The sequence below is a fragment of the Pygocentrus nattereri genome, chromosome 24 (assembly GCF_015220715.1).
Source record: "Pygocentrus nattereri isolate fPygNat1 chromosome 24, fPygNat1.pri, whole genome shotgun sequence".
Lineage (NCBI taxonomy): Eukaryota > Metazoa > Chordata > Actinopteri > Characiformes > Serrasalmidae > Pygocentrus > Pygocentrus nattereri.
In genome coordinates, this window is record NC_051234.1 from 31,062,413 (window position 1) to 31,123,360 (window position 60,948).

At 43.1% G+C, this 60,948-nt stretch overlaps 2 protein-coding genes and 1 pseudogene across 4 annotated transcripts in view; 2 read left to right on the forward strand and 1 right to left on the reverse strand.

Annotated features, from left to right (window-relative positions):
• Positions 1-6,057, forward strand: part of pou6f2 (POU class 6 homeobox 2) — a 197,291-nt gene extending 191,234 nt beyond the window's left edge. Inside the window, exon 10 of the mRNA XM_017709204.2 lies at positions 5,140-6,057. Within this exon, the coding sequence (XP_017564693.1) occupies positions 5,140-5,644 (505 nt within the window). The 3' untranslated portion in view covers positions 5,645-6,057. The remainder of the gene's footprint in view (positions 1-5,139) is intronic.
• Positions 6,058-13,085: 7,028 nt separating this feature from the next.
• Positions 13,086-13,264, reverse strand: LOC119262403 (annotated as a pseudogene).
• Positions 13,265-29,829: 16,565 nt separating this feature from the next.
• On the forward strand, positions 29,830-60,529 carry LOC108434239 (titin homolog). Of its 3 annotated transcripts, none has more exons than XM_037534091.1 (11): positions 29,830-29,951; positions 37,482-37,911; positions 40,039-41,178; positions 45,130-45,276; positions 47,736-48,011; positions 48,713-48,795; positions 50,378-50,481; positions 54,086-54,229; positions 54,665-54,796; positions 56,833-57,102; positions 59,581-60,529. In XM_037534091.1, the coding sequence occupies exons 2-11, from the start codon at positions 37,769-37,771 to the stop codon at positions 59,809-59,811; spliced, it is 2,670 nt and encodes an 889-aa protein (XP_037389988.1). In that variant the 5' UTR covers positions 29,830-29,951; positions 37,482-37,768; the 3' UTR covers positions 59,812-60,529. The 3 variants fall into 3 exon arrangements, with proteins under 3 accessions (XP_037389988.1, XP_017564725.2, XP_017564726.2); XM_017709236.2 differs by lacking the exon at positions 29,830-29,951 and adding an exon at positions 33,911-34,032; XM_017709237.2 differs by lacking the exon at positions 29,830-29,951 and adding an exon at positions 33,917-34,055.
• Positions 60,530-60,948: the final 419 nt, after the last annotated feature.

The following is a 60,948-nucleotide window of genomic DNA, read 5'->3' on the forward strand; positions in this document are numbered from 1 at the left end:
CAATCTGAAGAACCCTTTTCATAATGCAAAGAACCCTTTAATCATGCAAAGGGTTCTTTGAATGTTCGTGGCTCTATATGGTTCTAAAGTGGTCTTCAGACTGATGGCGAATGTGCTATGGATGGTTCTATGTCGACCTTTTTTGAAAAGGGCATCAAAATGGGTTTTTCTGTTTCAATGCCAAGCTTGTAAGGACACAAGAACCCTTTTTAGTGTTATATAGAACGCTTTTCAGTTCTACAAGTTCTACGTAGAACCATCAGCATAGTCTCCACCAATCTGAAGAACCCTTTTCATAATACAAAGAACCCTTTAATCATGCAGAGGGATCTTTGAGTGTTCATTGCTCTATATAGAACCATTTTCGTCACTAAAGAACCCTTGAAGAACCATCTTTTTGAGTGTGAGTGTAGATCAAGAACCTTTTCCCAGCACGAGTCTTATTTCCACTTCAGATCTAATTTCTGATACGCCCCCAGTCGTGCTTTACTTCACCGTCATTTGGATTGCGGTTTAAGTTTCTGGGTTTATAGCGAAGATCCGTTTTATTAAGGTTACAGTTCTTCGACTGGAGAACCTTATTACTCTCACAGATGTGATTACTCACTACAGGAGTGAATAATTGCTAATTCACTCGAATCAAATAGGTAGAGCGGCACTCACTACCAGCTTCCTGTGACAAATCAAATTCTCTTTTCACGCGCAATGATTCGCCACCGTCCTCGACTCCAACCCTACTTAGAACGCAGCGCTGCACACCAACGCTTGCCAGATGCCGTCCTTCCGCATAATTCCGAGATGGGAATCGTTTTACCACGTTTAAGCTGCATGAACGTACACCATTAATCCACCCCAACACACTGACGCTCCATCAATGATTCATGTCCCAGGATGGGAAGCTGCTGTTCATAATTTGCACGACAAATTAGGCAGAAGGGATGCTTGGCACCCCTAAACGAGTATATTTAATCATTCATTTTTCATCTCTTTAGGAATTACTCATTCCATTCCTCACGGATTCATGCCTGAAGTCTGCTAACAGCCACTGTTCAGCAGGATAATGGAACATTTTCATCTCAGTCTTAGGCAAAGCAGGTTACAGCTGAGAGCATCTCATACTTAGTGCTCATCATGCTCACTATATATATATATATATATTTATATATTTATCGTTGTTGTCAGAAGAAAACCTCGTATCTCCAAAACAGTAACTTTACAGGAGAAGGAAAAAACCTACTTTACTTTTAATGTAAGCCAATGGAACCAGAATTTTTCCCAGGTCATTTTGGGCCGTTTCCTTTGGTCCATTCATCATGAAATTCACATACAATCTAAAGAGCAATTGGAATTTTCAAATTATGTCAAAAACTGAAAAATGACAAAAATGGAGATTCAAGGTTTTCTTCCAACAGATATGTGTGTATATATATACACACACACACACCAATCAGGCATTACATTCTGACCACCTCCTAGTTTCTACACTCACTGTCCACTTTATCAGCTCCACTTACTGTATAGCTGCACTCTGTAGTTCTACAGTTACAGACTGTAGTCCATCTGATACTCTGTTACCCTGTTCTGTGTCTGATCCACTCATACCAGCACAACACACACTAACACACCACCACCTCGTCAGTGTTACTGCAGTGCTGAGAATGAGCCGCCCACATAGTACCTGCTCTGTGAGGGTCCATGGGGGTCCTGACCACTGAAGAACAGGGTAACAGAGTATCAGAGAAACAGATGGACTACAGTCTGTAACTGTAGAACTACAGAGTGCAGCTATACAGTAAGTGGAGCTGATAAAGTGGGCAGTGAGTGTAGAAAGAAGGAGGTGGGCCTGATCGGTGTATATGTATGCATAAGATCACAGCCTAGAGAAATTATAGCGCCATGGTAGGTGAATCTGTTACCGTGGCAACAAACATCAAAAATACAGTAGTCGCATTAAGAAAAAAGACCAAAAAAAAAAAAAAAACATAGAGGGCAGCTGGCATTTTAAAAATTGTCTTAAAAATATACCAAAACCGTTACAAGGCTTTGATGCAGCAGGAGCAAAACGCTCTGTCCAGTCTCTAGTTGTGTTATAATGTCACTGCTGTCCACTGACCCCATATACCGGCCTTTAAAGCAGCACAAAAACACAACGGTGGTCAGGGTAGATATGACGACCCTCCCCCCCCACCACCACCCACCCTCCCCCTCCCTCACCACCAAAAAAAGAAAGAATAAATGCAATAATTCATAAAGTGATGAATAAGTTAGGCTCCGCTGTGCCACGTCTCCGTCTTTGTTTCCTCCTCAGTCCGGCGTTCACACCAGCCCGTCACTCATCCTTCTGTTAGAAAAAAGTGTCTTCTTACATTTGGGGTCCTGGGAGAGCGGGGGGCCTTTGCCCCTGCTCGAGGCGTCTCTCAAATGCCAGTTAAGATTCCATCAAAGGCGTCCTCGCAGGAGCCTGTGGAGGAGCGGGCTGAGGGGAAGTGCGCTGCTGGAGAGAGCAGGAGCCGGGCTTTTCTCGGCCTCTCTGACAGGTGTCCGTGAGCTGGTTAGGAGGAGGGCAGGACAGCGGACGCACTGACACAGCTCTCCATTAGAGCACCTCCGAGACTTGTTATGTGTTTTAGCACTGCATAACTCGGCCAGGCAGAACCAGCCCAGAGTAGAACCCTGACTGTGGACTGTTTCTGACTGTAGACAGAAGCTCGTAAGTCTGTAATAGATTTATGTTCAAAAGCGACCAAGCACGACGTTCTGCAGCACGACAGACTACAAACACACCTAAAAAGATGGTTCTTCAAGGGTCTTTTAGTAAAGGTGATAGTTCTGATCTGAATCATATGTATGTATATATATATATCGCTGCTGTCGGAGCAAAAACCTCATATCTCCGAAACGGCAACTTTACAGGAGAAGGAAAAAACCTGCTTTACTTTTAATGGAAGTCAATGGAACCAGACGTCTTTCCAAGTCATTTTGGGTCATTTATTTTGGTCCATTCCTCATGAAATTTACACACAATGTAAAGCACAACAGGTCCTTTGAAATTATGTCAAAAACTTAAATACGAGGTTTTGGTCCAACACTAGCAACACATTTCATGCTTAAAAGGTTCTTTACATAGTGAAATGGTTCTTTAGATCGATGGATTGTATATGGATGGAAATAGGTTCCATGCACCTAACGCATGCTTACAAATGATGGTTCTTCACAGGTTCATTAGTAAAGAAAATGGTTCTGTGTAGAACCATGAACACTCAAAGAACCCTTTGCATGATTAGAGCGTTACTTGCGTCATTTAGATTGATGGACAATGTGCTATATATGGTTCTATATAGAGCCTTTTTGGAAAGGGTTCTGTATGGCACCAAAAAGGGTGTTCTGCTGTTATGATATCAAACTTGTCACAATAGCAGAACCATTTTTGGTGCTAAATAGGACCATTTTTAAAAGGGTTCTATACAGAACTATATAGAACACATTCCCCATCAATCTGAAGAACAATGTCACCATGCAAAGAACCATTTAAGCATGAAAATAGTTCTATAAAGAGCTCAGAGCTCTAAATAGAACCATTGCCTTTACTAAAGAACCATCAAATGTACTAACTTGACACTTTATTAGGGACCATATACACACTTTGTAGTTCTACAGTTACAGACTGTAGTCCATCTGTTTCTCTGATACTCTGTTATATGTAACAGAGCAGGTACTGTTTGGGTGGTGGATCATTCTCAGCTGGTGTGTTAGTATGTGTTATGCTGGTCTGAGTGGATCAGACACAGCAGTGCTGCTGGAGTTTTAAACACTGTGTCCACTCACTGTCCACTCTATTAGACACTCCTACCTCGTCGGTCCACCTTGTAGATGTAAAGTCAGAGACGACAGCTCATCTGCTGCTGCACAGTTTGTGTTGGTCATCCTCTGGTCCTTCATCAGTGGTCACAGGACGCTGCTGGCTGGATATTTTTGGTTGGTGGACTGTTCTCAGTCCAGCAGCGACACTGAGGTGTTTAAAAACTCCAGCAGCACTGCTGTGTCTGATCCACTCAGACCAGCACAACACGCACTAACACACCACTACCACGTCAGTGTTACTGCAGCGCTGAGAATGATCCACCATCCCAAACAGTACCTGCTGTGTGAGGGTCCATGGGGGTCCTGACCACTGAAGAACAGGGTAACAGAGTATCAGAGAAACAGATGGACTACAGTCTGTAACTGTAGAACTACAGAGTGCAGCTATACAGTAAGAGGAGCTGATAAAGTGGACAGTGAGTGCAGAAACGAGGAGGTTTTAATGTAATGGCAGATGATGATGAGAAACATTCCAATGTCAATGCAAAAATCATACCGCAAAACTATAAAAATGAGCCTTTACATAATAATAAAAATATTATTATAGTAATAAAGTATTCCACATACATTTAGCAAGTGCTTCTGTAAAATCCCCAAAATCCACATAAACCTGCGGGCGTATTCAGAACTAAGTGGTGAAAATGTATTAGCTTTAAACATTTAAAGAACGGTAGGGTTACGTGAGGATGAAAAGAAGCTGGTGTATTAAAATGCCTGTGCATTAGAGTGAATTATTAAAGCCGTAAATGTGAATAAATAATGTTTTTATGTTTTAGTGCATGTTCTGCTACCTACTTGACAATGTGTTAATGTTTTTTTCACGAAAAGAGGGAATAAGAAATCAATTAGACCATATTGTTCAATGTGTTCTGTTTAAATCTGTTGATTGTTGTGCATTAGAGTTGAAGAATACAGTTTAAGCCCACTTTACTGTGTAATTATGGAGTTCAGTCTTGTTTTTTTGGAGCATCTGGTTTTTCTCTTCCAGCCTGTGGAAGAGTCTCCCTGGTCCTTCACTGCGGGGTGGGCGCAGAGAGTAAACACTGAGCTAGTAAAAGAAGGGACGCTTCAAAGGAAGCGACTAGATTGTTTCAGCTCTTTCCCGGCATGCAGTTGCTGAAAGAACAAGGGAACGATAAAAAGATCAGCGAGAAAAACTCTCTGTCCTACTGGCAGCTCGGACCGGGAGGCCCTTCCTGGGACACTGGGTCAGGCGGGAAAACCCCTCGCCCGGTCAGGGCACCCGAGTAAGCTTGTTCTCTCTCAATTCTCCCCCAGACACACCATCCTGAGAAGCCACTTTTTCCTACCACAGGAAGCCCAAGAGAACACTATAGCTAGCAGTCTGACAGGCAAACTGAACCCTGGCCTTTTATATCCTGCCAGGTTTGAGAAGTTGGACATCACCCCAAAAAGCGCCCAGAAGATTAAGCCTGTGCTGGAGCGCTGGATGGCCGAGGCGGAAGCCCGCCATCGCTCCGGCATGCAGAACCTGACCGAGTTTATCGGCAGCGAGCCCTCCAAAAAGCGCAAGCGCCGGACCTCTTTCACCCCACAGGCCCTGGAGATCCTCAACAGCCACTTTGAGAAGAACACGCACCCCTCCGGCCAGGAGATGACCGAAATCGCGGAGAAACTGAACTACGACCGGGAGGTGGTGCGCGTCTGGTTCTGCAACAAAAGGCAGGCGTTGAAAAACACAATAAAAAGGTTGAAACAGCCGGAGCTCGGACCGGTGGCGCCCATGGACCCCCTGACCGACACCTTGGAAGAGCACCCTTAGCTCAAGCCGGATGTGAGTGCCGAACCACGTACCAGTGTCTGAACCTCCGACCGACCGGACGCTAAAGACCAGGACGTTTCCTACCCGTCGTACCGCAGCGGACTGTCAACAAGGATAGCGAACAGAACTATTATTAGCAACAGTGAAGTGACAGTGAGAGACTTAAGCAAAACCAAAAAATAAAAAAAAAGAATAAATAAATGAATAAAAAGAATAAAGTCAAAACTGCATTTTCTGAGGGAGCGTAGGACCGAAATTCAAGGACGAAGACGAGAATTTAGAATACAGATCACCCCTAAAATCAAGGACAACTGAGAAACTACTACTACCAAAGTCTGTTGCATCTGATTCCTGAGATTTTTTAACTTGTAAATGTGTTCGAAGTTTTTACGTTTATACTGACAAAAAGAAAAAAAGAGTATATGTGTGGCGGGGTGGGGAGGGTGTAACGTTCTATCTTTGTCTCACTTGATCACTTGGGTTTATATGTAAATATTTCAGATAATTTTTGTCTTCAGAAACGGAAATCACAAACTCTTTGGAAACTTTGTCTCAGAGATGTCTGCATCATATGCCTACTATCCGTATTCCAGTCACCTCACCTCACCTCGTCTGTTTGTAAAGCTATGATTTCTAAGAAACTTATCTCTGGTAAAATGGGTCGTATGTGGAAGGTGGTCCATATTGCAAAGGGATTCTCAGTGGACAAAGAGCTTTTTGGTGTACTCACGTTGTTGCAGCCGTGGCTTTAAGCTACAGTATGTCATTCTATTGCCAAAGCCTTCTAGCCAAAGAAAAGAATTGTTCAGTCCCAGGACACAAACACCCGGGGCAAAACGTCTCGAAACATTTCATCCTCTTTTTTTTTTCTTTTTTTTTGTGATGTGTTTCCAAACTTTTGCTCCAGCAGTTGTTTCAGGCCTGCGCAATCTGCAGGACATGACCAACGAGTGCTTCATTATACAGGAGCTTTTCTCATGGTTTGAAAACTATTTTAACCACTTGGGTTACGTTCACATTACAAGCCTCGTCTCTCAAGTCCGATTTTCTGCTCAAATCTGATCTCGACGGTTCACAATCGTTTAGGTCAGTGACTCATTAATGTGACGAACCGGCCTGAACTGACCCTCATGAGCTCCTCCTACTCAGTGACGTCACGTGTCTGAATCTGCATCATCGGCACAAACTAACGAGCAGAACGAGCTTCGCTGAGAAGATCATTAACTCTGATCAGCTCTCGGCTTCGTTATTAGAGCCAGACGGAGGAGAAAAAGGTGAGACGAGCTGCTTTTCCACCGTTTACAGGGTTTAACGTCTGTTCGGCGCTGTTGCCGTGGTAACGCTGAATGATGGAAGAAAGCACAGACATTCCGATCTGAGCGTCACATCAAGGTCACACGGCCACGAATCGGATACGCATCCGCTCTAGAACCACACATGAAAGTGGATCAGGTCGGATTTGAAAAGATCAGATTTGCGTCCACACAGCCCTGAAAACACCAGATCTGAGTCCCATCAGGGCAGGAAATCTGATTAGTGCCACTTTACCCTAATGTGAACGCAGCCTTAGACCCATTTTTGATGGTAAGTTTGTTGAGTCACTTTGCTTTGTATGTGCCAGACAGTAAATTTCATCAGAGGAGCAAAACTTCTAGTTTCACACATCCAAGTTACAATCCACCACACTTCAGTAAACAGCGATAGCGCTTCGGAAGACGTTCAGCAGAATCCTAAACGACGAAGCATTCAGGCGAATCCTAAACGCCTGCTGTGGTCTATTTTGTTTAGTTTTATCTCATGAACAAGCATGAACCACCTACAGTAGCTTCACTTTTCACCGTGATTAAAGAACACTTACTGACTTACGCTACCAAAAAATCACTGCTTCTGTTGTTTGAATCGGACGCATATCACACAAGAAGAGATGTTGCTTTGGGCGAGAACAGAACAAGGAAAGATGCAGCTTATTCCAGTGTCATCTGTTAATCATGCGTTGGCAGCTTAGTGTGCTTCTTAAATGTCCTGAGAAATGTTTGTGCTATTTGCCAAATTATAATTTGTAATAATAAACATTCAGTGTCCATTTAAAATAAAAAAAGAATGCAGTTTCAGCAAAACAAACTTTTTGGAATGCAGTATAAAATATTGATATTAGAGGTCACCGTTCCAACGTCATTTCCTACTGCATGGAGCTTTTCTTTGCAATATTCAAGCAAAAACGGGCAATCAGGAGAATCACAATGATGCTTAATTATCCTTTTCTTATTTACTTCACGCTTCAAAAGTCTGGTTTCTTTGCTCTGAGCTGCAGTAGATGTTTTCAAAAATCTTCCAGCAGGCCGTATGGCTGAAATACCCATCCAGCTCCCACCTCCTCATAGTCCTTTTCCATTCCTGAGAAGCTTTGGTTTTATGGTTGGTTGCAGAGACTATTGTACAGAGGCTTAACAATGAAGCTGTAACCAAAAAAAAAAAAAAAAAGTCAACCAAGAGACAAAGAAATGAGTTATGCCTTTGCTCATCTTCTCAATGCTGGACCAAAGCTCAATAGTATTATGCACATTGTACAGAGAAATGGCTAAATGTTGCTGACAATCTTGAAATATTTAACTGTTTGAAGAAAATGGATGAAATTAAGTATATCGTAAAGATTACCTCATGACTGTCCTGGTACGTAGTGAGCAACGTTAAAACGGAACACGTTTTTTTCCACGAGGAAAGAAAAACGACGACAACAAACTTGTGGAATTGTGTATATGTGTGTAAGTAGTTTCCACCAGTCATGGTAGCTTCCCAAAGGCAAACAGGAGTCTACCGGTTCTGTTTGGGTTCCATGCCGTGGTTTCCAGGGTCACATGTATAGACCATTTTGGACATTGTTGTAACACGTTTTGTTTGTTTGTTTGTATGTTGGTCCTTTCCCTTTGCCGTGTGAGGTACACTGATGAGTTGTGTTGCCTGGAATTGCCCTGTATGATGGGGAACAAAGAGAGCTTTGTGACCGAACTCAATTGTTTTAGACTACGATTTCTAGAAAAGAAAAAAAAAAACACACACACACACACATGCACACACACATTTACAGTTAACACATCTAAACACATATGCATATATACACACACACACAGATTCACAGAACGACAAGTATGAAAAGTTGACCATTGTTGTAACTCTCCACACCTCGAAACCAAAGCTGATGAAACCTGCTAAGGTTGCTTTAAATTTTATAGACTGAAAACTGTACGTAATATATAGAGCAATATATGTTTGGTCAGTTAAGCTGCACTTTGTGTATTCCTTAACAGCTTCAAATCTGTTACATTTATTTGTACCATAATTATTAATAATAAACAATGGTTTGACATGAAACAGCTGCCTTTGGATGTTCTTGCCGAAGAGGAACCTCAACTTCAAGACACACACTGTGCACCACCAAATCAGAAGAAATGATGCTCAGAACTAATAAAACTGGACTACACTGCATGGTCAGTGTTGAAAATCCATGTTTAAGGTTTGTGCAGGCTCAAATTTCACACTAGGCCCAGTCCCATTTCTTATTTCTACCCCTACCCCTTGTTTTCTAGTGTTGCCCCTCAGAACTGAGTAATAAGGGGCAGTGGTTGATCTTCCCTCTGAAATGAGACCCTCAGATGAAGAGCATCAGTCCATTAACAGCTACCAGCGCCGCTCTGTAGGCGACCCTGCCCGTCTGCAGGGACAGCAGAGGAGGGGAAAGTTCAGCTCCTCACTGCTGGGCTTTGGTTACATTAAGGGGTCATACGCCTTCAAAGAGGGGGGCAATTATTTATTATCACCCCCCCCTAATTCTTCAGTGATATGAAGCTGAAGTCAGAGATTCTCCAGATTCTTGCTTTTCCCGTTCCACCTTAAATGGTCCAGCAGTTACATTCTGGTGCTTCAGGTGTCAGAACTGATGGACTATTTAAGGTGGAACGGGAAAGTTAGCCAGCTGGCTACCGAGACATTAGCATGTTATTAGCCATTTTTTATGCTTGTTATGAAGAAAAGGACCATAAAACACTGAAATGACACTAAACTAAGATGAAACGGTGGTTATTGTAATTTTAACAGAGTAAATTCTCACATTTGTGGGTTTCTTTGGTCTCTTGTTCTCCGTCTGGCTGGTTTCTCTGTTTTTCTCATGTCGCTCTGATTGGAGTCTCTGAAAAACCTCAGTTTGGAGGGTCATGCAGCCCCAACACTTCACCCCACCCCTCTATCCCAACAAGAACTGGGACACCCCACTCCTAGACGTGACCACTCAAACTGGTGGGCTAGGGCTAAGTGGTAGGGCTGGATAAATGGAATTGGGCCTAAATCTAGACCTGTTTGGTGTCCAATGTTTGCTTAGGTTTTGCACAGGAGTTATGAGGCTAAATATTCATGCACTTGCTTTAAACTGCATTGCATTAAGTGACCTTAAACAGAATGACACTTTATGGCATAGTGTGCAAAATTCATACATCATAAGATTTTGAGCTACACAACACAGTTTTGTCCATTTATACCACCTTTATGTCAGCATGTTACGCGTCTTTTAGCCATTGAGTTATTGCTTCTTACCTACATTAGTCTTGTAGCTTCAGAGTGAAACTGCACTCTTAAAACTGATGGTTCTCCAAGAATGCTTTAGTAAGGACAGTGGTTCTGTTTACGCTCAAAAAACACTTTGCATGCTTCATATGATTCTTTTCATGGTGAAATGGTTCTTCAGATTGATGGAGAATGTTTTGTGTGACTGCTGTCGGAAGAAAACCTCGTATCTCCAAAATAGTAACTTTACGGCAGAAGGAACAGAAGGCAGACAATTCTACATGGTCTACTTTTTTAAGAGTGAACAAGCAAACGTCCGACACTGCACAAGTCTAAATACAGGGTGATTCAGCCCAGATAGCCATTCATTTTAGGCCCAAATCTCACCCATGTCCGCAGTTCTCTTATGGCCCAAATATGCCCTTGATGTATGGTGTTGACTCAGGGTGAGTTTGGCTGCCTCGACTCAGCCACAGGTCCACCGTATGTGGGCCAGATGTCAGGTGGGTTGTGAACAAAATCTGACATTTGGCCCACGCCACATACACCATAACCCAAGTCTAGCCCGGGTCATGACATTTAGCCCATGTCTGGCCCAAGCAACACTTGCCAGTGCCAAAACTGAGCAACTGTAACAGATTAGGCCCAAATGTGTCTGATGTCTGGGACAAGGATTCATCTGATTTCAAAATGATTAACAGTCAACGTCCCACTCAAACAGCAAGCTCTTCAGAACATCAATTCAGAGCCTGAACCCAAAACAGGGTGAGTCAAAAAGATCCGATTCATCCGATTTCAAACTGATTCATTTCACCTGTAAATCATCACAGATCAGTGCAGTGAGCTGTAAACGGTTTAAATGAGCATAAAGTTTATTATGTAACTGTACAAGGTCTCAGTCTGAACCTCCTCCAGCTGTACGGACGACATCAACACCACAGTCAAACTCATCCCAGACTGGACTGAGCGTGTCGGGCGTCGCTGCTCTCACGGCTCTTTCAGCGCCGAACGCTCTGAGCTGCTGGAGCTTCACTGCCCATGAAAATCCCGCTGCACAGTTCTGACAGATTCACTCTTATTGACGTGGAGAACGCAGAACGTTCTGCTCAGGGGTCTCAGCTCCTCTCAGACTGAAGGAGCCAGTCAGAAACTCTATGACCCCCTCTTACAGTTGGATTGTGATTGGTTCCTCGGTGACTCTGATGCTTTGAAACCAGATGAATTTTATTGAGTCACCCTGTGTTCTAGTGTGACATGTTTGGGCCATTGTGGATCACAGGAGCAGGATAACGCTCATCTTGTGCTTCAACTGTATCCAGAACTGCAGTAGTGAAAAGGACGCTATAAAGCTGTTTGTCAGATCTGGACGAGGGACCCCAAGAACAGGACAGATCCTCTTCTGTTCACCTGAAGAATAATGGCCTTTCTTTTCCTCTGTTTTAATGCATTCTTCTTTCATGCCATTGCTGATTGGGAGCGAGAAGCCACAAAGGCCTTTTCAGTGTGGCGTTCGCACCTAAAAGCAAAACGGACGGCACGCGGCGCTCCAGGGTTTTGCCGGCAATTTAGACTCCCATAGGGTCAACAGAAAGGAATCTACGCCGGGGCTGCTGCACATCAATATTTCATCTCTTTGCCGTAGCAGATAACAATAATGAGACAAGTCTGAGGAGGGGAGAGAGAGAGAGAGAGAGAGAGAGAAGCGCATCTCTCCACTGAAAGCCTCTAGAAACTAAACTCCAAAGTTTTGAGGCAGCTTTCTTGTCCACAAAGCCTTTCAAAAGCTGACTGGCTTGCCGAATGGAATAGCAGTAAATAAATAAATAATAATCATAAAAAAGCGCACACAACATAAATTATTAACATTAGGCTGAGAACTGATGTCGAAGATGTTTGCGTCATCCTTTCCTCAGCCCCCCCGCGCGGTGCCCCCCCCCCCCTTTTTGTTTTTTAAGTGGGGAGGTAGAAGTCGGACTATTTGATATTCTTTTGTTTTGTGTCCCTTTTCACAGCTGTACCGTTTTTGCTCTTTTACAGCAGTAATTGAGCAGAGATGTGTTTTATATCTCCTGCTATTGTTCATCAGTTCTCAGTCTGTTTGGGCACAGAGAGGAGAGAGAAGACAGAAAGGGGGCTTTTAGAAACTCGCTGAATATGTTACAATAGAGCAAATGTACTGTATTAGAGTTCTGTTGATCTGTTCAAGGTAATAAAGTTAATTTACTCATGCTTTGTGTGTGTGTGTGGGGGGGGGGGGGTGAGTGTGTGTGTGTTTTGTTCTATGTGTGTATGTGTGTTTTGTTCTATGTGTGTGAGTGTGTGTGTGTGTGTGTGAGTGTGTGTGTGAAGGCATGTGTGTGTCTGTGTGGGAGTGTGTGTGTGTGTGTGTGAGTGTGTGTGTGTTTTGTTCTATGTGTGTGTGTGTGCGTGTGTTTTGTTCTATGTGTGTGTGTGTGAGTGTGTGTGTGTGTGTGTGTGTGTGTGTGTTTTGTTCTATGTGTGTGTGTGTGTATGTGTGTGTGTGTGTGTGTGTGTTTTGTTCTATGTGTGTGTGTGTGTGTGTTTTGTTCTATGTGTGTGTGAGTGTGTGTGTGTGAGTGTGTTTGTGTGTGTGTGTGTGTGTGTGTGTGTGTGTGAGTGTGTGTGTGTGTGTGTGTGTGTGTGTGGCAGGCATATGAATTCATATCTGTGCCAGAGCTTCTGCAAAGCACTGATAGAGGCAGAGTGGAGGTTAAACATTGATCTGGATCGTTTCTTCTGTGAGACTGATTGGGTTGTGTTCCAGTGTTTCAAGCTTTTTTCTTCTCTGACAACAAACAATGCAATATGCACAAACTTTTATGGGTAGATATTTACAGTGTGATTCAAGAAGATTCATCCAATTTCAAAATGATTTATTTCACTTGGAAATAATTACAGATCAATGCAGTGAACTGTAAATGGTTTAAATGAGCATAAAGTTCTAAAATCAATTTAATATGTTGTCCTCATACAGAGGACGATCAGATATTAAACTGACAAGAACACACACTACACTTGATCTTAGCCAAAAGGCCGAGAAGCGATTAAGCCACTGATAGCAAAAGTTTGTTTATGTTTTATTTGAAGAAATACACTATATTTCCAAAAGTATTCGAGTGACATCCCATTCTTAATCCATAGGGTTTAATATGATGTCGCCCACCCTTTGCAGCTATAACAGCTTCAGCTCTTCTGGGAAGGCTTTCCACAAGGGTTAGGAGTGTTTATGGGAATTTTTGGCTGTTCTTCCAGAAGCACATTTGTGAGGTCAGACACTGATGTTGGACGAGAAGGCCTGGCTCACAGTCTCCGCTCTAATTCATCCCAAAGGTGTTCTATCGGGTTGAGGTCAGGACTCTGCAGGCCAGTCAAGATCTTCCACAGCAAACTCGCTCATTCATGTCTTTATGGGCCTTTCTTTGTGCACTGGTGCGCAGTCATGGTGGAGCAGGAAGGGGCCGTCCCCAAACTGTTCCCACAAAGTTGGGAGCATGAAATTGTCCAAAATCTCTTGGTGCTGAAGCTTTAAGAGCTCCTTTCACTGGAACTAAGGGGCCGAGCCCAACTCCTGAAAAACAACCCCACACCATGATCCCCCCTCCACCAAACTTTACACTCGGCACAATGCAGTCAGACAAGTACCGTCTCCTGGCAACCGCCAAACCCAGACTCATCTATCGGATTTCCAGACGGAGAAGCGTGATTGGTCACTCCAGAGAACACGTCTCTGCTCTAGAGTCCAGTGACGGCGCTTTACACCACTGCATTCCACGCTTTGCATTGCGCTTGGTGATGTAAGGCTTGGATGCAGCTGCTCGGCCATGGAAACCCATTCCATGAAGCTCTCTACGCTGTTCTTGAGCTGATCTGAATACCTGTTGTCCTGTTACATTGTGTTATCATTTTGGAGATACAGGGCGTTCGACAACAGTGATTATATATATCACTTTGGAAGTATAGAAAACTTTCAGTCTGAAGTTTTTAATATATAAAAATCAATTTGTCTGTTTTCATCTCCTGTAATAATGTTATTAGCCCAGCTACCTCATATCTTTTAGCTCAAAAACTGTTTGTGAAGAATTATTAAGCTGATATCAAACCTGCTGAATTCACTAAATGATGCTGAAAATTTTGCATTAAATCTGTGTATTGTAAAAACGATTCAAGAATTTTGACTTAATATGTTAGTAGCCTGTAATCTGTTTTACATTCTGTTCATTTATTATTTGAAGTTCAATAAAACTCAGACTTTTAAGACAAGCAGGTTACTTACTTTTAAAGTTAAAAGATTCATTTTTACTGTGTAGCTGGACTTTGTACTGTCTGCTAGCCAGCGTCAGAGACCTTCTTGCCTCTGGCTTAGGCTTCCTTAAGTAAGGTAGGATTATTTTATTATCACCTACTGATCTGATTCAGCTGTGGACCCGCAACAGGGCAGTAAAAGAGCAGCGAGTTGCCGACCCCTGGGTTACATTATATCAACCGTGATGCCATCTCAGTCTTTCCCATGCATCATTTTTACACATATGTTAGCTTTGTGGATCTGCCAATAACACAAGCAACTGTTTAAAACTGTTCAAGGTAATAAGATCAGAGAGAAAGAATGAAGTGAGGACAAAAACCGAAGTGGATGAATGTACACTGCAAAAAATGATATCTTGTCAAGTGAAATGATCTTAAATCTAGTCGATCTATCCAACATTCCCCATTTTGGGGTGGTTGTGCACTTATCATAAGATTTTCTAGCTTATTTTCTGCTTTTTTTTACTTGTTTTAGGTCATTTAATTGAGTAAAATGATCTCACTATACTGGCAGATGGTTTTCCTGGTTTCAAGCGCATTTCTTTTTTTTTTTTTTTTTTTTCTTTTTTTTTTATGTCTGGTCATTTTTGCAATCGGAATGCTAATCCGAATGCACTGATGTACCAAACATATTTGTTTTCACAAGAAAAAGCTCTATAGGTCACTAAAGCCTATTCTTGTTAAAGTTTGTATTTTATTTGTTTGGCCAGGCCTGACAGGCAATAAAAAAGAGGACAGGAAAGAAAGTGAAGAAGGGAGGAAAGACAAAAAAAAAAGAAAAGATAATAATAACAATAAATCATAATAATGATAATTAAATAAGTAAATAAATAAATAGAAAAAAATAATAATAATAAAATAAAAAATTAAAATAAATAAAGTAAATAAACAGACAACTAAATAAAAATTAAAATAAATAAATAAATAAGTAAATTAAAAAAAAAGAGAAGGGAAAAAAAAACAATTATACATATATACATACATATACATTCTTAACTCATTTCTTAAGACAAGCAAAATTATCGGCCAGCATAGTGAGACAATTTTACTTGATAAAAGTTCTTCAACAAGTAAAAAAGTTCTAGAAATAAGTTAAATAATCTGAAATTAAGCTTACAGCAATCTCAGCAGGAGAAATGTTAGATTTCTTGACTAGATTTAAGACACTTTTACTTGACAAGATGTCATTTTTTGCAGTGTAGGCCAAGGAGGGAATGAATGTAGGCCAAGGAGGGAGGTGGGAGGGGGTGAGAAGCCTGAATATGAAGGCCAGACTGAGCCCTAAAAATACACACATTCTAAGCCGCTTATCCTTCTGGGTCAGGGTGGGGGCTGGAGCCCATCCCAGCAGTCGCTGGGTGGAAGGCAGGTCACCAGTCCATCACACGGCCCTAAAATCATTTAAGAAATAATGTCCAATCCTGACTAAACCCCAATATGAATAGTATGTTACCTGTTCAGACTTAAGCTCAAACCTACTGACGGGAAAGGAGGAAAGAAATCCAGAAAAGATCACCACCAAGTCTTAAGTGCACTGTTAGAAACGAAGGTTCTCTTCAAGGTCCAAACAGTGTAAACGTTCCCTCAAAGGTTCTACAGTGGTTCTAAGGTCTGATTGTGGAGCTTAAATCGGTTCCTCCAGGTGAAAAGTTGGTATTTGTTCCTTTTCATAACCGAATGTTTTAAAACAGAGCAGTAGAGTAAAAGCCTGGAGGCGAGGCGAGGCGGGGTGTGTGGAGTCAGTCCAGCTTAGAACAGATAATTTTGTTCCCTGACTGAAGGCACAGAGATGGAGCCTTGAGGGTCCCACCCCAGTGGCAGGGGGAGTGACAGTCCAGGAGCTTGATTTCTGAGAGTACATGAGAATGTTTAATGTTAGAGACGAACTTTGGAAATCCAGACTGACTATTTGAATTTAAGCCTTTGTGACTATTCGAATATTCAGAAAGTCGGAGTCTAAACTCCTTTATTTTGCCTGAATTCTGTATAATGTATAGAGCCGAGTAAGTTTGATTAATAGAGCTCATTTTGAGACTGGATAAGAAATTTCCCCCCACGCTTCACGCCGTTTCCCCCCAGCCTTTCCCCCCCTCACTGTAATAAAACACAACTTTTCGTCTGAGTAAAGTGAGAGAAGAAAAGGGTGAGACGGGGGCCGGGTGGGGCGACATTATGACTTGTCAGCAGCTCAAATGGATTATGTTTCAATATCAGTCGGGACACTACAGAAGGGAAAATGAGAGAGTGTGGTGTACGTTTGCGCGCGAGTTTGTGTGTGTGAGTGTGTGAGTGTGTGTGTGTGTGTGTGTGTGTGTGTGTGTGTGTGTGTGTGTGTGTGTGTGTGTACGCGAGCGATGCAGATGGTTTTAAATTGCTCCCTTTGTTTTTCCATCCGAAGAGAGGTGCTCTGGCGCCTTATCTCTCTTATGGACGGCCAGCTGGGCCGATGTTCTGAGAAAATGAACTGTCGCGGCATCGCTCAAACGCCACTCCTGTACCTCTCTCTCTCACACACACACACACACACACACACACACACACACACACACACACACACACACACACCTTCACATAAACACTCTCACTCTAATTTCACACCTACAACGCCCCCTCCCCTCGCCGGAGATCCACACACATTCTCATTCTGTCACACACAAACCAGCAAGAATGTACAGCCACTCTGCCGCCTTCTGCCGTTTGCACACACCTTGTTGCCTCCGGAGGGGCAATTACCGATGCTCATAGGCTGTCCAAGGCGTCTGTGCATGGACTCGTACTTTTGGCCCCTCTGGCCCCTGTCCATCTCGGCCCCCCATGATTAGAGAGGAAAATAACGCCCTCTACGCCTCGCACCGATGGAGCCGTGACTGGGACAGCGCAGGCCGTCGCCCTCCGCTCCATTTAGCTTCAGCTACCGCTGAGGTGGGACGCCAAGGGGAGTTCTGTAGGCCCTTTGTGAAGAGACCGGTGCCGCATTACAACAAGAACGATGTCAGGAACAGTTTGAGAACCGCTGGTTTGTTAAAGCACAAAAATCTCATTTACAGTTTCCTGAAACTGAAGTTTGATGGTACTTCAAGGGTTCTTTAGTAAAGAAAATAGCACTCAAAGAACCCCTTTGCAAGATTAAAGAGTTCTTTGCATCGTAAAGTGGTTCTTCAGATTGTGCTATATGTGCTTCTACATAGAACCTTTTTAAAAATGGTACTATATATCTCCAAAAAGGGTTCGATATATAGAACCATGAACACTCAAAAGACCCTTTGCATGATTAAGGCGTTCTTTGCATCATGAAAGGGGTCTTCAGACTGACGGAGAATGTGCTGCATATAGTTCTATATAGAACCTTTCAGAAACTGGTTCTATATAACACCACAACAGTTCTATTGTTACGATGTGAAGTTTGTATACTCACAGAACCTTTTGCATGATTAAGGGTTCTTTGCACGGCGAAAGGGTTCTCCACATTGTTGGAGAATGTGCTGCATATAGTTCTGTAGAGCACCTTTTTAAAAAGGGTTCTATATAGCGACGAAAAGGCTTCTTCTATTGTTATGATGGTAAAAAAGATAAGAGTACTAAACTGTCACTATTAGGATTAGGCTTAGCATTGAGGTTAGGATTAGAGCCAGGGTGAGGGTTAGGATTAGGTTTTGGGTTGAGGTTAGGTTTAGGAATAGGGCCAGCGTATTAGGATTAGGTTCAGCATTGATCTTAAGGTTAGGATTAGGATCAGGGCCAGGATGAGGATTAGGTTTAGGATTGAGGTTAAGGTAAGGGTTAGGATTAGGTTTTGGGTTGAGGTTAAGGTTAGGGTTAGGATTAGGGCCAGGGAGAGGATTAGGATTAGGCTTTTAGGTTGAGGCTAGGGTTAGGATTAGGTTTAGCATTGAGTTTAAGGTTAGGATTAGGTTTAGCATTGAGTTTAAGGTTAGGATTAGGTTTAGCATTGAGTTTAAGGTTAGGATTAGGATTAGGGCCAGGATGAGGATTAGGTTTAGGATTGAGGATTAGGTTTAGCATTGAGTTTAAGGTTAGGATTAGGTTTAGCATTGAGTTTAAGTTTAGGATTAGGATTAGGGCCAGGCTGAGGATTAGGTTTAGGATTGAGGTTAAGGTTAGGATTAGAATTAGGGCCAGAGTGAGGGTTAGAATTAGGTTTAGGATTAAGGCCAGGGTGAGGGCTAGGATTAGGTTTAGGTTTGAGGTTAAGGTTAGGATTAGGGCTGGGGTGAGACTTAGCCTTAGGTTTAGGATTGAGGTTAAGGTTAGGATTAGGATTATGGCCAGGGTGAGAGTTAGGATTAGGTTTAGGATTGAGGTTAAGGTTAGAGTTAGGATTAGGGCCGGGGTGAGGTTTAGGATTAGGGTTTAGGTTAGCAAGGTTAGGTTTAATGGAAGTAACACATTAACAACACATCTACTTAATGTAAGTAGTGTATCAACAACATCTCTGATGAGACATATTTACTTCAGTGTATTGAGATGCTTCACTACTGCTACTTCACTGATACGTATACTCTGCTAAGAATTTATTAATCCTCTACAAAGGACCACTCCGAATAAAGCGTTCCCACATATTTTGTAATACGTTTTGTATTACATTAGAAACAATGGAAAACAGAAGGAGTTTCACTAGTGGTCTTTAGGACCCCACTGTATTCCAACATACAGTATCTCAGCCTGAGTGTGCACATATGTTGAAGATAAAACTTTATAGAAACCACGTCTTTCTTTTCTCACCATGAGAGCAAAAAACACACAAAAAAAACTAGTGAGGAGAAACAGGCTTGGGGCAGAAGCTCGGGCCGGCCGCGCTCATTAGGAGCCGCGCCTTGACCACTTTCGGCTCTCCTAGCCTGCTTCTCTCCCTCGTTCTCCTTCCTCTCCGGGCCATGATGAAACCCTCTTCAGCCACTCGGAGAGGAGAAAGAAAATGGCTGCAGAGGGAGGGCCAAATCACAGAGGGGAATCACACGGAGAGGCTGGGTGTCAACAGGCCCATAATGATACCTGATGGGCCCTGGAAAACACTCTTCTGTCTCTCTCTCTCTCTCTCACTCTCTCTCTCTCTTCTCCTTTTGCCCCCTCTCAGTCTAAGCCACCTAAGTTGCAATGCACTTGAAAAGATAATTAGAGGTGGTGGGCTAAAGCAGAGGAGAAGGTGCGTCCATCCGTAAACACATACACACAGAAGCTGCAGATGCACTCCAGCTCCCGTTTTCAACGGCCGAGCCCTTTGTTTTACACACCTCGTCCCTCAAAACTCCTGCTCTGCCCCTTACTTTTAAAAAAAAAGGTGGATGAAAAGAAGAAAGAGCAAGAGAGTGAAGGAGAGAGAGCGAGAGAGCGAGATAGAGAGAGAGAGAGTTCCTTCTGCAAGTCGCCAAGGTGCTCTCTAGTCCATTGTGCAGTGTGCTGTCAGGTTAAATTAGGGAGTACAGGCTCCGCGAGTGTAAAAAAATCAATACTTGATGGAAGATTGCTCCCCGGAAAATCTGTTTTGATTCCAGGATTAATTCTTGACCAAAGGCTCCGGCGAAATGACATGCCATTAGGGCCGAAAATGAACACATTCTGCGGTGGAAATTGGATGGAAATGTGTCAGGTGATTGCCCCGGCCTGCTTGTTTTGCTCTCCCGGAGAGAGAAAGAGAGAGGGAGAGAGCGAGGGGGGAAGAGTGCAGTGCGCCACCGGAGCGAAGCACAGGCGGTTAGAAAAAAGGGGGCCAGGAAAAAGCCTCAGAGCCTCCAGCCCCCTTTTCCGTCCTCCCGAGTATTCTCCCGCACTATTGTTGTCCGGCGTCCTGCAAATGCACCGGGCGTCGGGGCTCAAATGCATTTGTCCGTCGGCTGCATCTCTCCTGTGTGTTTCCTCCCTTAAAGCGCAAGATGAAGAATGGCCCCATCTTAAGACAAAAGCAGTGGGGGGGGCTCTTTGTGTCCAGACGCAGTGGTGCAGTGGAAAGAGACAGAAAATGCAATATTGATAAGAGGAATAATGCGTTTGTCATCGTTAATAACGTGTTCCCGGCACCTGAGTGCGAGAAACAAACAACAGAAAATAGTGGTCACCCGTTTCACAGACACAGGGGTGTCATGAAGGAAAACAGGTTTGATTTGTAAACCATCTTTCACTGATTCCTTACAGAAAAATAGAAAATGAACTAGGCCTAACCCGAAGGGGCACTTCACCAAAATATCAAATTTTGCTAAATTCTACCCACATGCAGTCAATCCAAGCCACGGCAGGTTTCCTTCTGTGCTCTTACGCCCTTAAAAAAAGATGGTCTTTAGTAAAGGGAACGGTTCTATTTAGAATCCTGAGTTCTAGAGCCATTTGCATGCTTAAAAGACTCTTTGCATGGTGAAATGTTTCTTCGGATTGATGGAGAAAGTGTTGTATGTGGTTCTGTGTGAGAATGGTTCTATAAAGAGTATATAGCATCAATCAAAAAGATGGTCCTTTAGGAGTTCTTTAGTAAAGAAAATGGTTCTATATAGAACCATGAACACTCCAAGGACCCTTTGCGTGATTAAAGGGTTCTTTGCATCATGACAAAAGATTACTGCAGAATGTCCTGTGTATGGTTCTATGTGAAAATGGATCAATATAGCACACTCTTAAAAAAAAGAGTGGTTCTCCAAAAGTCCTTTAGTTGAGAAAATGGTTCTATATAGAACCATGAACACTCCTAAAAATCCTAAAAGGGTCTTTGCATCCTGAAAAATGATTAGTGGAGAATGTTCTGTATATAGTTCTACATTTACCTTCCTGCAGAGTCTAGTACCAACCACAGTCTACCACACCTGCTCTAGATAATGAACTTCTTCGTTTGGCTAGATCAGATACTTTAGTGTTAAGCTCTTCGTTTCTTTAAGGGTTCTTTATTTTTAAAAATGGAACCATAAACAATAAAAAATATTGTTAAACAGCATTGCATTGTCTATATAGAACCTTTTTTAAAAGGGTTCTATAAACTACCAAAAGGATTCTTCTGTTGTTACGATGTTAGACTTGTAACCATAGAACCTTTTTGGTGTTATATAGAACCCTTTTCAAAAAGCTTCTATAGAACCATCGACAGCACACCTCTATCCATGTGAAGAACCCTTTTAATCATGTAAATGGTTCTTTGAGTCTTCATGGTTCCATATAGACTGATTCTCTTTGCTAAAGAAACCCAGAAGAATCATCTTTTTTAAGTGCGCACCAAAAAGAGCTGTTTTATTGTTACAAGCTTGACAAAACAATAGAAGAACCCTTTTTGGTGCTATGTAGAACCATATTCAACAAGGTATAGACCTCATGGATCTAACTACAACCATTCCCTTTCCTAAAGAACCCTAAAGGGCCATTTTTAGCGTAAGTTTGACAGTTTAACCTCTCTTGTAAATCATATAAATAAGTGTATTAAATTAAATTCAAAATAAAAGTCTCCTGATAATGAAAAGAAAATAATGACGGGGACTCCAGTGACGGGGACTCCAGTGATGGTGACTCCAGTGACGGTGACTCCAGAGACAGTGACTCCAGTGACGGTGACTCCAGAGACAGGTACTCCGATGATGGGGACTCCAGTGACAGTGACTCCAGAGACGGTACCTCCAGTGATGGTGACTCCAGAGACGGGGAGTCCAGGGACGGGGACTCCAGTGACGGTGACTCCAGAGACAGTGACTCCAGAGATGGGGACTCCAGAGATGGGGACTCCAGAGACGGGGACTCGAGTGACAGGGACTCCAAAGATGGGTACTCCGATGATGGGGACTCCAGTGACAGTGACTCCAGAGACGGTACCTCCAGTGATGGTGACTCCAAAGACGGGGAGTCCAGGGACGGGGACTCCAGTGACGGTGACTCCAGAGACGGTGACTCCAGAGACGGTGACTCCAGTGACGGGGAGTCCAGTGACGGGGAGTCCAGTGACGGGGACTCCAGTGACGGGGAGTCCAGTGACGGGGAGTCCAGTGACGGGGACTCCAGTGACACTCCAGTTAGTAAAACTGAGGACTTTCTAAACTGGCTGACTCAATGGTGGTCAGGTAACTTGTGCAGCTATTTAAAATCAGTAATAAAAATGATGATTTGGCTTTATTTTGACCAAATTTTAATGACCCATTAAAGCCCAAAACACCGGTAACACGTGGAATTTCTGTTCTGCTGTTCTGATAAACAAAATCATTAATAAATGAATGAAATATAGTGAGTGTGACTCGCCTCGAGATGCTTCCTCTCTGATGAGCCTCGGCCCAAAGAAGCAGTTTAATAGAGCTGAAAATACTGCGTTAGAATGTAAAACAAGAGTCCTGATAAGAGTCACCAGTGACCAAAATCTCTGAGACAAATGAATTTTTAAAATAAAATACATATTTTTAAATGATTTAAAAGGTAAACATGAATGTGTTTTTATACAAAGTTAAACATCTTAAAAATATTGATATCTTTTATATTTAATAAATAAATTCTTATAATTGATCAAATTGTTTGAATTGAATTGAATATTTGATGGTTGCTCAAATGTTGATAACGGGTTTTGTGCCGAGCTGTTTTACAGATGCAGAGCGCCTTTGAAGCAGGATAAAACATTTTACCCAAATGTAGTCAATCCAAGCCAAGACAAGTTTCCTTCTGTAGTCTTCCACTCGTAAAAAAGATGGTTCTATTTAGACCCATGAGTTTGGGAACCATTTGCATGCTTAAAAGGTTCTTTCCATGGTGAGATGTTTCTTCAGATTAATGGAGAAAGTGCTGTATGTGGTTCTATGTGACAATGGCCCTATAAGTTAAGTGATACTTTTTTAATCCCACAACGGGGAAATTCCACCTCCACATTTAACCCATCCGTGAAGTGAAACACCACATACACACTAGTGAATAGACACACACTAGGGGGCAGTGAGCATACTTGCCCTATCCACGGCGCCCGGGGAGCAGTTGGGGGTTCGGTGTCTTGCTCAAGGACACCTCAGTCATGGACTGTCGGTGCTGGGGATTGAACCAGCAACCTTCCAATCACAGGGCCAGGTCCCTAACCTCCAGCCCATGACTGCCCCCACGATTATATAGCACACTCTTAAAAAAGGTGGTTCTCCAAAGCTCTTTGGTTAAGAAAATGGTTCTATATAGAACCATGAATGCTCACGGAATCCTAATAGGTCCTTTGGTTCATGAGAAACTGATAAGTGGAGAAGGTTTTGTGTATAGTTCTATATACACACTATATTTCCAAAAGTTTTCACTCTCCCATCCAAATCATTGAATTCAGGTGTCCCAGTCACTTCCATGGCCACAGGTGTATAAAGCCGAGCCCCTAGGCCTGCAGACTGCTTCTACAGACATTAGTGAAAGAATGGGTCGCTCTCAGGAGCTCAGTGAATTCCAGCATGGTACCGTGATCAGATGCCACCTGTGCAACAAGTCCAGTTGTGAAATTTCCTCACTACTAAATATTCCACAGTCAACTGTCAGTGGGATTATAACAAAGTGGAAGTGATTGGGAACGACAGCAACTCAGCCACGAAGTGGTCGGCCACGTTAAATGACCTTGTCTGATTGCATTGTGCAGTTTATTGTGTGGGGTTGTTTTTCAGGAGTTGGGCTCCCAACTTTGTGGGAACAGTTTGGGGACGGCCCCTTCCTGTTCCAACATGACTGAGCACCAGTGCACAAAGCAGGTCCATAAAGACACGGATGAGCCAGTTTGGTGTGGAAGAACTTGACTGGCCTGCACAGAGTCCTGACCTCAACCCCATAGAACACCTTTGGGATGAAATAGAGTGGAGACTGTGAGCCAGGCCTTCTCGTCCAACATCAGTGTCTGACCTCACAAATGCTCTTCTGGAAGAACGGTCAAAAATTCCCATAAACACTCCTAACCCTTGTGGAAAGCCTTCCCAGAAGAGTTGAAGCTGTTACAGCTGCAAAGGGTGGGAGACACCATATTAAACCCTATGGATTAAGAATGGGATGTCACTCAAGTTGACTGTCTGTGTCTGTCTGCCCTGCGATGGACTGGCGACCTGTCCAGGGTGTATCCTGCCTTCCACCTGAAGACTGCTGGGATACTCTCCAGCATCCCCCCGCGACCCTGACGGAGAAGCAGCTTGGAAAATGGATGGATGGATGGATGTCACTCAAGTTTATATGTGTGTGAAGCCAGACGAGCGAATACTTTTGGAAATATAGTGTAGCTTCCTGCAGAGTATAGTACCAACTGCAATCTACCACACCAGTTCTAGATAATGAACTCCTTCAGAAGCCTTTGTTTGGCTAGATTAGATACTTGGAGCTGCGCCTGATATTTTAAGCATCTTTTAAAGCCCTGCAGCCTTTGTGACACGGTTTCCCCTCCAAATGATCCTCCATCATGCCCTCGCCTGCTGGCCAGACCATCACAGGTCAGACTGGGCCCTTAACAGGAGCGCTACATAATCATGACCTGCCACTGCACACACACACACACACACACACAGGGGAGTATATATGAAAATGAAAAATGGCCAGGTGGCATTATCTTAAACCTGCAACATATTTGGCCCATCAGGACGATGAAGATTAATGAGGGGTATTAATTAATTTCATTATAAAGGTCACGTATCTGGTGTAACCGGGGCCTTATCTCTCTGACTGTATGGCCCTTTACAGGTGGAGGGTTTAGCATATGAGGTGAGCCTGTAGAGGAGGTGGGCCTAATAAATCATGTTACTCACTGAGTCACGGTCTTTTTACTGGCCTAGTTTACTTAAGTAGTATTGATTTTCCAATTTGTACATTGATTCCTTTAATATGTGGCTAATTTGTAAACTGTTTGGCTGTAATGCTGAGGAAAAACCCAATCAGTGTCTAAGAGTCTGCACTGTTCAGCTGGCAGCGAGTGCCTAATGAATTATTTGGGTCGTTCTACAGAGACGTCCACTGTTTTAACTACCCATAGGTGTCACTGGTGTTACTGATCATCACCGGTGTTACGCACAATAAAGGAAACACCAGAGACGTTTTTAATCAACAATGTTTATTAAACGGCCGAGAACATCAAACCACACGCTGTCCATCAGGGAACGTCCACTGAAATATGGAATTTAATCCATTTGTGTTTGTTTTTTCACAGTGACCTCAGAATGAAGTCGGTCACACCAGTGACGTCAGCTAAAGGCTTCATATGAGATCATGAGCTGAATGAGAAGATCTCCGAGAACTGAGAGACACAGTGGACTCACCATGAGCTTTTCTCCATAGATCCTCAGAAAACAGGTCAAAGGGGGTCGAGTGACGTCATCGGCGTGACTTTTATTTCAGAATAAGAGACGCGGTAACACCAGTGACACGACTCCTGGGGACTTTTATTATATATTTTATAATATTTATTTGTTTATATATATATATATATATATATATATATATATATATATATATATATATATATATGTATATATATATTGCTAAATTGAGGCTCAAGAAGGTAAAATTGTTAAAATAACTTCTTGGTTTTATTTTTAGATATAAATAAATTGTAACCCCAGCATGTTTTAAGTGTAATATATCTCTAAACACTAGGGACACAAAAAATAGACGTTTCTGTAGAATGTCCCAATTTATTAGTCAGAATACCAATTTTTCATGTCATTCATACAACAAATAGTCCAGATTAAGGCGGAATGACTGCGCACAAACAACATTCAACATGAAAGTGGCGCCATCTGGTGGCAAAAGGCTTTCACTCACCTGCAAGGTAGGAATCCTTTTATTTACTTTATTAATTTAACATAGTGCACTTTTTGTAGTAATAATAATAAAAAATAATAATAATGATAATAATAATATTAATAGATTTGCATTTATTATATTAGTATTATAATAGTATTTTCAAATGATAAAGATGTAACTTATTCAAACATACTGGTAAGCCAAGGAATGTCCCATGGACACTTAAAGAACCCTTTGCAGGATTAAATGGTTCTTTGCATTGCTAAATGGTTCTTCAGACTGATGTAGAACGTGCTGTAGGTGGTTTTAGATAGCACCTTTTTGAAAAGGGCTCTATAAGATCCTTTAACTGTTACAATGTCAAGCCTGCAACAATACAAGAACCCTTTTTGGTACTATATACAACCCTTTTCAAAAAGGTTCTACACAGAACCCTCATCCTAACGTCATTTTACGGTAGTGTTTAATTGGTTCTCTTTTAAAATCTATTGTTTTGATCGTGTTCTGTTCACGTCTTTAATTTCTCTTCTCTTTTTCAAAGCTTACTTCGAGTCATCTGTGTATCTCATTTGTAAAGCATGTTGAACGAAAGGGGCTGTATAAATAAAATGGCTCACAAGTTTAGTCCTGTTCACGTTAGTTTGGTAGCTGCTTTTACTGCTGCTGAAGTCCTTATTTTATTGAAGTGCTCTAATTTGGTTAAAACAAAGCCTGCAGCTTGACTGCGACGGCTGTAGATCCTTCTGCTGCCCAAACCCGTTTGTGGTAGAAAAAAGGAAATGTAATATGACTCATTAGAGTAATTTAGAGTAATTTAGAGTCATTCAATGCAAAGAGTCATTAGAGTCATTTAGAGTCATTTAATGTAGAGTCATTGGAGTCATTTAGAGTCATTTAATGCAAAGAGTCATGAGAGTCATTTAGAGTCATTTAATGCAGAGTCATTGGAGTCATTTAGAGTAATTTAATCCAAAGAGTCATTAGAGTCATTTAGAGTCATTTAATGCAAAGAGTCATTAGAGTCATTTAGAGTAATTTAGAGTCATTTAATGCAGAGTCATTTAGAGTCATTTAAAGTCATTTAATGTATAGAGTCATTAGAATCCTTTAGAGGCATTTAATGCAGAGTCATTGGAGTCATTTAGAGTCATTTAATGCAAAGAGTCATTAGAGTCATCTAGAGTCATTTAATGCAGAGTCATTGGAGTCATTTAGAGTAATTTAATCCAAAGAGTCATTAGAGTCATTTAGAGTCATTTAATGCAAAGAGTCATTAGAGTCATTTAGAGTCATTTAGAGTCATTTAAAGTCATTTAATGTATAGAGTCATTAGAATCATTTAGAGGCATTTAATGCAGAGTCATTGGAGTAATTTAGAGTCATTTAATGCAGAGTCATTGGAGTCATTTAGAGTCATTTCATCCAAAGAGTCATGAGAGTCATTTAGAGTCATTTAATGCAGAGTCATTGGAGTCATTTAGAGCCATTTAATCCAAAGAGTCATTAGAGTCATTTAGAGTCAATTAATGCAAAGAGTCATTAGAGTCATTTAGAGTAATTTAGAGTCGTTTAATGCAGAGTCATTTAGAGTCATTTAATGTATAGAGTCATTAGAATCCTTTAGAGGCATTTAATGCAGAGTCATTGGAGTCATTTAGAGTCATTTAATCCAAAGAGTCATTAGAGTCATTTAGAGTCATTTAATGCAGAGTCATTGGAGTCATTTAGAGTAATTTAATCCAGAGAGTCATTAGAGTCATTAGAGTCATTTAGAGTCATTTAATGCAAAGAGTCATTAGAGTCATTTAGAGTCATTGAATGCAACAAAACAATACCTTAAATATTGAGCACATCTTTTCTGACTTAAGCTTCGTACCCTGACTCTACATTCCGAAGCACGGGGGTCACGTGACAAATAACGTTAAGGTGCGAACGAAAACCCTGAAAACTGAACTGATTTGATGAGGCTGTTTCTTTCCTTTGCTCGTGTCTCGAGCAGAACTGAAGCACTAAAGCGCAGCTCGACTGACAATAACACGACTTACAGCAGCCAACACCCCGCGCTGCGCTTACACGTTACCACGTCTTACACACTCATTAAACACGCGCCACATTCCTCGAGCTCACGGAGTCTTGGGCTATGCCTTTGCCTGCCTGCAGGGGGCGACGTGACGTTATGCAGTTTGGCTGAACTGGCCGCTCACGAAGAAATGGGGATGACGTCGGTCACCTGACCACGTGTGCAGAGGTGGTGGTCAGCTGTTCGGCGTGGCCCGGTCCGCCGCCGCTGTCCGGTTAAAAGGCTGCCGGGGCGGCCGGCGCTGTGTTTCCCGCAGGTGGGCGTCTGTGAGCTGACGGGGCTGCGCAGCATGTCGTGGGTGAAGGCGCTGCCGAGCAGTGATGATGTGTTCGACGAGGACGTGGATGAGATCAGCCTCCACAACAAGGAATGGAGATGCAACATGGAGAAGCGAGCTAAGGTACCCACGAGAGAAGCTCCTGAGAAGCAGCAGCCAAATAGCAGGATGCCCGCATGTCTATCGGACATATGGCCAGAGAGGGACATGCATCATAAAGGGTCGAATATAGGACATACATGCCTGATAGGGGGGTAAACACGTCTGTCTATGGATCTTACTGTATATACTGTAACTTATGACTGATACAAATACTGAAAGCGTTTATACTTGTGAAGAGTTTTTAAATCAAATATCTCAATTATATACACCAGCAGAATACATTCAATAATAATAATAATAATAATAATAATAATAAAAACTTATATTACATTAAATTACAATATCGCTGTTGTCAGGAGGAAAACCTCACATCTCCAAAACGGCCACTTTACAGGAGAAGGAAAAAACCTACTTTACTTTTAATGGAAGTCAATGGAACCAGAGTTTTTTCTTTGTCGTTTTGGGCCGTTTGTTTTAGTCCATTCTTCATGAGATCTGCGCTCAATGTAAAGGCCAGCACGTATTTTCAAATTCTGTCATAAACTGAAAATATCATTTTTTCATCATTTCATGTTGTGTATATAACATGTCAAATAATGTTTCCTCTCACAAATGATATCATTTTGGGTTTGTACCTGTTGAGAAATGGCTGAAATAATCTCATCAGAGCCCATTTAAACCGTTATATGTCACATATGTCTTTATGTAGCACATATATAAAATTTTTTGCTAATGTTTTGTATTATTAAAATCAACATTGCCTGTTTCTGCGTGACTTGAGCTGTTAATGTGATCAATGTGTGTTTTACCTACATTAAGTTGGAATGAACTCTCCAGTGTAGGGGTGGGCGTCATGCGACATGTGATATTTATATTGTTGTGATTTTATATTTTATATGCTGAGCATATTTTGGATCACTGTCATTTGATTAAGTGCAGTGCTGATTGTGAAACTTTGATGAAAAATAGTTGTTTTTATTATTATTATTAATGTTATTAATATTGTACGTTTTAAACCTCTTGTTCCTGTTCTGACTTAATAAATCTCAGGAAAAAGTATCACGCTGAATAGAATTTATTGTGAAGTATCGTGGTTTAATATTTTTGCCATACCTCTAATCCAATGTCTTTTTTTCCTGCTAGGATGGTTACAGAGATGGAATGGATGCAGGAAAAGAGGCTTCACTTCAGATTGGCTTCAACCTGGGCTATAGAGAAGGTGCTGTCCAAATGAAGACCATCGGCCAGCTCAAAGGAATAGTTAGGTAAGCGTTTGCTGGTCTCACGTCGAGTCTCGTCTGCCGTGTTGTTCTTGAACACCTGCTTTTAATCCGAGGTTCTGTGGTCATATTGCGGCTGTCAGGGGCAATAGGCCCGATATAGTGTCGCCATAGAGGGGAGCAATATAGTGATATGTAATATCAGGATACTTCCAGTCGTGGGCTGGAGGTCAGGGAACCAGCCTTGTGACCAGAAGGTCGCCGGTTTGATCCCCAGAGCCGACAGTCCATGACTGAGGTGTCCTTGAGCAAGACACCTAACCCCCAACTACTCCCCGGGCGCCGTGGATAGGGCTGCCCACCGCTCCGGGCAGGTGTGCTCACTGCCCGCTATTGTGTGTGTGTGTGTGCTCACTAGTGTGTATGTGGTGTTTCACTTCACGGATGGGTTAAATGTGGAGGTGGAATTTCCCCTTGCTCTTATGTTTTTAAGTACTGACGATATCCATGATATGCTTAAACAAATATGTTGTGTCGTGTTGTGATGTTATTTGTCACAATATTGATAAATATTGTCATATTGCTTTGTTGTCACGCTCGCGTCGTTTGTTTTTGTTTCAGGACGCATTCAAACTTTTAACACATGCCACAAATTCCCCGTCCAATTTCTGGGCACTCCTCTGTGATTTTTGTGCCTTCCCTCATGTGTTATTATTATTATTATTATTATTATTATTATTATTATTATTATTATTATTAAGTGACCCTTATTATTCCCACAATGGGGTCATTTCCAGTGCAGTGAAACACCACATACACACTAGTGAACACACACACTAGGGGGCAGTGAGCACACTTGCCCGGAGCGGTGGGCAGCCCTATCTGCAGCGCCTGCGGAGCAGTTGGGGTCAGGTGTCTTGCTCAAGGGCACTTCAGTCACGTACTGTTAGCTCAGGGGATCGAACCAGCGACCTTCCGGTTCCATGCAAGACTGGTTCCCTAACCTTCAGCTGACCTGATTTCACACACTTACTTTTTCAAAAGCTCCTAATGAGCTTGGTCAGGTGGGATACAGTAGAGAAAACCCAAAAACATGCGAAGCCCAGGACTGGCTTGGCAAACCACGGACACAAACCCTAATCCCCTGGACCAGCAGTTCCCAATACCAGTCCTGGTGACGCAACACTGCACATTTTTGTGTTTCGTCTCATCGAGCCCACCTGATTGAACGCATTAACTGATTAATGAGTGCCTTGTTTACTGGGTGAGGTGTGTAGAGTAGGGAGAAAACAACAATGTAGGGTCGCCAGAACTTGGATTGGGAATCCCTGCCGTAGACCAGAGGTCTTAAACGCCATAGCTTGCATTCAGTTTCCATTCCAGGATATTGTCACGACTTTTAAGTGGAGAATCAGTTATGTCAATAGTTATGACAAGATCCTGGGGCGTGAACTGGATTCCAGGTCCTAGTCGTTTAGTGATAATTAGGCAAAATAGTCAAATACTGCTGTTTTGGTCGTGGGACGTTGTCATGACAGCACCAATGTTCAGGTCAAGTCATGTGCGTGCTCTATTATGCTTGACTTCATTGTGTCCCTTCGTTTTCCTGCCCATACCAGACATCTCTCTCATTGTCCACAACTGTGGCTGTGTGTGCATTGTTACTTTCCACAGCGCTCTGCAGTGTTGGTGTCGATCTCAGCCCTCTAGGATCTCAGAGCTATCCCTCATCACAGAGCTCCTCCGGAGGGTAGATCAGCATGAGCAGGATTTGGTGGAAGCCATGCGGAAAGCTCAGGAGCGGCCTCCTCCCAGCGTGTCTGAGGTGGCAGGAGATTTGGAGGACCTGGGTGTAGATCGGAGCGGTGATAGGGAGGGTTCTGGCTGCTGTGGGAAGGATGGAGACAGTGACGGTTGCAGGAAAGATGGGGAGATGGAGTGCTGTGCGCAGGACAAGGACCAGAGTAGAAGTTCGGTCAGGATGTGCTCGAGTAGTTTCTTCCAGACGAGTGAAAGTCTGGAGCAGTTGCTTCAGAGCTGTGTGGAGCTAGTGGCTGAAATGGGGCTGCCTGAAGAGCTGACATTTCATATCCAGCAGCTCAGATATGCGTGACTTGGGACCCTTGGGTTCCACGCGACCTAGCACCTGAACGTTGCTTGGTTGATATTACATGGGTGGTGAATTATATCAGGCCTTTTTCAGACAGTTTGCTTTCCCAGTAATAGATTTGCTGTGGATTTGCTCATTTCCCATGTTCTCTTCCATCTACATGACCGTGTGCTGGATCTGTGCAGTATTTACTTTTCCAGGGTCATTGCACTGACTGGTCATGTGCATTTTAAGGGGTTTTTATTTAAGATGTATATTTTGCTTTCTAGGAATATTATTACATAATAACACACATGGCAGACAAGAATCAATTTCATTGAGAGTTTTTGCAGTTGGGCTGGATTGTGTTCATTTGTACTGGTTAATGCCATCAAGACCACCTTCAAAACTGATGATTTGTTATCATATTTTTTTTATTAGATTTTTATGATATGCTGCCTTTGTGTTAACATTTGCATATGATTAAAATGATTTTACAAAAAAAAAGTCTTGTTCATGTCCCATTGAAAAGTGTGTAAATCCATGTATACCCTTTAAAAAGGTGGTTAATCAAGGGTTCTTTAGGAAAATCAATGGATCTTTTAGAACCATGAGTTCTATATAGAACCAGTTTTTGGATAAATGGTTCTCTGCATGCTAATTGATTGTATTGATTATGGTTTAAATATTCCTATACAGCAAAAAAAAAAGGTTCTTCAGTTGTTACAATGTCTAGCTTGTAATACAAGAACACTTTTTGGTGCTAGATAGAACCCTTTTAGAAAAGGCAACATACACTATTTTTCCAAAGGTTTTCACTCCCCCATTCAATTCAATTCAGGTGTTCCAGTCACTTCCATGGCCACAGGTGTATAAAGCCGAGCCCCTAGGCCTGCAGACTGCTTCTACAGACATTAGTGAAAGAATGGGTCGCTCTCAGGAGCTCAGTGAATTCCTTGTGGAACGCCTTCCCAGAAGAGTTGAAGCTGTTGTAGCTGCAAAGGGTGGGCCGACATCATATTAAACCCTTAGTAGCGAATACTTTTGGAGATGTAGTGCATATAGAACCGTATACAACACATTTTCCATCAATCTGAAGAACAATTTCACCATGCAAAGAACCATTTAAGCATGCAAACAGTGCTTTGGGTGTTCATGGTAGTTAATAGAACAATTGTTTTTACTAAAGAACCATCTTTTCTAAGCGTGTACTACTGCACGCAACTCTAGGAACATTTAAGATAGACGCATAATCCCAAGACCTTTTTTTAGGCCAGCTACAGCAACACAAGTCCAAGAAAGTTCTAGGCAGCACTGAGGTGCTATGCTACCCTTCAGGGTTGGGTTACCTTAAATCTGAGCACACCCTCCTTAGCAGAGAGCTAGTGTTTATAGAAAGGGTCTAGACTGTTCTCTGAAATGACTGCATTGCATGCAAATATATTGATTAAGGTAATATAGAGGTCGGATGATTATGTCGTGAGTGTATATACACACTTGAAAAAGATGGTTCTTCAAGGCTTCTTTGGTGAAGGTACCAGTTCTCTAAGCCCTCTGCATGCTTAAATGGTTCTTTGCATGGTGAAATGGCTCTTCAGATTGGTGGAGAATGTGTTGTATTTTTGAAAATGGTCACCATAGAACCATATAGAATACATTTTCCATCGATTTGAAGTAAAACATGCATGCAAATGGTTCTATGCAGAACTTGTGGTTCTATGGAACCATCGCCTTGTCATTTTGAAGTGTGTACAGCATTAGTTTTTTTTCCACACCCGCTTTCCGGAGAATCTTACATCCTGTGATACGATTGGCTGGTATCACGCGCACTCCTGCTCTCCGATTGGCACACCGCTGGGGAGTGTGAACTACTAGCCAATCACAGCACAGGAAGGCGGGACTTTCCTGAATTCGGGTGGGAAGTAGATAACGCGTCCAAGGAGGGAAAGTGAAACTACAGTAAGCGAAATCGTAAACTTCCTGCTGGAGAAAACGACGTGATCTCGAGAAAAACGAAGAAAAAGACCCAGGAATTAGGTAGGGGGGCGCGGCAGTGTTGGGTAAGCGACAGGAGAAGCGCTTTAACGACACAGAGAAAGGCTCAGTAACAGCCATTAGCCAAGTGTGCGCTATCTGCCAGCTTCTCGTTCGGATTTCCCCGTTCCACCTTAAATGGTACAGCCGTTTTCACCCCGTTCCACCTTAAATGGTGCAGCAGTTACATTCTGGAGACTCGGGCCTGGAAGCCAGAGCGTGACTGCCGCGCCATTTAAGGTGGAACAGGGGAAAACGGCTGCACCATTTAAGGTGGAACGGGGGAATTCTAACACGAATAGGAAGCATGGACAACAACAGCGGTATTTTTCTGCCTTTGCGTTTCGTGAATTAGAGAAATGGCTCAAAAAATCATGTGTAGCAGTTAAATCTGTTGAATACGGTGCTCGTCGAGCTTCCTACGCGGCAGCTGCGGGTTTGGTTGAGGACTGTTGTGTGAAACAGTCGCTCATTATATGCTCGGCACGTCCGAGCTGAGCACCGACTGGTACGACGACGGGAACTTCTAACGTTAGCTTAAAGGGGAACTCCGGCGATTTTTCAAAATAATTCCCCATAATTAAAGGCTCGAGAGGTGACACACTCATGCAGAGCGGTTCGTTGAGAAACGCTCCGTTTCAGAGAAACATGCAGAGTCAGAACTGTTCACAGTGGTGGTGATAGGAACCAGACGTCCGCCTCTAAAAGCCCCCTCACAGAAAACGCTAACATGAAATGGATATGACTTCACTGCCTGATAACACAGTGTTTTATGGTGGTTTTGTGATGCATTTGACCTGTTGACCTGTTCCAGGTGGAGCGATACATGCAGGGTGCTGTGAGCCAAAAAAGCTTTCAAATTTATGGCTGTTTTACCATCATCAGCACTCCACATAAACCCTCTCAAGACCTCCTCGTGTAGGTTCTCTGGTGGTTCTGGATGGTAAATAACATGTGTTGTAGTCACGGTGACCCCTGGTGCCCATCACCACCACTAAAGGCGTCCGAGTCTCTTCGGTCCATTTCGCACCAAACCACTCTGAGCGACTCTGTTTGCATCTTAAGGACGGAATTGTGTAATTTGGGTGGAATGGCCCCTTAAGATTTGGAAACGTGTTTAAATGACACATTGCATAGTGTGAATACCACAGTGAAACAAAACCCCAGAGGTCCAGATCTAATTCAGGTGGTGCTGGGGCTCGAGTGACTTGTTGATTCAGCCTGTCAGCCTTGCGAAGACTGCAGGTTCTCAAGATCCGGTGTAGGTTCTTCATTTGTGCCATTTAGGCCTGCATTTCATTTAGAGCGCTGTTGTCGGGACGAAACCTCGTACCTCCAAAACGGCAGAAGGAAAAAACCTACTCTACTTTTAATGGAAGTCAATGGAACCAGAATTTTTTCCAAGTCGTTTTGGGCCGTTTTCTTTGGTCCGTTCATCATGACATTTATACACAATGTAAAGAGTGACAGGTGACTTCATATCATAAAGGTCTCTTAATCACGTCAAGAATGGAGATACAAGGTCTTGTTGTCCGACAATAGCAATAAGGAGAAAACAGTAATTTGAGGAAATAAAAGACCTGCATAAAAAAGGATAGAAGAAAAAAAAATCACATAAAATAATTATTATTGTCTTTATTTAGTCGCACCGAGGCCTATAACGGTCAGAGCCAACAAATAAAACAAGCTAGAAATGGCTTAGATTTACATCTACAACCAAAAAGTGTTGTCACCACCGGTGGGTCCAAACCGCTCTTCATCATGTTCTCCATAACGTTCATATTCCATAAGCTCCATTCAGAAGCTGGGCGTCGTGTGAGGCTGTAGCTCTTCTCTCCAGTCTAATAGACGGTGACGTCATTTTAAACCCTTATAATAAAAGAAGCTGAACTTTGTTTTTCTACTGAAAGTCGACCCGTTTTTCCCCAAATCTGGGCTCTAAACTATAAACAGACGGCGTCTCTTCAGTGATCTGCTCTGGAAACATCACTTTTAGAGAACAACACAAAGAGCGGCCGAGATTTTTGGCTTTCAGCAGTAAATTGTAAGCATGTTGTGACATGTGGAGATCATAAAACACACGTTCTGATCATCTGAGGAGCTTTTACAAAAAAAAATAAATAAATAAATAAATAAAATAAAAATCTAGAGTGGGAGCTGTTTCAGCAGTGCTTTATAAATAAAGCCTGACTTCTGAAGTAGGTGATGAAATGAACACGATATGATGAAGTAAGACTGGAAGCTGCTTTTGAAAGTTGCTGAGTGAGGATGCTTGTTGTTCCACACTGTGCCACAGTTTAGGAGCGTAAACACTGAATACAGCGATATCACTTCTTGTGTATTTTGCTGTGAGTGCAGTCCTGTGTTTGATGATCTTACACCAGGCGTCTGCAGCCCAAACGTTAAGAAGATTAAGGTTAAAATCAAACCACCTTGGGAGCCACAACATTTCATATCCTTCTTACCGTCTCGGCTGTAATTGTGTCTCATTAGATGCTGATGCATTAGTACAGTACTAGTATTATGTATAATGTAAATGGAAGCGCAGACTCACTTTGCTCTGCTTTAACCTTCAGCTCAGCTATAGCTGCTTTTCTCGCATCTCCAGCGGGAAACTTTTCCTCAAACGTCGAACAGTTTCTCGTAAAAATTTCTCTCATCGCTCGACTTCACAAGGGTGAAGTTGCTTCTCATTCGCCGGGATCATGTTAGAATTTTCCCGTCCCACCTTAAATGGTGTCTGAGGCGCCAGAATGTAACTGCTGCACCATTTAAGGTGGATCGCGAAAATTTAAACAAGAAGCTGGCGAACGAGAAGCGACTTCAGCTCGGCGCCTTTTTAGTGTTTGGTCAGTTTCTCATTTCAGATTAAACGTATCAGGAAACCAGCCGGAGTGACTATAAACACTAATCAGTCCATTCGTCTCCAAATCATCCATGTCCGTCTTAAATCTCTCTCTTTGCCGTTTCGCTACTATCTAGGCGAGACTGTTGTCTGTGTTGCTATGGTGACCAGCCGTCTGGGCTGATCTTCAAGGGTCGAATCAGCAGTTCTACATCAACTCCACCGTTTAAGACCATTTACTGTTAAACTGTGTTGAAGGATCAGCAGAGCTTTATTTTACTGTAGAGGAGGATTATTTTATTATTACCTACTGATCTGATTCAGCTGTGGAGCCGCAACCGGGCGGTGAAAGTGCCGCATGCTGCTGACTCCTGGCTTAGACGTTGCTGTGGAGAATATTCAGTTACATTATCTGAGATGCAGCCCATTAATTCCCACTAATGGCCTTAGAACAAGTAAAAGAGCTTTAAACCCTGTTCCGTATTGAACGGGAAGCCAGTGAAGTGCTGCTGACTCAGAGATGCTGCTTTATGCTGCAGTGTGGTAGCGTTCTTGTGCTGTCTGCCGCTGATGTGTTTGGTTTCTTTTTGCTGTTTTTTGTTCACAGGTCTCCTGACATCCTCACTGGCGTCCACAGGTGATCAGCTGTAATCAGACGGTAAGACCACTGATGAGCTTGGTGTACGGACAGCGCTCGTATGCGTAAGTGTGGGACACGGTGTCTCGGTGTATCCGACGGAACGCTTACACATGGCTGGGGATGTTGGTTTCCCCGAAGAGGACGCCTGTGTCTCTTTGTGACTGGATACTGTTCAGTGTAGATTGTAAGTGGATGTGCAGTGACCTCTATCTGTTGGCTGTGGACTGGGAGAGAGGGACTGTAAAACCGCCGGAATGGGGAACTTTTGCTGTCCGTCCACGAATCCATGCAGCCACGCGGCGGATGAGACGAAGGGGCTGCTGAGCTCGTCGGAGTCAAAGACCTCGACGAAGGCAGAGGGAGATGGATTTAGCTCAGAAGAAGTGGCAGGGGAGAGGTGAGCTGACTCGAGTTTAATGTTGTTGTTTTTTTCCTCTTTCTTTTCAAGCTGTTGTTTGGTTGTATCCTTTCTTAAAGGATCCATATTATGGAAAAAGTCATTCTTACTTACTGACACACCTTCCATGCCTTGCAGTCCATGTGGAAACTAAGCAGCCCAATCGTGGCTGTGAGGCAGGGTGGGGCAAAACGTTCGGTTTATTGTTGATGCTTTTTGGCAAAATTTTTAAATTCATATTAGTTTCCATTTCTATTTCAATGTTGAAGCAAAGATGAAAAGCAAAGGAGCGTTTTGGCTTATTGTGCTTGGCAGTAAGCAACTTGATTTAATTACTGCCCCACAGGAAGTCACACAGAGCTCTTGAGTCACCTCTCTTTTCTTTTCATGACTGATGTGGACACATCGGGGGTCAAAAAGACCTAGACTGTCCAGCCTATTTGCAGAAAAGGAAAAAATAAGTATCAATTCATAAAAGCAGAAATTAATAAACGCTTCTGTTGTTTATTTAGGGGGCAGTCGTGGGCTGGAGCTCAGGGAACCAGCCTCGTGACCAGAAGGTCGCCGGTTCGATCCCCAGAGCTGACAGTCCATGACTGAGGTGTCCTTGAGCAAGACACCTAACCCCCAACTGCCCCCCGGGCGCTGCGGATTGGGCTGCCCACCGCTCTGGGCAAGTGTCCAGAGTGTCACTGCCCCCTAGTGTGTGTGTTCACTAGTGTGTATGTGGTGTTTTACTGCACGGATGGGTTAAATGCGGAGGTGGAATTTCCCCGTTGTGTAATCTTAGTTATTTGTGGAATTACTGTCTATTTATGGTATTCAAATAATCTCATAATAACAAGATTTCATTAGAATTCTTATTAAGTATGTAAATTTGCCAAGTTGTCCTTACTTTGTAAGTGTTAATCAGCAAACCTAAAATCAAGAACTTGACCCATTACACTCTCAATAAAACTGTTCCTGTTCTAAAATCTGATTGGCTGAGCTTAACAGTGGTCAAATTGTATTTCGTCACTCAGACAGCTGCATTTTTTTTATTATTATTTTTGAAACTTTGCCAATTTGCCACGCCTCCGGAAAACGGATGGCTGAGTGATGAAATGTACTGTGTCTGTCTATCTATCTATCTATCTATCTATCTATCTATCTATCTATCTATCTATCTATCTATAGGTCTGTCTGTCTGTCTGTCCATCTATCTATCTATCTATCTATCTATCTATCTATCTATCTATCTCGTTTCACTTTCCTCCCGCTTCTAGTGTTTTGTTTAGTTCAGTCATGCATGCTCATCAGAGTATTAGGACCACACCCAGACAGTCCTCAGATACAGTCATATGCAAAAGTTTGAGAACCCCCCAGTTAAGTTCCGCTTTGTTGATTTTTGTTGGTGTGCAATTACTGCTTCTTTGCTCCCCAGAGAAAACATCAGTCACTTTGCGTGTTTAAGGTGGTAGTAACTTCAGGCTCCTGCAGAAACGATGATCAGGATGATCGGGCTATATGTGGGGTGTGCGACATGATTCATAGATTGAGAAAAGGTGGTACAGTGCAGTGCCTGTCCAGTTCGATTTGTGGAAAATGGGCCGCAAAGCAGATGTGGAAAAAGGAATGATTACATTTGATCATAGTGTGAAGTATGAAAAACAGTCTATCATGGTTTATATGTTAATTTCAGCGAATGAGAAGAAATTGCACTAAATGCACTAAAAATAGCAGAAAATTCCATATTTATGCTCCCCGTAGATGATCTGTTAACTTATTTACACTTTACAGTTTGATCAATTTTTTGTGTTTAGTCCATGTTTTATTATACGTCTGTATTCAGTTTCCTCATGTAAACCTAGATGTTTGACAGTTTTAGTATCAAACAAACAATTTTATTGTTTCACACTGTAACTGTGGGACTGAGCAGAGCCATAGTAACCGCCTGTTGAATTCTAAGAAATAGAGATTTTGGGAAATGGACTGTAAAAAATATGCATGACAAAGCATAAAAGAAAACAAGTTCAAGAAAGAGCCCATTTACTGTCCTCAGCAGATAGTGTTGAATTAAATAAAATGCAGTTATGATTAAAAGTTGTCTAATTTTACTTGTTTTAATTGTTCCTTTCTACTCTGCAGAAAAAATGAAAACAAACACCCAGGACTGGACAAAGAGGTGGTCACCAATCAGCCGAATGCAATTAACAGACCTGTAGAGGTACAAAGTTCCTATAGTACTGTAATAAACACACTGCACACTGGTATCTCTCGTGCTGCACAAGCTCACCAAAGTTCCTCACCCGAAGTGTCAGATGAACCAGTAGTGACAGCCATAGAAGTAGCAGAAACAAAGAACAGCGCTGAGACAGAAGAGGTCGAGACGGCTGCTGAAGACATGGTTAAAGCACTCGTAGAGATAGTAAAGGTGGATGAAGCAAGAGGGACTGCACCGGATGTCCAGGAACGACCTGCAGAGGCTGAGGAGGCACCTTTGCAGGCTTCTGAGGTGGGCACAAAGAAGGAGGCAGGTGAAGTGGAGATAAGGAAGGACGATGCTGAAGTGGACATAGGAAATGAGGCAACTAAAGTGGACGCCGAGAGCAAAGAAGCTGAAGTGGATGTAGAGGAGGAGGCCGCTACTGAGGTGGACATAAAGAAAGAGGCAGCTGAGGTGGACGCAAAGGAGGCCGTGGCTGACGTGGAGATGGAGAAGAAGGTCGGTGAAATGGACATAGAGGATAAACCAAAAACATCTGCTGATGTTTCAGGCGAGAAGGATGGCAGTCAAACCAAGCAGGACTCCACAGCTGATACACATGAAGTAGAACACCTCACTCCTTCTGACGCAAAAGCAGATACCTCAGTGATGGAAAACAGCAGAGCAGAACCTCAGACTTCTCCACCAGAGCCCTCAGGTGAATTTACAGTGGTTGAAAAATCTGCGTTAGCTGAGATGATCGCTGAAGAACCTGTTGGAGAACCTGCAGATAAAGTGGAGGACAAACATGAAGAGGATTCTGTATCCAGTTTGGCTGAAGTAAAGGAAGTTAACGTGCCCTCTGAAACTCAGGAACCTTCTGAGATGGCGGCCTCTCCAGCTAGTGATGAACTCGCTCCTCACAGCTTGGAAAATGGGCAGGTGGATGATCTGAAAAATGAAAACTCTGTTATTGTGGATGTTGCTTCAAAAATGCCCCAACAGACAGAGCTCCTCCAGAAAACAAGCGAGGAACCTTCACGTATTGAGGATGAAGCACAGCTGCCTGAGACCTCTGCCAGGTGAGTATATAAGAGAGTACTTATTACCCCTACCTCTTGTTTCCAAGGGTCTCCTTGCCCCTTAGAACTGAGTTACAGGGCAGTGGTTGAGATCTTCCCTCTGAAATGAGACCCTCAAATAATCAAAGCATCACTTCATTATCAGCTACTAGCGCCGCTCTGTAGGCGACCCTGCCCGTCTGCAGGGACAGCAGAGGAGGGGAAAGTTCAGCTCCTCACTGCTGGGCTTTAGTCACATTTAGGGATCATACGCCTTCAAAGAGGGGGGCAGTTATTTATTATCACCCCCCCTAATTCTTCAGTGATATGAAGCTGAAGTCAGAGATTCTCCAGATTCTAATTTCCTGTTGGTGCAGCAGTTACGTTCTGGTACTTCAGGCGTCAGATGACTGGACTATTTAAGGTGGAACAGCAAGTTTATCTAGTTAGCTACTGAGACTTTACATAAGACAAGATAAGATAAGATACGAACGAAATAGTGAACTAAAGGTTCCAGTTCCAAAAGTAACAATAAACAGTAAAGTGCAAATAACAGCAGCATGAGTACGAGGTAGAAGGTGTACGTCTTAATACTGGTAATGTATAGAGTGATATAGTGGAGGGGGGATATAGTGGAGGGGGGATATAGTGGAGGGGGGATATAGTGGAGGGGTGCTATAGTGGAGGGTTGATATGGTGGAGGGTTGATATGGTGGAGGGTTGATATAGTGGAGGGGTGATATAGTGGGGGGGGGTATAGTGGAGGGGTGATATAGTGGAGGGGTGATAAAGTGGAGGGGTGATATAGTGGAGGGTTGATATAGTGGAGGGGGGGATATAGTGGAGGTGGGGATATAGTGGAGGGTTGATATAGTGGAGGGGGGGATATAGTGGAGGTGGGGATATAGTGGAGGGGGGATATAGTGGAGGGGTGATATAGTGGAGGGGGGGATATAGTGGAGGTGGGGATATAGTGGAGGGGGGATATAGTGGAGGGGTGATATAGTGGAGGGGTGATATAGTGGAGGGGTGATATAGTGGAGGGGGGGATATAGTGGAGGTGGGGATATAGTGGAGGGATGATATAGTGGAGGAGGTGATATAGTGGACGGGTGATATAGTGGAGGGGGGATATAGTGGAGGGGGGATATAGTGGAGGGGGGATATAGTGGAGGGCTGATATAGTGGGGGGGGATATAGTGGAGGGGTGATATGGTGGAGGGTTGATATAGTGGAGGAGGTGATATAGTGGACGGGTGATATAGTGGAGGGGGGATATAGTGGAGGGGGGATATAGTGGAGGGATGATATAGTGGAGGAGGTGATATAGTGGACGGGTGATATAGTGGAGGGGGGATATAGTGGAGGGGGGATATAGTGGAGGGGGGATATAGTGGAGGGCTGATATAGTGGGGGGGGATATAGTGGAGGGGTGATATAGTGGAGGGGTGATAAAGTGGAGGGGTGATATAGTGGAGGGTTGATATAGTGGAGGGTTGATATAGTGGAGGGGTGATATAGTGGAGGGGTGATATAGTGGAGGGGTGATATAGTGGAGGGGGGGATATAGTGGAGGTGGGGATATAGTGGAGGGATGATATAGTGGAGGAGGTGATATAGTGGACGGGTGATATAGTGGAGGGGTGATATAGTGGAGGGGGGATATAGTGGAGGGGGGATATAGTGGAGGGCTGATATAGTGGGGGGGGATATAGTGGAGGGATGATATAGTGGAGGAGGTGATATAGTGGACGGGTGATATAGTGGAGGGGTGATATAGTGGAGGGGGGATATAGTGGAGGGGGGATATAGTGGAGGGCTGATATAGTGGGGGGGGATATAGTGGAGGGGTGATATGGTGGAGGGTTGATATAGTGGAGGAGGTGATATAGTGGACGGGTGATATAGTGGAGGGGGGATATAGTGGAGGGGGGATATAGTGGAGGGATGATATAGTGGAGGAGGTGATATAGTGGACGGGTGATATAGTGGAGGGGGGATATAGTGGAGGGGGGATATAGCGGAGGGGGGATATAGTGGAGGGCTGATATAGTGGGGGGGGATATAGTGGAGGGGTGATATAGTGGAGGGGTGATAAAGTGGAGGGGTGATATAGTGGAGGGTTGATATAGTGGAGGGTTGATATAGTGGAGGGGGGATATAGTGGAGGGGGGATATAGTGGAGGGCTGATATAGTGGGGGGGGATATAGTGGAGGGGTGATATAGTGGAGGGGTGATAAAGTGGAGGGGTGATATAGTGGAGGGTTGATATAGTGGAGGGATGATATAGTGGAGGGGGGATATAGTGGAGGGGGGATATAGTGGAGGGGTGATATAGTGGAGGGGTGATATAGTGGAGGGTTGATATAGTGGAGGGGGGATATAGTGGAGGGGGGATATAGTGGAGGGGTGATATAGTGGAGGGGTGATATAGTGGAGGGGGGATATAGTGGAGGGGTGATATAGTCGAGGGGGGATATAGTGGAGGGGGGATATAGCGGAGGGGGGATATAGCGGAGGGGGGATATAGCGGAGGGGGGATATAGTGGGGGCACTGGTTCAGTACAGCAGCAGAGATGAATAAGTGGACATGAAGTGCCGTTGCAGTGACGTCTAACTGGAGTTTAAGAGTCTCAGGGCTTCAGGGAAGAAGCCGTTCCTCAGTCTGGCTGTTTTACTCTTAATGCTCCACAACCTCCTACCTGAGGGGAGCGGGGCAAAGAGTGTGTGTGCTGGGTGGGTGGGGTCCTTCATGATGCCAGTGGCCCTTTTCCTGCATCTGGAGGTGTAAATGTCCATGGTGGTGGGAAGGCTGACTCCAACAGTCCTCTGTGCAGCCTTCACCACCGTCTGCAGAGCTTTCCTTTCTGCCGCAGATCGGGCCTAAAACTTTGACCTTACAAGAGTTCAGTTTGATGATGGTTCTTTAGGAAATTATTAATTGTGTAATTCGTTTTCAAAGTTTGATGTTGTAGTTCACTGAATGCTTAGTAAATATTTATTTATTTAATTAGTTTGAAATTAGCCTTAGACTTTTATTTTGGTCCTGAAATGAGTGCATGCTTTATTGAATATTATTAAAATGGATTTTTTGGAATGGTGGATTCTAGACATGCACTGATAACATCCAGCATTATATGGTACACCAGATATGAAGCTGTCTTCGCCTGTGCTACAGCTGGATGCGACTGATATTACAGCAACTTGGGTTTCTCTTTTTTTAGTGAAATTATTTTTATTAACCTTTGTGTGTTGATGTGTTTGATACTCAGTGATCTGGGGGACCTACCACAATATTTTATTTTTAAATCAATACAGCAAAAACAATTTATGTAAAAATACCAGATGTTTCAAATATCATAAGTGGCCAGTGTAGGGTTCTCCTTTAGCAGCTGTAGCCAGTCAGCAGCCTGTCCATGTTGTTCACCCTCACACACACACACACACACACACACACACACACACACACACACACACACACACACACAAACAGCAGGCCATGTAGGAGGACAAAAAACTCTAGCAGCATTGCTGTGTTTGATCCACTCAGACCAGCACAACACACACTAACATATCGCCACCACGTCAGTGTTACTGCAGTGCTGAGAATGATCTACCACCCAAATAGTACCTGCTCTGTGAGGGTCCATGGGGGTCCTGACCACTGAAGAACAGGGTAACAGAGTATCAGAGAAACAGATGGACTACAGTCTGTAACTGTAGAACTACAGAGTGCAGCTATACAGTAAGTGGAGCTGATAAAGTGGACAGTGAGTGTAGAAACAAGGAGGTGCTCATGATGTTACGCCTGATGGGTGTACATATATAAGGACCAGTTTGGCTGTACGTAACTCAGAATTGGCCATGACACTTCGTGATTGGTGCGCCTCTAGCTAACTTCATTTTGGTAGAACTTCAGTAAAGCTGGTCAGATGGCACCCATTATAATCTCGTTTCTTCTCTCATGTTAGCACTGCAGAGGAGGTTGTTCAGGCCAGAGATGCTGCAGCAGACCAGGAGAACATTGCCGAGTCTATTGAACAGGAACAAGAGTCTCTTCTGAACGGTCTAGACTCCGCCACTCCTCTCGAGAGGTCTGACTCCTCAGAGGCTCATGGGTGGGTACCACACTTCCACCGACAGATGGAGCCAAAGGCCAGAACATGTGCTGTAACATTAAGTAGGGCGGGTAATTATAGCGCTGCCACCCACATGTTTTTAACCTTAGGATCACTAGACGGATGTGGGCTGAGTGCATAAGTGGGCTGTGGCTATTGACTTGGAAGCCCTTAATTATAGCCTGGAGTTCGGAACAGGCTTGTGACATCACAGGAGAATGTGTGAAATGTTTTTATAGGGATGCACAAAGTCAGGTGTGGCTCATGATGATACATTAATTAGCAGCCGTGTGCTTATGACTGCACAGATCACCTTTTGAACCAGTAGTTATGAGGACAACTGGGTTGTCTGGCAGGACGTATATAACCGGTGTATGTCCAGGCTTGATTCCCTCACATACCAACGCTGATGGTGTAAAAAAAGCTGTTACAAAATGCATTTTTCTATGTGTTTCTCCAGAGCTTAAGTATCTCCAGACCAAATAAGCTTGTATATCTCCATATAACGTTTAATAAATAATGTTTATTGTTTTTTACAAGTGATATTTTCACCACTTATTGTTGCAGAATGATTATTTTAGCTTGTCGTGTTGAGAGTCAAAGTCATTGCCTCATTAGAGAAAAAAAATGGGTAGCATTTACAGAAAACGGCACAGTGATAAAGACAGAAATATAATATCACAATACTTCAAGAAGTTTTCACAATGCACAATATCCCAGAATAGTTCTTTTTTTCAGACATTTGATCAACTGGAACACAGAACCAGTAGTGCTACATTAAAAAGTACTTTCAAAATAGAGACACACTCATCAGCCACTTTATTAGGTACACCTTGCTAGTAACAGGTTGGACCCCTTTTTCCCTTCAGAACTGCTTTAATTCTTCATGGCAGACTTTCAACAAGGTGTTGGAAACGTTCCTCAGAGATTCTGGTTGGTTATTTGAGTTCCTGTTGTCTTTCTATCATCTGGAACCAGTCTGCCCATTCTCCTCTGACCTCTCACATCAACAAGGCATTTTCGTCCACACGACTGACCGCTCACTGGATGTTTCCTCTTTTTCGGACCGTTCTCTGTGAACCCTAGAGATGGTTGTGTGTGAAAATCCCAGTAGATCAGCAGTTTCTGAAATACTCAGACCAGCCCGTCTGGCACCAACAACCACGCCACGTTCAAAGTCCCTTAAATCCCCTTTCTTCCCCGTTCTGATGCTCGGTCTGCACTTCAGCAAGTCGTCTTGACCACCTCTACATGCCTAAATGCAGTGAGTTGCAGCCGTGTGATTGGCTGATTAGCTATCTGTGTTAACAAACAGCTGAACAGGTTTATTAGGTGTACCTAATAAAGTGACTGGTGAGTGTATATTCAGTGTTTGGTTTACTGTGTTGCACTAATTCCAATTAAACAGACTAATTTTGCTCTCTTTATGATAAAACAGGCAGTTGGTCAGTGTCTACAAGTACTGATGATATACAAGATAGATAGAGAGGTAGATAGATGGATAGAGAGGTAGATAGATGGATAGATACTTTATTGATCCCAAAGGAAATTTAGCAGCCAGTATCAGACACACAACAGTGTACAGTATCAGTATTAAGGGTGTAAACAATGTAACAGGAAGAATAAATATAAAGATCCTGTCTACAGGCAGATATACAACAGAAAAAATACTACAATCTCTAATAAGATCAATAACTTGAGATGAGGGACGCAGTGCAGTAATGACTGGACAAGGAGGCGCAGGTAACGGGATATAGTGGCCACTGAATGAATAAGTATGTGCAGCTATTGCTACCAATATAAAGTGTCCAGTGTCCAGATGTGCAAGGTGCACTAAAGGTATGCAGAAAGTGCAATATGTGCAGCATGCTGTCCAGATGGATAAAGAACATAAGATTAAGACCTATGATGATTCGTGATTTAACATGAGATTCAGAGTCGGTCCTCATCTCATCTCTCCTCTCCCCTCTTCTCTCTTGTCTGCTGGTCCCCCTGGGAAGAGTTGAAGAGCCTGATGGCTCTGAGGACAAAGGATCTCCTGACTCTGTGGGTTGAGCAGCTCTGTGACAGCAACCTGCCACTGAACATGCTCCTCCTGTCCACGATGATGGTGTGTAGTGGTTGGCCATCATCCTCCATAATGGAGAGCAGTTTGTGTAACGTCCTTGACCACTGACCCCGCTCGCCTGACCGGCTTGTCCAGGCGCTTCTCGTCTCTTTTATGCTTCGTCCTATACAAGATATCTTCAGAAAAGCATATTGTATTGTGACGCTATCACAATGATGACATATATTATCATATTGCCCAGCCCTCACAAGGATGCACATAGCGATATTGTGCAGAATGTAAAGCTTCACATTTTCTCAAATTTTCCATTCTGACTGACTGAATTAGCTTTTGCAATACAGAAGGGAAAGACTGGCTGTTACTAGCACACAAACATCTCTTCTTTTTGCAGTGACGCTGTTCAGGTGGAGATCATTGAGCCCACTGGACCAAGTGATGCTCTCCCGTTGGATGTCCACATACTAGTGGAGGGAGAGCCAGAGCGCTGGCCGAACGAGGAGATTGAGAGTGAGAGAGAAGGACCGACCAACGCTGTCCAGGTAGAAAAAGAAGATACTGAAAGCTACGAGGTCCAGAAGGGAGAGATCATTGTGAGCAGTAGCCATGCTGTGGAGGTCGCGCTGATACCTCTGAGTGAAAGCATCGCAGAGGAGAAGCAGCAAGAGGAGTAAGTGCCTGTTCTTCGTTCAAGTTGAGTAGCTTGACACAGTAGAGGAAGTGGTGTTTTTCAGATCCTAATGACAGTTAGACGCACAGATGCACCATAATGTGTCGGTCTGAAGGTGGTGATTCAGGTACATAGATTTCAAAATGTTTTACTCGACTGCAGTAATATAATATTTGGCCAAAATAAAAGTTTTTAAAGGTAAAAATGAAAACTAAAAGGCTTCTACTTGTGTGGCTTGATATCTACTTTTTCCAGTGGACAGGTCATCGTGATCTACCCTTAAAGAAACAGAAGGGCTGGCCTCATCCATTCATAAACGCTTTAACCCCTTTAACTCTGCGGAACCGCCAGTGGTTCCAAAAACACACTTCGGCAAATTCTTTACTTCTTTCTTTGCTTCATAACTTTGAAATAAATAAATAATGTTGTGCCTGATCGGTGTATATTGTACTGTATGCGCAGCACTATTGTGTCAATAGTTCATGTTTTAATAGTTTCATTTTTTTAGTCTGTTTTTTAAATAATTCTGAATTGTACCACGATAATTGAATCAAATCGAAGGTGGATATTTCGTGATGCACTGGATCATTTTCTAGAGAACTGAAAATGAATCGTCAGGCTGGAGACTCGTAGTTCCTAGTATTCCGGCCTTGTTTGTAAGGACTGTGTTTGTGCTTCTCTTTCTCTCTCTCTCTCTAAAGTGAAGACCTCTACCGGGGAGCTGAAGAGATCCAAAAAGAGCCAGCCAAAGAAAAGCAGTCGCAGCCTCTGCTGGAGCTCACAAGTATTAACCTTTCTTTTGTTTACATCATGTTGTGCCTCCTTTAAAGCAGAAAGCTGGACGGCGCCCTTGGATTCTTCATTTATTGCAATTACAATTTAGATGCTTTAATATCCTGATTTTGTCTTTTAAAATCTGCTAACTGTGGCCTGATATAAAAATATTGGCATCGATACAAATATAAATTTTAGGCAGATTTGATGTCCAGTAATATCAGTCGATGTCAATTTCTAGGTTTTAAAAATAAAATTAAGCAATATTTTGAAGTTTTATATATAATAACTGCGTACCAAAGCCTAGGCTGCAGCCGAGGTAGGGCGGGTCATCGGTAGGACTGTCCTATGAAGACTCCTCCTTAGTGGCCTATTGGTCACACAAATAGATCATGTCCTAACGAGGCTGCGTGGTGACGTTTTAAAAAAAATTTTTTTTTATACTTGTTACGAAGAAAACGACTAGAATGCACTAAAATGACATTAAACTAAGATGAAACGGTGGTTATTGTCTTTTTTAACAGATAAAATTCTCACATTTGTGGGTGTCTTTGATCTCATGTTCTCCATCGTGCCTGTTTTTCTTTCTTTTTCTCATCTCTCTGTTTGGAGTCTCTGAAAAACCTCCGTTTGGAGGGCCATGAAGCCCAAACACTTCACTAAAATCAGGACACCCCACCCCTAGATGTCAAAACACAAAGCAGAGGGGTAGGGCTAAGTGGCAGGGGGGAGGGGTGGTTGGATAGTGTAGTGGGTAACACCCCTGCCTTCTACACTGTAGACTGGGGTTCAGTGCCCCGCCTGGGTAACCACCCTACACTACACCAATAAGAGTCCTTGGGCAAGACTCCTAACACCACCTTCACCTCCCTGTGTAAAATGTTCTAATTGTAAGTCTCTGGATAAGAGCGTCAGCCAAAATGCCCTGTTTGGTTTGTTTTTGGTTTGGAGGGGTGAATTCTGTACGGCAGAAAGTCTTGCATAATATAAACATGAAACAATTAATCCATAACCATATAACATAATAATAAAACTGGTAAATAAGAGCAAACAAGTGTAAATTTACAGTACAGTGTCTGTTCTAAAGCTCCAATGTTATTCCAATGTTGATAAATCTGTAGAATCTTAATATTGGGTGATTTTATAAGTTCACTCATAATCTTGGGGTTTTTAAGGGGCAGTCGTGGGCTGCAGGTTAGGGATCCAGCCCTGTGACCGGAATGTTGCTGGTTCGATTCCCTCGGCTGACAGTCCATGACTGAAGTGTCCTTGAGCAAGACACCTGACCCCCAACTGCTCCCTGGGCGCCGTGGACCGCTCCGGGCAAGTGTGCTCACTGCCCCCTAGTGTGTGTGTATTCACTAGTGTGTATGTGGTGTCTCACTTCACGGATGGGTTAAATGCGGAGATTAAAAAAAGGATAGAGTTAGATTATATTAGGTTATATTATGATTGCACCTGAAGTATCTTGCAGTGTATAGCCCTGTTGTATATTAGAGGCGTCAAGAGTGGCGTCTTATTGAAGCAGTGGACGCTTCAGTGGTTAAAGAGCGGTGCAGTGACATTAACTTGTGTTATTTGCTTTGTCTCAGTCCCCGGAGTGGAGACATGCAGTTTAGCAGCTGCTGTTGACATACTGGCCTACAGTGAGAGGGAGTGGAAGGGAAACACAGCCAAGAGCACACTCATCAGAAAGGTAAGTGAGGGTTTTAAAGGGGAATTTCAGGAAGGAAAGCGGGAAGCCTGTTAAGTCAGAGCGATTACAGAAAGGATGAATCAGCTGTCCGTTACCATGAGTTCAGCAGTAATCGTAAGAAATAAGCTTTTTAACAGAGGTACTGCATTTTCACCAATGTACTGTATATCGCCGCTGCCGGAAGAAGACTTTATATCTCCAGTTTTTCAGTTTCTGACATTGATTGAAAGGACCTGTTGCCCTCTACATTGTGTGTAAACATCACGATGAACGGACCAAAAGAAACGGCCCAAAATGACTTGGAAAGAATTCTGGTTCCATTGACTTACATTAAAAGTAAAGTAGGTTTTTTCCTTCTCCTGTAAAGTTGCCGTTTTGGAGATACGAGGTTTTGTTCTGACAGCAGCGATACATTTGTTTTCATCAGCATACGCTATACAGCAGAAGTTTGGGGCCATCTAGCTTGTCAGAAAGTTTTTGAATGCAAAGACGTTTAGATCTTGCTGTTTTTCTTTGCAGAACTGAAGATAGAAAGAACGGCTGATAAAATGCCTTGGAAATGATCTGATGCCCCACTGATTTTGTTTCCTTGTGACTGTCAGCACAGGTCCAAAGGTTTCAGCTGTTTAAACCTCCTTTGGAAGAAAAAAGACTACAAGATTGTTATTTAACCCTCTTTTGCACGATGTTGCCTCAGAGCAACAGGCCCATTGTCCCCACTTTACAGTAATGTTATACACGAGTTTGAGTAAGTCAATGAAAAGCATGTGGGAACATTTAACCCTCTTTTTTAAACATTCAGTGTTTTTTTTTTTCGTTAAATTTGCAGAGATATGTTTGTTGTCTAGAAGCAACATTGTGAGACAGTGGAGTGGATTCAGCCAGTAACAAGTCTTACCACATTCAGAGAACACAGCTCTGTCATTTTTCCCATTGTCGCACAATGTTGCCTCAAGGCAACATACCCCTTCTCCAACATACTCCTTTTTTAATTTGATAATTAGGTAACAGAAAATGGCCTAAGGAACATTTTATGCAGGAAAAGTGGATTGAATACACACACACACACACACACTCTCGAAGCTGCTTCTCCCTCAGGGCCGTGGGGTGGTGCTGGAGTCTATCCCAGCGGTCATTGGGCGGAAGGCAGGATACACGCCAGACAGGCCGCCAGTCCATCGCAGGGCGAATTGAATACATATATTTTTAAATTGCTCTCATAATGCATGCAGTAGTGGGTTAAGCTAAACATGGTCTTCATACCAAGGATGGTACTTTGAGCATGATGCTGATATATGATACAGAGTATACCTAAAATATCAAAAAATAGCTGTTTGATGTTAAAACCTTTGCAGGTGTTTACGAATGAATTTTAAGTATTACTCAAACGTTTGACAGGCAGTGCATGTAATATAGAAGACAGACCAGTTATGTGAACCGCTGGGAGTCTCGTTTGTTTGGCTTACTCATGAGTATTACACGCTCCATATAATTCACTGAAACGCAATCGAGCAGCAGCCTTTGGCTGAGAAAGATCTGCTCTCAGCTCAGTCTGTCTGCCGCACCATCATATTAAATCTCAATATGTCAACCACAGTACATCATAAAGCATGTTACGCCACCCGTTTATGAGACGCACAGCTGAGTTTTACAATGTGCTGCGTTTCATTTGATTTTGTTTACATATCACATAAACCCATCAGTCGGTTCCTCATGGAACTGAGCTTTCATGCAAACCAGATGATACAATGGCACCGTTCACCGCCAGGATGCGTAGGCAGAAGGCAGAGTCGAAGCACTGGGATAAAGGTCAGAGACAAGGAAGCTCAGCGTTTGGCTTATGATAATAGCTGTCATCTTGTAGGACCGGAATTTCAAGTCATCCTCCTATAAAGCCCTGAAAAAAACTGAACTACCAAAGCACGTCCCGCTGACAGATGCTAAGTCATAGATCCCACTGTGACGGTGCACTGGAGGCTGAGGCGTTCAGTGCCGGGTCAGCAAAAGGCCGGAAAGCTATCAGTGAGCATTTCATACCCAACCAGAATGTGCTATGCTTCACTATGTGGCCAAAGGTATGTGGACACCTGACCATCACACCTGTATGAGGCTGTTGGATTTAAGTAATGCTTTAACAGCCTCAACTCTTCTCGGAAGGCTTTCCGCAAAAAATGATCTGCGTGTTTGTGGGAACATCACCCTTTACTGGAGCTAAGGAGCCCAAACCCTGAAAAACAGGCCCAGCTCATTATCCCTCCTCCTCCAAACTTTACTGTTGGCACAGTGCATTGCAGAAGGTGTTCTTCTGGTCGCCACCAAACCCAGATTCATCAGTCAAACTGCCAGATAGAGAAATGTGATTCATCACTCTAGAGAATGTGTTTCTACTGCTCCAGAGTCCAGTGGCGGCACTTTACACCACTCCTGGCATTGCACATAGTGATCTTAGGCCTTTGTGCAGCTGCTTGGTCATAGACGCCCAATCCTTATAGCTCGCAATGAAGAGTTCTTGCTGATGTTGCTGCTGGAGGCGGTCTGAAACTTCATAACTAGTGTTGCAACAGAGGCCAGATGACTTGGCCTACCACTTCACCGAGGAGCTGCTGTTGCTCCTGGACTTCCAAGTGACTTCCAAAGCAGCAACGCTTACAGTGACCTCAGGGCAGAAATTTGACGAACTTGCTTGCTGGAAAGATGCCATGCCTATGGCGGTCTCGCATTGCAAGTCACAGAGCTCTTAGCTCTTTAACAGGACTGCTTGATTTTCTGCAGTTGTTGCAATGAATGGGATGAAATAGTTGAATTAGAAGAGTTGTTCACACGTCGCCGTTTGAAGAAAACCATGTATCTACATTTTGGGTGATCTTATTTTTCTACATCATTTCAACACACCAGCTGTCCTTTACATTGTCTGAAAATGTTGTGATGAATGGACCAATAGAAATGCTCTAAAATTACTTCGAATAAAGTGTCTCTATATTAACTTGCATTAAAAGGTAAGAGTGTTTTTGCCCTCTTCTGAAAAATTACTTGTTTTCCTTTGGACAGCGTCGATACGCCTGACCATAAATGTTCTCTAACTAGGCTTTGGGCTGGTTTCCCACATGGGGATTATGCCTAGTCCTAGACTATACTGGATGGTGAATGCTTTGAAATAATACAGTCCAGGGCTAGGCTTTTCTCTGGCCCTTTTAGTTGCCTGATTGTAACCTTAATCTTAAACAACAAGCTCATATTTTGCGAGGGAAGACGTTCCGTAATGGGCTACAGCAAGGCTTATCTGTTTTGCAAGCTCAGCCATGGGAAGAATGTGCTGCCTTACGGGAAAAATATGCTGCCTTGCGCCGCCTTAGACTGATGTTTTGTTGCCGTGCTCTGAAGACAGACAGCATGTTATCGCTTGTATGGCACATGGAGTGCAAGAATAAAGAGAAACAGATTAGAAATAATTTTCTTATGCCAACAAGCGAAGAACAAGTTTTATGACTTAAAATCATCTTAACAGTCGGCTGTTCCGGGTATTATTGTTATTTGGCCCGACCCATCAATATTCCTTTGCTTTCTGCCAGTAGCAGCTAATACTCCTGTGTTTGAATGTTCTCAGGGCTATTCAGAGATGTCCTGCAGTTTTAGCAGCCTGCGGAGGGTAAGAGGGGACAACTACTGCGCCTTGAGGGCAGCTCTGTATCAGGTGCTGGCCACCACCACACAGACGCCAGCCTGGCTTCTGGAAGAGGACTTCACAGCGGTGAGCGCTCACAGATGCATTCCACACTGATTATGGTGTTAGGAATCTCACAGCTGAGATACTAAACAATGGATGACATTGTTCTGCTAAGGTTAGCCAACTCGTTGCAAGTGGATGAAACAATCAAGGTCCAAAAAGAGAAGAAACGCTCCCTGAAGCAGAGTATCTGATTCAGATGTCTAATAAAAAACACTGCTTAGTGATTAGAAACAGCCATGTGGATCAAGGACAGACAACATGTTGTTCTTACAAGAACTAGTAACCTTCTTAGTCTTGACGCTGCCATTGGTTTGAAATCGGCTTCTCTAATTTCATTGGTGCTTTCAGTGATGGTCTCTGCTTACTTGTTGAATTCTCATAAACATGTTAAACTCCCAAACTGATTGGACAGCTGCAGCCACCTAGTACTAACCGCTGATTGGTCGATTTCTTAAGTTGCCAGTGAAACTTGAATCTCAGGAGCACCTGATTGGTGGATGGACGTTCCCTTCGGAGTGTAGGAAAGTAGGAGAAAAGGAGGTGGCAGTGGAAAAACTGAGGCACTATCTGGAGCTCCTGCAGAAAAGGGTAAATACCAGTGAATTCCTTTCATTTCTTTAGATACCATTTTTATTAGTGTACATGACACAAAGGCTTAATATGCATTTTAGCTGAGTCAGCAAATTTCTAATTCAGTAGTTATTTACTTGGATTCACCAAAACTGTTTCAGCACCCATCAGAGTGTCTTCAGTATTTTCGTTAAAATTTGAAGGGGGAAAAAAGTTGTTACAATACACATTGGCTACGTTCACACAGCAGGTAAAAATGGCCCAAATCAGATTTTCTTAAATGTTTTTGTTTGTGATCTGTTCGTGACATCAGTCTGAACAGATCAGCTCCCAAACTGATCCACATGCGCAATAAACGGTGTTGCATGTTGCTTCTTGTGGCTCGTCCAGAGGTAAACAATCACGACTGCCAACGAACGCCAGAACGCCATCATGAGGCTTCACTGACTGCTAACAGCTGGGCTCATCACCCAGAATGTGTTTGAGCTGTAAAAAGGGCGCGGTCCCTTCTTCGGTTCGTGTCCTCGGATTCTTTAAACTTCGCTTTCAGACTTTTAAACTGTTCTTCGACGCTGCAGCCTCGTTCTCCGGCGGCCGCGTTCGGACATTTCTTTCAAAATCTCTTCGAATGCAGAGCGGTTGCGATAAGTCTCTTCTGTTTTTTTGTGCAGAAACATCACCCCAAATGTTTGAGTCTCAGCAGTTTAAAATTTTGATGAATGTCGAGCTGGATTGACGTAAAAGTCGCATGACTCTCAATTCGGCTGTTCGGACTGAGTCGCATTGCCGCAGATCGGATACGTGTCGGATTCAGTACCACATATGAAAGCGTCTCAAATCGTAATTGAAAATGTCAGATTTGTGTGCTTTTTGCTGCTCACACTGACACGCACACACACACACACCTTACATTTACGGCATTTTGGCCGACACTCGTATCCAGAGCGGCTTACAGTTTGATCTTTTTACACAGGAAGGCGAAGGTGGTGTTAGGAGTCTTGCCCAAGGACTCTTATTGGTGTAGTGTAGGGTGTTTACCCAGGCGGGGCACTGAACCCCAGTCTACAGCGTAGTAGGTGAAGGTAGTGTTAGGAGTCTTGCCCAAGGACTCTTATTGGTTTAGTGTAGGGTGCTGACCCAGGTGGGGGATTGAACCCCAGTCTACATCGTACCCACTACACTAACCAACCACAACCTCTGTGTCACAAATGAAGCAAAAGGGGCCACTTTTTACAGGGTGTATGAACATTTAGTAATCTTGGAGGCCAGATCTGACTGTGTAATAGGAATACACATTTGGGGAAAACTAAGAGGCATTTTGGGCTAAATGTGGGTGGAAACATAGATTTATTAGGATGGGAACAAAGTGAAGTTTCTAAACTAAGCCAACGTTTCTTTAAGGCAGGGCTCCAAGTACGGGGCGATAGTGAGCTCCTCAGCATTATCCTACAGACAACAGGCCTGTGAAAAGGACACCGGTTGTCCGCAGCAAACAATAATGCTGTTAAAATACATGAATACATGTATTCACCACTGAGAACTGGTATAAATTTGTCCACAGCTGGTCCAGCCTTGGTAAACTTTTACTATGTCGTGCTGGCAAACAAGCCAAGGCATTTGTTGAGTTATTGTCTGCAAAATTAGTTCCATTGAATCGACGAAACTAAATCAGAGCACCAAAAGTTGAACAGGTTGTCTTGAGATGTGTATTCTTGTTGGGAGATCACATCTGGCCCTGCAGGACTACATATTTAGCGTATATAATACAAAATATTGCTCCAATCGAGATGTCTTCAAAATAATTCTCAATATTAGGCTTATTTTTTTTAACATTTCTCAACGAAGATTGACTAAATTAAAGTTTACAGAATTGTCTTCTTTTCACATTTCACTTCTTTTTACATTTAGGCTGAGTATGCATTTACACAATAATAAATCCATGAGTGGGGCATTAAGCCAGATAAATGCTTTATACAGATAAACACTCTTCAGTTATGCATCATACTGTCGTTTATCTCATAACTATATGTGTGTCTGGTTGTGTTTATTCCCAGTGGCAGGCAGCGGCTGAGACAGATAGCCTAGAGGAGAAGCAGCGACTGTGTGAGCGTGTGTTTCAGGGTAGAGAGGAAGAGTATGGTCTTCTGGAGGTGCTGAAGTTCCTCATGCTGGCCAGGGCAGTGGAGCTGCATGGCAAAATGCAGGCGGGAGAAGAAGTGCCTGTGTTCTGTTGGCTACTGTTCGCCCGGGACACGTCAGAAAATCCCAAAACACTCCTCAGCAATCATCTGAGCCAGGTCGGCTTCAGCGGAGGGCTAGAGCAGGTAGAGACCACGCTTTGTAAAATACTAATATACTCTATTTACTCCAGCAGTATACAGTGGTTTATGCTTTATGCAGCAACAAGGTACAACAAAGGTGTTGCTTACAGATATAATTTAATATTTTATAAAGAGCCTAAACTTTATGGACAAAAGTAATTTTGCCTCAAAGCTTCAAATACGGTTTTTAGCTAAGCAGCGTATTTTTTCTCCATTTTTAAAGGTAACAATTTGTTATACAGTGAAAAGAACCACTTTAGCAAGTCTGAGAGCTCATATGAACTTGTTAGCAATGCGCAAAATGCATACGTTTAAAAGTTTTATCTCAAACATACATGCTTATGATGTTCTGGACACTGTATAACATACTGTATCCCTCGTCCTCTGAATTACAGGCCGATTGACCTCCTCAGTGGGGGTGTGATCATTTTAGTCCGGATACTCTGAGGCTGGGACTACACTACAGGATGTTTTACCTGATTTAGACCATGATTTGCCCCTTGCGATACATTTTCACAATCTGACTGACCGTGACTGACCGCGTGATTCTTTTGCCTTCCGATCGAACTCTGAAGTGATCAGAGACCCTCAGATATTATCAGACATGTTTGATATTTATGACTTAGAGTGTTCTCGAGTCCTGCAGTGTGAGAAGATCAGAGGTGTATTTAATTAGTGATTCAAACAGCAGCCAATCAGAGAGCTGGAAGAGACGCTCCTGAACAGCGGAGCGGAGACAGAAGAGCTGCGTGGAAAACACTGGCAGATAAGAGCCGATATCATGTTTATAGTGTTGATCCAGATCAGGTCAGTGTCTTTACAGCTTCAGCTCGGCTGCCAGGCTGTAGTGAAATATTTCTCCAGCTCTCACTGAATCAGCGCTTCTCACACTTTCATCCCCAGCTTGCGCCTAAAAGCCCAAACAGGTCCAGTAAGTTTAGCTCGGCGGGAGTCGTGTGATCTGAGGAGATCTGGGAGTTTTGAGTTTTTATTCGTAGCCCAAACTCATTGTGTGTTATTCTCTCTCTCTGCTCTGTCGTCTCGTCTGAGCGCCTCACGACAAAAAGACGAGGAGTTCTGTGACAAACTGATGTTACGTTTGTGATGTTCTCCGTTTTAGAAATCTATTAAGATGTGTAGTGAACGCCCAGCCTGAATTATTTTCCAGGCAGCTCCTATATATCCTTAATAAACTCTTCCCAAATCCCATAACAGTGGACAGTTTGGAAGAGGCTCTTTACCATTTACTTGGTCTGGGGTTCACCATCCTCTCTACACTGTGAAAGCATTAGCAGGAGGAGAAAGTGAGATCGGGAAAGTGAGATCCTGCACGCTGAGTAAACAGTGGCGGACACAATTCATGTGCTTGAGCTAAAGTCGAGACCCCCAAGGTAAAATATCCCTCCAGTAAAAGTAGAAGTTCCTCCCTTTAGACCTCCACTTGAGTAAAAGTACTAAAGTATTTCCCTTCAAATGTACTTAAGTATAAAGTAAAAGTACTAAAAGAGTAATTCTGGCTCTGATGTCCTGTTATCATTTTTATAACAAGAGTTTTCCTTTAAAAAAAAACAAACATAAACCAGCCCAAACTCATTTACTATAAAATGAAATGGTGTTTGTAGAAATTCAGAAAAAAGCCGCGTCAGTCTCGACTGCATATGTGGACATATTTCTATATTGAGCTCTATTTACACAAAGTTAGGTTAGTTCATCATTTATGTTGAACAGACTCTCCCAAAGTTTTACGCTGCTGCGCTGACGTTGAACCGCGTGCTGCACTGGGTCGGTATGACCAACAGGTCAAAACCAGCTCTAAATATTCTAAACATAAACAGCCCTGATTGGTGTTCTTGTTGCCTGTAAATAATCTGTTAAATAGAAGAATAACATCCGTGTAAGCGCCTGTATCCGATTACATTCCCTATCGGAAAGTTTCAGTCAGTCCTGCATGTGCGTCGCGTCACAGTGAGAGTTTATACCGTTCAACACGGCGGAGCAGAAACTGGTCTGCAGAGGAGACGAAGTTCATGCTCTGATCTTTAAAAGACGGCGGTGGGACGGACGTCCAGCTTATGTGTCTCAGAGCACGACGTCTTCCTCTCGGCCTTCTTTAATAAGGACGTGTGAAGGACGTTTTCCTGAGTCTGACGTCATTTTAAAGTAATTGCACTGCTCACTGCTGCTCATCTCACTCTGACAGGACTTGCGTGATGCTGGTTGTCATGGTAACGTTTACACTAAGCGATACTGATTTCTTGTAGTGAGCATGTAAACAGATTTTCCATCAGACTGTTGAGTAGAGTGAGCATAAACACCTCAGTCTTAATCTATAATCGCAATGTATTTCATCAGATTGGCAAAAATCTTTGCATGTAAACACAGCCAGTGACTACATTCGGGGTAAGTTTGGCCCAACACTCGCTTTAAGTGCCACCACAACCACTACTTCTTCAATATGTACATATACCTCCTGTCCTGTAGGTGGAGATGTTTCTGCTGGGTTACGCCTTACAGCACACCATTCAGACCTTCCGCCTCTACAAGATGGACACAGAGGAGTTTGTGACGCACTACCCCGATGACCACAAACAGGACTGGCCCTGTGTGTGCATCGTCACAGAGGACGATCGACATTACAATGTCCCCATCAGGAAACGAGCACAACACCAGCTTCACCACAACCTCTCAGCGCTTTGGCCTCATAGCAGCTGATCGGCCTTAAAATTGACTTCTGGAAGGTGATCAGAGGAACGAACTCGTCTATACGTTCCAACTGACTCCGTGTATTACTGGTTTATATCTGATTAATGACGAATAGTTTACAGGTAACCGTTTTTATGTGTTCAGAGCATGCGGCAAAAAGCTAACAGTACTCGTTAGAAGTATCGCCTACTGTGCAGTGCAGTGATTTTCAGCACAGGAGCCTCATTTAGAGACATTGCTTAGATTTTGTATTGAATATGAGTTTACAATCACTTGCCAAAGCTTAAGTTTGCACTGTTTACTCACATGTACTAATTTAAAACCGAACTGGTCTTGAAACTGTGCCGACATGAACATCCTTAGCGACTTTAGTACAGTTTAACTTTGTGTCTCGCTCCAGAGGAAGTTTATTCAGCCTCGAAGTGTAGCAGCGCCCTGAAAGAGTAGCTGACTGATTTATTAAGGGTTTTGTTCCTGGTAAATGTCAACATGTGACATTTTAGCACAAAGGCTGCGCAGTGTATGTTATGCCTGGCCCACATTAGAGGGTTTTTCAGTCCTAAGCTTTGTTGAAATTGAGCGACCGTATACAGACCAACAGATTACATGGATTTTTTTTTGTCCTTAGTCATCGTTCAGTCATCCTTCAGTCACGAAAGCCCCCACGCGACAAGATTTGCCCAGAACAAAGCACCACATTCTTTCAGGATATTCTCGCAAACCGAGCATCAAAAACAACCCCGTCGCTCAGAATCTGAGATCTTGCCAAATCCCTCGTGAACAAACATGCAAACATGATTGTAGATCAAGACGGATAAAGGAATGTAAACAGACGCAGACACACACACAGATGAGCCAAATCATTATGGCCTCATATGCTGTTCTCTGAAGAGCGCCACCATAACAGCTCTGACATGGTGTTCGGGTGAAAATCAGGTTTTCTCAGCAAATCTGATTATTTTGATTTTTGTCAGATGTGAGTGGTCATAATGTTTTAGCTCATTGTGGTGTGTGTGTGTGGTCACTGTCCAATGAAAAACATGTATCTCCTAATTTTTTCTGTGATTTATTTATTTATATATTGGGGCAGTCGTGGGCTGGAGGTTAGGGATCCAGCCTCGTGACCGGAAGGTCGCTGGTTCGATC

Coding starts and splice junctions, on each gene's coding strand:
- LOC108434239 (XM_037534091.1), top strand. CDS start 37,769: ATGGGGAACTTTTGCTGTCCGTCCACGAATCCATGCAGCCACGCGGCG. Junction 41,179..45,129: donor CTGCCTGAGACCTCTGCCAG/GTGAGTATATAA, acceptor CTCTCATGTTAG/CACTGCAGAGGAGGTTGTTC. Junction 57,103..59,580: donor TCAGCGGAGGGCTAGAGCAG/GTAGAGACCACG, acceptor CCTGTCCTGTAG/GTGGAGATGTTTCTGCTGGG.